A 71,672-nucleotide genomic window follows, 5' to 3' on the forward strand; every position below is an offset into this window, starting at 1 on the left:
GGTCGACGAGATCACGCGCTGCTCCAGAGTGGTACGGTAATCCCGTCCTGACGATCATGTTGTTAGACAACAATGAACCTGCAAATTATGAAGAAGCAATGGTGGGCCCAGATTCCAACAACTGGCTAGAAGCCATGAAATCCGAGATAGGATCCATGTATGAGAACAAAGTATGGACTTTGGAGATACTACCTGAGGGCCGCAAGGCTATTCAGAACAAATGGATTTTTAAAAAGAAGACGGACGCTGACGGTAATGTGACCGTTTATAAAGCTCGACTTGTGGCAAAGGGTTTTTCACAAGTTCCAGGAATTGACTACGATGAGACTTTCTCTCCCGTAGCGATGCTTAAGTCCGTCAGAATCATGTTAGCAATAGCTGCATTTTTCGATTATGAAATTTGGCAGATGGATGTCAAAACGGCGTTCCTTAACGGTTTCCTTAAGGAAGAGTTGTATATGATGCAACCCGAAGGTTTTGTCGATCCTGAAAATGCTGACAAGGTGTGCAAGCTCCAGCGATCCATTTATGGACTGGTGCAAGCATCTCGGAGTTGGAACAAACGCTTTGATGAGGTGATCAAAGCATTTGGGTTTATACAAGTGGTTGGAGAATCTTGTATTTACAAGAAAGTGAGTGGGAGCTCTGTGGCATTTCTAATATTATATGTGGATGACATATTACTGATTGGAAACAACGTAGAGCTTTTGGAGAGCATAAAAGGTTACTTGAATAAAAGTTTCTCTATGAAGGACCTAGGAGAAGCTGCTTACATTCTAGGCATTAAGATCTATAGGGATAGATCAAAACGCCTGATAGGACTTTCACAAAGCACATACCTTGATAAAGTTTTGAAGAGGTTCAAAATGGAACAGTCCAAGAAAGGGTTCTTGCCAGTGTTACAAGGTACGAGATTGAGTAAGACTCAGTGCCCAGCAACTGATGAAGATAGAGAGCATATGCGCTCCGTCCCCTATGCTTCAGCCATATGCTCTATCATGTATGCGATGTTGTGCACTAGACCGGATGTTAGCCTGGCCATAAGTATGGCAGGCAGGTTCCAGAGTAATCCAGGAGTGGATCACTGGACAGCGGTCAAGAATATCCTGAAGTACCTGAAAAGGACTAAGGAGATGTTTCTCGTGTATGGAGGTGACGAAGAGCTCGCCGTAAAAGGTTACGTCGACGCAAGCTTTGACACAGATCTGGACGACTCTAAGTCGCAAACCGGATACGTATTTATTCTTAATGGGGGTGCAGTAAGCTGGTGCAGTTCCAAGCAAAGCGTCGTAGCAGATTCTACATGTGAAGCGGAGTACATGGCTGCCTCGGAGGCGGCTAAGGAGGGTGTCTGGATGAAGCAGTTCATGACGGATCTTGGAGTGGTGCCAAGTGCACTGGATCCAATAACCTTGTTCTGTGACAACACTGGTGCCATTGCCTTAGCAAAGGAACCAAGGTTTCACAAGAAGACCAGACACATCAAACGACGCTTCAACCTCATCCGCGACTACGTCGAGGAGGAGGACGTAAATATATGCAAAGTGCACACGGATCTGAATGTAGCAGACCCGCTGACTAAACCTCTTCCACGGCCAAAACATGATCGACACCAGAACTGTATGGGTGTTAGATTTATTACAATGTAATTCACATGGTGATGTGAGGGCTAGATTATTGACTCTAGTGCAAGTGGGAGACTGTTGGAATTATGCCCTAGAGGCAATAATAAATGTATAGTTATTATTATAATTCCTGTATCAAGATAATAGTTTATTATCCATGCTATAATTGTATTGAATGAAGACTCATTTACATGTGTGGATACATAGACAAAACACCGTCCCTAGCATGCCTCTAGTTGGCTAGCCAGTTGATCAATGATAGTCAGTGTCTTCTGATTATGAACAAGGTGTTGTTGCTTGATAACTGGATCACGTCATTGGGAGAATCACGTGATGGACTAGACCCAAACTAATAGACGTAGCATGTTGATCGTGTCATTTTGTTGCTACTGTTTTCTGCGTGTCAAGTATTTATTCCTATGACCATGAGATCATATAACTCACTGACACCGGAGGAATGCTTTGTGTGTATCAAACGTCGCAACGTAACTGGGTGACTATAAAGATGCTCTACAGGTATCTCCGAAGGTGTTAGTTGAGTTAGTATGGATCAAGACTGGGATTTGTCACTCCGTATGACGGAGAGGTATCTCGGGGCCCACTCGGTAATACAACATCACACACAAGCCTTGCAAGCAATGTAACTTAGTGTAAGTTGCGGGATCTTGTATTACGGAACGAGTAAAGAGACTTGCCGGTAAACGAGATTGAAATAGGTATGCGGATACTGACGATCGAATCTCGGGCAAGTAACATACCGAAGGACAAAGGGAATGACATACGGGATTATACGAATCCTTGGCACTGAGGTTCAAACGATAAAAGATCTTCGTAGAATATGTAGGATCGAATATGGGCATCCAGGTCCCGCTGTTGGATATTGACCGAGGAGTCTCTCGGGTCATGTCTACATAGTTCTCGAACCCGCAGGGTCTGCACACTTAAGGTTCGACGTTGTTTTATGCGTATTTGAGTTATATGGTTGGTTACCGAATGTTGTTCGGAGTCCCGGATGAGATCACGGACGTCACGAGGGTTTCCGGAATGGTCCGGAAACAAAGATTGATATATAGGATGACCTCATTTGATTACCGGAAGGTTTTCGGAGTTACCGGGAATGTACCGGGAATGACGAATGGGTTCCGGGAGTTCACCGGAGGGGGGCAACCCACTCCGGGGAAGCCCATAGGTATTTGGGGGGGTCACACCAGCCCTTAGTGGGCTGGTGGGACAGCCCACCAATCCCCTATGCGCCAAGAAAGAAAATATCAAAGGAAAGAAAAAAAAAAGGGAAAGGTGGGAAGGGGGAAGGACTCCCTCCCACCAAACCAAGTAGGACTCGGTTTGGGGGGGGGGGAGAGTCCTCCCCCCTGGCTCGGCCGACCCCTTGGGGTTCCCTTGGACCCCAAGGCAAGTTCCCCCTCCCTCCTCCTATATATATGGGGCTTTTAGGGCAGATTTGAGACGACTTTCTCACGGCTGCCCGACCACATACCTCCATAGTTTTTCCTCTAGATCGTGTTTCTGCGGAGCTCGGGCGGAGCCCTGCTGAGACAAGATCATCACCAACCTCCGGAGCGCCGTCACGCTGCCGGAGAACTCTTCTACCTCTCCGTCTCTCTTGCTGGATCAAGAAGGCCGAGATCACCGTCGAGCTGTACGTGTGCTGAACGCGGAGGTGCCGTCCGTTCGGTACTAGATCGTGGGACTGATCGCGGGATTGTTCGCGGGGCGGATCGAGGGACGTGAGGACGTTCCACTACATCAACCGCGATCTCTAATCGCTTCTGCTGTACGATCTACAAGGGTACGTAGATCACTCATCCCCTCTCGTAGATGGACATCACCATGATAGGTCTTCGTGCGCGTAGGAAAATTTTTGTTTCCCATGCGACGTTCCCCAACACACCCCTACCTGGCGCGCCAAATGTCAAAATTGGGGCTCCACGAACCCAAGGAAAGGTTCGAATACTTGGGTGCGCTCTCTCTCCAATCCCGTTCAACCTCTCAGCCTCACGACGGTCCTACGTTAGCGAGAACTAGGGGGACGAGCTGGAACACACGATAGTTTACCCAGGTTCGGGCCACCTTGAGGTGTAAAACCCTACTCCTCCTTGTGATGGGATTGTTTGAGGTGAAAGACAGATACAAAGTTGGGTTCTTGCACTAGCTCGGGGGTGAGGTTCCATTCCCTTCTACGGGAGGCCGGGCCTCTCCTATATACGGGTCTTGGTCCTCTTCCCCCGAAATATTGGCGGTAAGGGTTACCACAATAGCCATTTCGAAAGGGGACATTTCCAAAGATGGTCTTCGCCTGCAAAATGTTCTCTTCATGACACACTGGGGGGGGGGGGGGGGGTTCGGGGATGACCTCCATCCTGCGGAGCCTCCGACTTTAGTCTCTTTGCACCAAACGAGAAACCTTTGGGAGTCGCTTCGGGAGCACGTCACCTGGCACAGCTTGTTTATCATGGAAGCGGAAAATCTCCCCGTACGCAATCGCTGGCACCGCTCCTGCGCTGCCTGCACGGCTTGCTTCATCCACGTGAAGGAGACGGCTCGTGGGCCCCGATCAAGTCGCCCTCGGCAAGCCTACTCGAGGGGGGTCTCAAGGGGAAACCTTGCAGCAGACACCCTCCCAAGGCCCTTGGCGATGGTCTCCAAGCACCTGCCTCGCGAGGGTTTTCCTTGCCGGGCTCGCCAATGGGCCGAACCAGGCTCATCCGCGTCACCCCGGGGGTCGCAGGCCGACGGGCAGGGCCGGCCCTGGCATTCCAGAGGCCCTTGTGCGAACTGAGAAAATGGGCCCTTACACTATATAATAGGGAGATTGGCCTTAATACACCACGGTCCAAAGATATATCAGATGATTATAGAATTAGGAGACATGCTCCAACAAACCAGAAGTCATGTCTTAACTCTTAACTATATATACATACCTGTGTATGTACATAATTTCATTAGTAGGTATTCCATACCTATATTAGATAGTTAGAAAACAGAAATAAAATGTAACGTTTCAAAAAATATTAAGTACATATGTTAGTAGGTATAGGTATTATATACGTGTATTAGATATCTAGGAAACAAAAGTACGCGCAATAGATAACCATATCAGATCAAATAAAAATAAGACATTAATATTATTTATTATATGGCAAATCTTGCATGTCTAATAGTTAGGAAACAAAAAAAAAGAATCATAAGTATGGAAAGTCTTGCATGAAGAATAATTAGGAAACTAATCAAATATACCTCGGTTTTCAAAACAATCAAGGTGCCCAGGCACCTAGGTGCCCCAAACATTTTACCTATATATATATATATATATGTGTGTGTGTGTGTGTGTGTGTGTATATATATATGAATATGACATTGTTCTCAATTCCTGATACAATACGAAAGAAGCTACAACTCCATCGTCCATCTCTAGCAGTCCATCCGCAAACGTGCATCAACAAATATCAGGAGCCACCTGAAAAATACACAAAGAAGAAGTGGATGGCATACTCAAGAGAAACGACACCTTCTAGCATTTTTGGATGCAAAATCACTAATAATAGTGTCCAGATCAATGTTATCCAACATATCTTTCTCAATACAGCACATGGTCAAGCCATTCAATCTCTCTTGTGACATGGTTGATCTCAAATAGTTCTTTAGTAATTTCAGTTTTGAAAATCTTCTTTCAGCAGATGTTACAGTAACAGGAACAATTAAGAGGATTCAATAAGCAATGGACACATTTTTATAGCAATTTGTTGCTCTAACAAAATCAAAAATCTCATCCGCTGACATGAATCTATTTGGCAAAGTCATTTGAAGCACTCTTAATTCAGAACAGAAATCATCTAAATTAACATCTGATGAGCTACCATGAGAATATGTATTTGCAAATTTAGTGCAACATTTTCTAAGTTCATTATCATCCAAAGACTTCAATTTTTTTGGAGTTGAATAAGAAACCAAATATACTTTCAAACGACTTCAAATCCTCAAATCTGTTGGTTAGTGAAGCAATCGCTACATCTATCATGACTAGAAAATATTTAACTCTAAACGACTCCTTCTCGGTTGCTTGTTCTTCTGCATTTTTTATCATTTCCTTCATCATTATTGTTTTCATCAAAGTGCCTTTTTCTCGTAACACGACGTTTTGTCAGAAATCTAGGTTCGATACCCATGGCAGTTGCAATAGATTTTGCAATATTCAAACTAGATGTAAAACCATCATTTCTGTACTTCTGAAAAAATGAGATCGCACCTTCGATTTGCTTAAGGGTAATGCCAATGCAAACAAACTTAGACTGCAACTTCTTACTTATAGCGTTTATGGTAAATAAAATGTCATGCCAAATGACCATACCAAGTAAAAACTCAAAACTCTTAAGTGCGGTAACCAAAGAATGTGAATCACTCTTAGTTTTTGGATCATCACTAGAAGTTCTTTCCAATTCCAACAATGCTAACAATATCTGAGGAGCTTGATATCGGATAGCTTGGACACTTTTTATCCGACTCTCCCAGTGAGTATCACACAAAGGTTTCAACGTTAGATCTTTAACTTTATTAACCAATACCTCCCACCTTTTAGTAGAATTAACCCGAAAACAGTGTATAAATTCGTTGCACAACTCCAAAGAAAGTAATAGATTTGCTACATGATTTTTCCATGCCACAAAGTGTAAGATTGAGGCTATGATAGGAACATGGCATGTACAAATGCTCTAGGATTTATTTCAAGCAAACGTGTTTTAACACCTTGATGTTTTCCTTTCATGTTAGAACCATTATCATAACCTTGACCTCTAACATCGTTAACATTCAAATCAAGATATTTAAAGGCACCTACTAACTCATTGAAGAGTCCTAGTCCAGATGTATCATCCACCTTCAAGAATTCCAGAAAATACTCTTCTATTTTTGTAGTGTTACTTGACATGTTTACACACCTCACAATTAGAGTCATTTGTTCTTGATGGCTTACATCAGGGGTACAACCTAGAATTACAGAGAAATATTATTTGGCATCCTTAATTATTCTTATGATAGTGTTTTTAACACCTTGTGCAAGAATATCAATCAGCTCATTTTGAATCTTATGGGCAAGATAGTGATGATGAATTTCACTAGTTTGAATACCCCTAATATGGTCCTGCATTATAGGATCAAATTCTCCCATCATTTCTATTATTCACAAAAATTCGCCATTGTTATCTTGATAAAGTTTCTCATTCGATCTTCGAAAAGCCAAATTATGTTTAGCAGGAAACTTCATAGCAGCAATAATTCTTATTAAAACCTGTCTCCATTGCTCTTTTTCTTTTGCAATTTCTTGCTGCAAATCTTTGTCAACTGTTTGGTTTTTATTTAGTCTCAGCCTTACCTCATTCCAAGTGTTCATGTTAGTGATATGCTCAATACTATTCTCATGAAGTTTAAGCCTCTGGCTAAGATGTTGCCAATCACTTAGACCCTCACATGCTAACAAATTTCTGTTGCCTTCCGATTTGAACAATTTGCAGCAAAAACAATAAACTTTATTCGCATCCTTAGAGTACACCAACCATTTCCTATCACTAACCTCCCCATTACTTAGATTTCTTGAGTAGTACACATTTGAAAAATGCCTGCCATTTTCATCAGGATGATACAAAAGATTTAAATCCCATGTAGGCCCTTTCTATATTAGAACGTCTCTTGATTTATTGTGAAGAATTTCCCAAGTTCTAGGGTCATAAATATGTAAACTAGAAGATTTTTTTCGTCCTCTTTAGGATTTTCAGTATTAGATACATTCTCATGGCTACCCAAACTTGTAGAATCCTCAATGACAGCATTTTCCTCAACTAAGTTTTCATGAGATTGTTGTTCTCCAACACTACCAACAGCTAATACCTGTGGATTCTCGGCAGTGGGTTTTTTTAAAATGAATTTATGAATAGCACCCTTTTAAGTTCCAATGAATTCATCAATAGTTTTCTTTTTTTTCGTTTCGCTCAACCAGATAAATGCTTTTTCTGCAACATGGTTACAGAAAAAGAAGGAGAGAGAACACCTGAATCTGCAATGTTTGCAGGTCCCTGACTGAATGCTTGACTGCTTGTCTTCTTGAATCACGTTCTTTGTCTAGAATAGAAATCCCACGCTGCTGCTCTAGAATGCCTGTCCTAAGGGCCCTAGTCCGTCGCACTCGCTGCCATGGCCCAGGGCCGGCCTTGCCGACGGGCTTGGGTACCCCCTGTCCCAAGGGCCCGACAGTGGAGAGTATCATGCATGTGATACTACCTTCGTAATGCACAATATCATAAACTAGTATTATAATAGATGACCTCATTTATTGACATGCATAACACATAGCAGCATATCATTTAACATGTTACGATATCTACATATGTTACTGTAATCCTCTCTCTCCTCTTTAATTGGACCGCAACAACATGTTTGATAGCCCCAAATACATGATACTGCTGCTACCTAAGAGGGTGCTTGGATACGTTTTAGTCCCATGACTAAAAGTAGTGAGACTAAAACTTGCTAGCCTCACCCATGCTTGGATCCAAGTACTAAAGAGACTAAAATCAAGTTAACGAGTATTTATTATCCTTCAAACCCTCCAATCCAGAACTTGCACGAGGAGTTAAATGAGGAGAGAGAGGACTAATGCACATTTTAGTAGGGGTACCCTTGACTAAAAGATTTTAGCCTCTCTTTAGTCAGGGGTGCTTGGAACTTTAGCCTCTTAAAAAGACTAATTTTAGTCAGACTAGTTTTAGTCTCTTGGATTCAAGCACCCTCTAATTTATCCTTGCTATGGCCAGCAGCCTTAGCGGGTGTATGACACGCAGGCGCCCACCACGTAGCCGTATGCGCATCCCCTTCACCAGGCGGAGGCGGCGGCGGCGGCGGCAGCCCCCGGTTTGGTTTCCTTTTCTCTTTTCTCTTTTCTCCCAAGACAAGACGAGACGAGACGAGAAAGCAGCAAGCAGCCTCCGGTTTCCAAATCCAAATCAAATCGAAAGAAGAAAAATTTAGCAGCCGCTCTTGGCGTCCGTATCCCATATTTAAACCTTCTTTTTGAGGGACGGTGGCCAGCCATTCTCTGCCAGGCGGGCCCCGCAAACACGGCACGGACCCACGCCCACGCCGATTATATTACACGCCCTCCTCCTCCTCCGCTCTTTGTCCGTCTTCCACCACCGATCCGCCATCTCCCTCCACCTGCGGTGCGCCCCCTTCTCCGGCAGCAACCAGCCCGCCGTCGACGTCCTCCAGGGGGTAACCGCCTCGGGGCGATCTCAATCGATTGCTCCGCCCTTCTTATCTCCTTCCTCCCTCCCTCCCTCCCTCCCCAATCCATCCATCCATCCATCCATCCACCTTCTTTATTCCTTTTTGTCGGGGCTGAAATTACCAGCTTATCCTCCGCCTCAACCCCGCCAGGTCCTCTCCTCGCTCCGTCCGCGGCATCGGCCATGGCGTCGCCGGCGCTCATCTCCGACACCGACCAGTGGAAGGCCCTCCAGGTGCGGCTTCCCTCCTCCCGTTCCGCTGCGTGCTTCCAATTGGATTGAATCGAATTGAGTTGAACTCTGTGTTTCCTTACCCGACCGCCCGCAGGCGCACGTCGGCGCCATCCACAAGACGCACCTGCGCGACCTCATGGCCGACGCCGACCGATGCAAGGCAATGACAGCGTAAGCCCCCCCCCCCCCCCCCCGCTTCTCCCCCCAATGCCCCCGCCTGCTCTGCTCTGCTCCCCCGCGTGCCTCTGAGAGGCTGATGGTCGATTCCTTGGATCGGATCGGATTGGATTTGGCAGGGAGTTCGAGGGCGTCTTCCTCGACTACGCGAGGCAGCAGGCCACCACCGAGACCGTCGACAAGCTCTTCAAGCTGGCAGAGGCGAGTCACGCCCGCCCGATTATATCCCCTTTTGCCTCTTGTCCTTGTAATAATAAGCGGGGGAGACTAATTCGGGATCGTCATCGCAGGCCGCAAAGCTCAAGGAGAAGATCGACAAGATGTTTAAAGGCGAAAAGGTCGGTGTCGTCGTCCGCAGCCCTCCTTCAGCTATTCCATCGCGTCACTCACATGTGGCAAGATGTTATCTGCATATATGTCTCGCTGACCACTTCTGTACTTTAAGCTGTACCGTTGGTAACATATGTAATCTGGGACCAAAGGAACACGTGTCTCAGTTGACTCGATTCATTTGCTTGTCAGATCAATAGCACGGAGAACAGATCGGTGCTCCATGTGGCTCTCAGGGCTCCGAGGGACGCCGTCATAAACAGCGACGGTCTGAACGTGGTCCCCGAAGTTTGGGCTGTCAAGGATAAAATCAAGCAGTTTTCAGAGACTTTCAGAAGCGGCTCATGGGTAAAATTTGCGGACAAACCTCTTAATAACTCGTCAGATGTAGCAGAAAACGGTAAGACGTTGATCGCCGCTACTTCTTGGGATGCAGGTTGGGGCGACTGGGAAGCCGTTGACAAATGTCGTCTCGGTTGGGATTGGTGGTAGCTTCCTTGGGCCTCTCTTTGTGCATACTGCTCTCCAGACCGGTAAAGGAACATGTCATCCACTCCTTTTCTAGGTCTTCTAACCTGAGACTGAGATTATTTACTGCCAGATTTTGATCTGATATATGTCGTGGAAATTTTACTATTTTTCAGACCCGGAAGCAGCAGAATGTGCCAAAGGCCGACAACTGAGATTGTAAGTTTCTACTTGGGGAATGTTTCTGTGTTTCTCTCGCTGGGACCTGGCATACCTGTTGTGCTGGCACTTACTATATATGCTCAAAAATTTATATGTGATCAACCAATATTGTGTCTTTTCTGCTTGTGCCTCCTTGAATATTGTGATTGAGTGGCTATATTTTTTGACTTCTCGTACCGTCCAATATGCTCTTCATCTAGTAATCTCTGCTCAATTGTGGTTATGCTGCAGTCTTGCAAACGTTGATCCTGTTGATGTTGCACGGAGCATCAAAGATTTAGATCCTGCAACCACTCTTGGTAATCATCATGTTTCACTAGTATTAACTCTCAGCACAGATGCTCTCTCTGGTTCTACAAATATCGGCGGAAGTTCTGATCGTACTTGTCCAACAAATGTGCAGTTGTGGTTGTCTCAAAGACCTTCACGACAGCTGAAACAATGTTAAATGCTCGAACTATCAAGGAGTGGATTGTCTCTTCTCTTGGGTTAGTCTTTGTAATACCTTAAACATCGTTTGTCGCGCTGTGAACCCTTATTGTTCAGTGATTTATGTGGAATTTGTTGATTCAGACCCGACGCTGTTTCCAAACACATGATTGCTGTCAGTACCAATCTTAAGGTACTTTTCAATCTTTTAGTTTTCTAGCCAATTTTCAGATGATCAGATTCGGTTTTCATACATCTGAAGTTCTGTCAATGCATTTTCCATGTTTAAGTGTAACATGTTTGGCTAAGTTGTTAGAGCATTCCCCATGCCATATTCTTCGTCAAGAACCCTGTTTCTAATGTGGTAATTTATTAACCGTACCTTTTCTGTTGAAAAAGCTTGTCAAGGAGTTCGGAATTGACCCTAACAACGCTTTTGCATTTTGGGACTGGGTTGGCGGCCGCTATAGTGGTGAGAACTGTTCTTTTCAGTAAAGTTACTAATACTATATCTTATGTTCTGCGTCATAATTCTAGTCAAATATTGCAGTTTGCAGTGCTGTCGGTGTTCTGCCCTTATCTCTTCAGTACGGATTTCCAATTGTCCAGAAGTATGTTATCTTAACCTATATTTACACCCTGAAGTTAAATTCATGTTTCGGCAATAGGCAATAGAAGTATAAAGGACACTAGTTGTTTCAATTTTAAATCATCAGTTCAGTTTCATGACTACCAAACGAGTCTGTGCCTTAGTGCTTCCTTAGTTAACTTCATATAGATCAGTAGATGAGGGGTCATGGCGGTAAACAATTCTAAGAAAATTAACCTCAGAGATGCCCATCTCACTTGTCTGGTCAACAAGTGAGTTTCATGACCCATTGTCCTGGTGTCATTGCCAAAATTCTATCAACCCGTTCTCATCTGAGATAAATTCCAAATCTCCAATGCATAATTGTAACACTTCGTCTCATGAGAAAATAAACGCATAATTTACCTTCAGAATTATCTCTGCTTAAATCAGGATGAACTTTTGCTGTTTCAGACTAGAGAAAGTACTTCATATATGCATAATCATTCATGACAGCTGTCACAATATTACGGGTGCTCTACAAAAAGGATACTACGCATCTGTGTTCATCGCCATTGACTAAACCTTGTGGGTATAAAAACGATACAAAGACATCTCTGACGAGAAAAAAAAGAACTGGACCTGATGATACCTTTTCCCAGCAAAATTTGTCGAGACAGCTGCACTATTCTTTCACAGTATTATGGAAATGTGTGTAAGATGTGTAGTGTTCCAGAAGAATTTAACTTATCTTATTTTTCGATTTCTACTTGTGATTAACACAAAAATATCAAGTATCTGCTGCTTGGAGGATCTTGAATAGTTTAGTGCTCAAGCATCCAATGTAAACACATGTTAGATGATTTTAACTCTGGGACAACTTTATCCAGGTAACATAAAGCCATAAACCCCCACTTAAATAGAAAGGTCAAACTTCTGCCCTCGTCCTTTGAAGGTTAGACTTGGTGGGTTTTAGGATACATCAAGCCCCTCGAAGCTCCAAATAGGATTTAAGTAAATAATCTGCGTTTAACTTATTTATAAAATGTCAACGACAATTCCAATGCCAATGCCGAAGTCTGGAAATGTTCGTTCGCATTGTAAACGGAGATGATAATTGATCCTGCCTGGTTTCTTTTATTTCTGAAGATTTTTGGAGGGTGCTTCCAGCATTGACAACCACTTCCACACATCTTCGTTTGAGAAAAATATACCTGTAAGTGAGTTGTTTATGGGGATCAGTGATGTCAACTATTAACCATTCTTGTAACAGGGTCTTTCGTTTCTGTTTAGGTACTCCTTGGTTTGTTGAGCGTATGGAATGTTTCATTTCTCGGATATCCGGCTAGGGTGAGCCACTCAGTCCCATTGTTTTGTTATTTCCTATTACAGTTTATACCTAATTCTCCATCTGAGCACTTCAATTTTCTCTAATTATTGTTTCTAGGCAATATTGCCATACTCTCAAGCACTTGAGAAACTAGCACCACATATTCAGCAGGTACATTACTAGCTTTGCTTTTTAACAGCTGCCATCTTGAAAATTCTCTTTTGTTCATTTTTAATCATAACATATGCATACTTATGTTGTAAAGCTTAGCATGGAGAGTAACGGAAAGGGTGTCTCCATTGATGGTGTTCGACTTCCATATGAGGCTGGTGAAATTGATTTTGGTGAACCTGGAACGAACGGGCAACACAGCTTCTATCAATTAATCCATCAGGTAAATACTAGTTTCACATTCACTAGTAATGTTGCCAAGTGCTGTAGTGGTTTGCGATTTGTAGCAATTGAACTGTATAGTGAGATTTGGACGACACAGTTGGTATTTCTGCGAAGTCTTTTTTTTTTTTTTTGAAACGGAGGCAAAATATTTTCCTCATGATTTCTGCGAAGTCATGACCTTAATGGTCATTGGCCCAACATTTCAACTGTTGAAGTATGCAAAGGCATACAAATTAGGATTTCATAATCTCAATGTTGCTATAGTGATTTGTGTGTTACATCTGTCTTCTTGGGTACTTGATTACTTTATACGTTATAAATTATAACAACCATATGTTTCAATGAATCTGCGCCGTTGTTGATAATAGTTGTACCTCCACTGCCAGGGAAGAGTTATTCCTTGTGATTTTATCGGTGTCATAAAAAGCCAGCAGCCCGTTTACTTGAAAGGTATGACATTGAAAGATCGCTTTTGGAGTTGAAAACATAAGATGCAGCCTGTTAGCCTCATGGTTTTCTCAAATTCCCTTTCAAACATGGTGCATCTTTCTCAGGGGAAACTGTTAGCAATCATGATGAATTGATGTCCAATTTCTTTGCTCAGCCTGATGCACTTGCTTATGGAAAGGTAAATAGCTCAACAGCATTTTGGGCACATGCTTTTCATGAACTGTTTTGGTTTCTTATTAGAGTTGACTACATCTTTTCAGACTCCTGAACAATTACACAGCGAGAAAGTTCCCGAAAATCTTATCCCTCATAAGGTGACGACGATTCACTTATTTCTTATATGTGGACTATGGTTATTTTAATGCATCAAGCTTCTCAGTTCTCACCATAAATGTTACCTTTCTGACTCTTGGCCTCTTGGTGTCTTCAGACTTTCCAGGGCAACCGGCCATCACTGAGTTTCTTGCTGTCTTCGCTATCCGCGTATGAGATTGGACAGGTATACCGATTACATTTTCTATACTCATCTGAAGTTGCAAGTTGTTCAACCCTGAATTCAGTATATATTATTTTCTTTTTCACCAGTAAGATTCTGCATATGTCGTATAAATAATGTGCCATTTAGAAATTATAAGATTCCAGTTTTCTCACAACAGGGTTCTAATCATGTTCATGTTGATTGGTCCCTTCCCCTAGTTAAATATTATTGTACTAGACTCGAGAAAGCAAAGTAGAGATGAGCTGATATCTGTCAGGCACATTTTGCTGCTGGAAGCTGCACATATTTTCCACCACAAACTTTGCACGACCTCCTCATTTTTTCTTGCTTATGATCTTGCTGTGCAAGGTGGTTGAAGTAGCTGTTTTTGTTCCACCTTCACGAAGCCCATATGAAATGCATAATTTACATAAATTATTCTGTAAGACCTCAATCAGCAATCATGTCACTATGCACTCTCTTCTTCTATTTGCCCTTTCCAAGATTGCATGGTGCTTTCAAAATCCTCCTGTTACTGTTTTTGTAAATGTACTAATAATACTGTCTACCTTTCAGCTTTTATCCATCTACGAGCACCGGATCGCAGTTCAGGGTTTCATATGGGGAATCAACTCGTTTGACCAGTGGGGAGTGGAGCTGGGCAAGGTCTGTTCATGATATATTTACTTTCTCCAATATTTCCATTTTTCATTCAAAAGCATATAGTCTTTCTGCTCCATTTGGCCCATCGCTTGACTTCATCTAAACCTGTGATCTACCTATGGAACTTGTTGTTTCAGTCACTGGCTTCTACAGTGAGGAAACAGTTGCATGCATCACGCATGGAAGGAAAGCCCGTCGAGGGTTTCAACCCCAGCAGCGCAAGTTTGCTCACACGGTTTCTTGCGGTATGCCCTTTTGCTTGTTCTGCCATGTTATGTCATCTATTACCTCCGGTCCCAAATTAGTAGTCTTAGATTTGTCAGATACGGGTGTACCTAACACCTAGATACGACAAATCTAAGGCAACTAATTCGGGACGGAGGGAGTATCAAATCAAATATCTCAAATCCCGATAACACTGAAATGCTATTCGATCACTCTGGGAATTGATTAATCTTACACCGGACTTTATCATTTTTGTTTTTCTAGGTTAAACCATCAACCCCATATGACACGACGGTGCTTCCAAAAGTGTAAGCTGAGGTTTAATCTTTAAAAAAGGAAATGTAACCCGAGGTTGAGACCGATAATCGACAAGCTAGGCTTAGCTTGTGGCATAACAAGTTCTCTTCCTTCTTTCTCGCGACTTGTTACAACCAGTCTGGTTGTACTGTAATTTTGAAGTTCCTCTTGCTCCACCTTGGAGAAAGATAAGTAAACTATGACGATAATGAAATAAGTACATGGAGTCGTGACAGCAAAGGTGAAAGCACTGTGGTTATACTTGTTGAGGATTAAGGGTTTTCTTTCCTCAATACTCCCTCCGTCCGGAAATACTTGTCGGAAGAATGGATGTATCTAGATGTATTTTATTTCTAGATACATCCATTATTAAGCACTTTTACTTATCCGAATGTATTTTATTTCTAGATATATCCATTATTATCCACTTTTACTTATTCGGACAGTGGGAGTATATATTTTGAGATTTTTCTTTGCTGTTGGACTGGAAGCGAAATGCTGATATGTGGCATCTGGCTGTGCTGTTGTGCCACTTGCATAACAATGTTGCATATTTTCTCCTTCTTTTTTGCACGGAGTGTAAGCAAACTTTTTAGTTGCGTAAATGCGGATGTTTTTGCATGCTCGACGCCCGTATATAACGGGACTTCCTCCGCAACAAAGATTTGAATCAAGAAATCGGAGATAAGAGGGGCGATGAAGGTTTAGTTTTTGACGAGGTTGGGGTAAGAAAACTCTTAGGAAAAGTATTAAAATCAACTGACTGATTTTTCCTCCATCTTAAGCTACTTCCTCCGTGTGACACGTGCCCCGCCACCACCGCCTCCCCTCCATGCTCGCAGCCTTATCTCTTTCACGACATACACTTTCCTTCACTTGTTCCTTCTTCCTCTATTTTCCCCTTCTCTAAATCTTTTTCTTCATTGTGTTGGGAGAGCAAGAACTCCAACCACCGTGCACCGTTGTTGCGATCCGAAAGGAAGAATGACGGCCACCACTCGCGTCGGTGCTGCAACTCGGCAGCGGGAAGAGGAAGGCCAGAGTTGGGGGCACACCACGCTGGCGTTGCAACGCAACATGGAGGCGCAGTTGCCGGAGGCAGCCACATCACATTGTCTCACGCTACAGCGAAGCTCGCCCCAGGTGCTAGAAGCAGCTCTCGTGCAAGGGAGTCTGGAGGCGGCCACATCACGCCGTCGATGCTACAATGAAGCTCGTTGTCGGTGTTGCAACGCAGCTTGCCGCGCAGCAGCTCGCATGCAAGGGGGTCGGAGGTTGCAATAGAGCTACACCCACGGCCGCAATGGAGCTTCGACGGCGTGTCCGGAGCTGCGATGCAGGAGGTGGTGCTGCAATGGAGCTTCACCGGTGCCTGGAGTTGCGATGCAGCGGGGCGTGCTGCAATGGAGCTTCACCGGCGGCTGCAATGGAGCTTCACCGACGGTTGCAATGGAGCTGCGATGTAGTTGGCGGTGCTGCAGCGGAGAGCACTTGCCGACGATGTCAGGTGCGACAATGCAGCATCGCCATGCGTGCTTGGAGCTTTACTGCGCTGCCAGCGAGGGAGGAGGGGCGCGACTCCTGTTGTGAGCATGCGGCTGCTTCCCCATGGATGACGCGGTTGCGTGGTTGCTCGCATTGACCCATCCATCGGCTATAAGGGGATGGATCCAACGGCAGACGTTTGATCTGTAGCAGCCGCCAAACTCTTATGGTTGAAGGTGGTTAGGGACCCAACCCACTATGATGCTAAGCGACCAATCTCCTTCCGTGGCGTGGCTGAGATGACCTTAATAACGATCCAGTTCTGACAAATGGTGCAACAACTTGATGTAGGTTTTCGATCTATTTGACGAGGTTCGGTAATGTCAACCTGAACAAACTATGATGATGTCAAGGCCATTTGGCACCACTTGGGATCAAAGGAGGCACATTTTATTTTTTTTGAAGGGACAAAGGAGCCACATTTAGTTTTCAACTTTGCGGAATGCTTAGGCGTAGGGGTTGCTAACATATACTTTCTCCGTCCCTAAATATGTCTTTTTAAAGATTGAACTACGGACCGCATACGAAGCAAAATGAGTAAACTTATACTTTAAATTATATCTATATACATTTGTATGTAGTTTGTAGTGAAATCTCTAAAAAGACAAATACTTGGGAACAGAGGGAGTACCACCCATTCACATTCAATTTAGTGTCGGTTCGGCTATAATGATTTGACTTGCTCTTGGGTGCTTTCCTGTTTGATCTTAGCGGGTGATTACTATCTGTTGGTAAGCTCCCCACCCGTGAGAGAAGGCAACTACAAACATACGACCCATGCAACAAAAAACGATGCCATTGCATCATCCGCCTGTTAGGGGCAGCAACAACCCTTCAGACATACGTACGAGACAACGTAATTGACATGGCCAAATGAACGAATTACCCTATGTTACTCTGAACGGGCAACAACGACAACAACTAAGGTTTAGGTACACTGGTTACTGAACCAAGATATGTCATCCTATTCTACAGATATACTCGCATATTATTCCTGAATATGGTGTTTAGAATCCATAAGTAATTCTATTCTATGGATATACTGGCATACACTCTTCCTTCCTCCCAGGTTTCCAAAGGAAAAATATTTGTAATATGGTGTTTAGAAGCCAGGTCTCATGTTTTATTCTATACAAGACATATTTTCTTGGATGATCTTCTCTGCCACAATTGAACACACAAAAGAAACCCTGCAGTTACATGCTACAGTATGATTTAACACACACACTCATTATTAATCTGTTCCAGCAAACAGGTGGAGTTCAGTGCAGGTTGGGCCAAGCTAGAATCTTGATTAGGTGATGACCAATGTTTTAGGATAATAAAAAAAAATCTGCACTACAAATTGTCATAGGTGTCAGGAGAGCCGGAAACCAGCAAGGCAAAAAAACCACAAGCCAATCACCCTATGAAGAGGTTCCTACATTACACTCCCTTCGACCTTATTCAGGAGGAGCAGCATCCCTGATCAACAGCTTGGCCTCATCATCAAACAAAAAGGGAGACTAGTTTCATGGTATGCAGAATATATTATGAGTTCCTTCACGATTGCTGCAGCAAGCGGTAGAGTCCCCACCAGCAGGCCAGTCCCCTAAGTGGCCTTTGCCGCCGCCGCCTCCTCCTCTTTCATCTTCTTATCCCATCTGCGTTTCTGTAGAAACAACAATTCGAGCAAACACAGAAAGAGGATAACCAGTCAGATGTTTCCTTTTAGGGCATGCAAAGTAAAGCACAAAAGTTATGCAACGCTTAAGTAAGAATTCAATTCAACTAGCAGCATAATTTCCAGGGGAAGATATATTTTCCAAATCAAGCCATTATTAATTTATCCATGTTCGATCATAAGATGACCCATGAACATAGCAATTATCCAGGAATTCAATTGCCAGCTCATATGTTTATTTCCAGGTGCTCCATCGCCATCCTAGCAGCCTGATCAAAATAGGTTGTGCCCATCTTACAAGCAAGCTTATTGGCATTTAGAGATTGTTGCACAAATCTAGAGTGCCAACTACGCTGATTTAAATGTATGGCAGCAACTAAAGGCCCAGCAGCATCCTAAGTATCTCATACTGAGATAAGCTGCGTTTGGGAGAAATGGGACTTAAATGTAGATTTTCAAGTAATATCCACGAGCAAGTGCCGATCATAACACTAGTTGGTTTGAAATCCCTTCTAGTTAACTTCTTGTGGCTTATCTAAGCAAGGTCCACTGCAGTGCGCATGACTTCCGTTATGGCTATGGTTACAGCCGATTATGCACTGATATAACTAGGACACTGATCATTTGGTTCGAAACTGCATTACTTCATCCGACCTGGGGGAAATTGCCAAAGCATTTGACAATTGAAACATCGGAATAAAGTACCAGTCCCTCCGTCCCATAATGTAAGACGTTTTTTGACACTAGTGTAGTGTCAAAAGATGACTTACATTATGGGACGGAGGGAGTAGTTAATAAAAAACACAGGCAGAAATTTGGGTCAGCCTCGGAATAAACGAGCTGTTTGTCGTAGATAGAAAAACATTACGCCCATCAGACTTGAATTTAAAGAGAAAAAAAAAGGAAATCTCGAATAGGATTTTTCTTCCCCGAACTAATCCGATCTAAGGTGTCTAATCTGCATATACCCATTCAACCAGCAGAACTGGATTTCCGCAATCCAGACAAATGTTGAGCAATGAACACCGACGATTAAATCATCGAACCCAAGCTACCGATATCGGCTGGGAAACAAACGTTGCATACAATGTCAGCTGGGAAACAAACGTTGCATACAATACAAGGATTGTTGCTCGGCACCAGGAGCATTTACTGTACGTTCGCATCAAGGATTGCCAACGCAGTTGCAGTTTGCTAGCAGGGCAATGGATGCCAGATTGAAAAAAAAAAGAGACGAGGAGTCGAACCTTGTAGTCGAGGAGCATCTGCGGCATCTTCTTCATCAGCTCGACGGTGTTGGCGCGCCTGCAGAGACGAAGAAACCGAATTTATCAGGCATCGATCGATCGCGGCGAGGGGGAGGGAAATGGGGGGCTGCTGCTGCTGCTGCTTACTTCTCGGCGGCGATGCGGTCGACCTTGTGGCCCTTGCGCTTGGTGCGCATCTCGCCGCGGGGCGGGTCGTAGGCCCAGTCCTCGCCGGCGAGGAGCACCTCCTTGCGCAGCCGCGCGCGCTGCCGGCCGCTGATCCCCAGCGGCTTCCACGCCCCCAGCTCCCAGTACCCCCACACCCCCTTGCTCAGCTCCCCCTTGTACTTTGCCAGCTTCTCCTTCCACGGGTACCCCTCCGCCCACCTCGCCGCCGCCGCCGCCGCCGACATCTTCCCCCCTCCCATCCTTCTCGCTCGCTCGCTCGCTCCCTATGCCGCTCCACCTCGCCGGCTTTAGGGTAAGGCAAGATCCTTCCCCCCGTCGGGCCGGGCCGGGCCGGGCCTTGATGGGCCGGACCGCACGTTCGATCAAATGATGTGAGGCCCGTACCAGCCCGGCCCAGTATAAACCCTGCCGTCTCGCCTCGGCCTCTGCCTCGGCCTACTCTTTCTCTGGAGCAAGAACCCTCGCCGCCGCCGACTCCTCCTCCGCTGCCGCAACCATGGTGCTCGCACGCAAGAAGCTGAGGCAGAAGCTCCACGCGCTCCTCCCCGGCGGGGGCGCCGAGGGGGAGGCTGCCGCGGAGGCGAGGAAGATCAAGGTGCGGCTCGTGTCCTCCAAGCGGCCCCGCCCCAAGCGCCCGGGCCCCCGCCGCGCCAAGAACAAGAAGGCGTCCCCGAAGAAACCACCCCCGCCGGAGGTGGGTGCGGAGGACCATGAGGTGGATGCGGAGGGCCTGGAGGAGCCGGCGGTGGTCGTTGCGGCCACGGAGGAGCCGGCCGTGGACGAGGCGGAGGCGGAGCGGCGGAGGAAGGAGAGGAGGAAGGAGGACAAGGAGAAGCGGAAGAAGAAGAAGGAGAAGTTGAGGGCGAGGAAGCTGGCGGAGGCGGAGGCGGCCGCGGGCAAGAAGAAGTCTGACGGAGAGCCGGGGGAGCTGGGCCTGGAAGCGGACGGTGCTGGCGACCTGGAGGAGCCGGCGGTGGTGGACGAGGCGGAATTAGCGCAGAAGGCGGAGGTGGAGCGCCGGAGGGAGGAGAGGAGGAAGGAGAAGAAGGAGAAGAGGAGGGTCAGGAGGCTGACGGAGGCCGAGGCGGCGGCGAACAAGAAGTCCGACGATGAGGCGGAGAAGCAGGACGCGGAAGCGGCCGCCGCCGAACCTGCCGTGGCAGACGACAGGTGAGTTGACGCTCCGAACGGTTGGTGCTTCTGTTCTCGAATGCCTCATTTGTTGTCATGTTCATGCCATGTAACTATGTAAGTAGGAAATGTGTTGAGCTGTTGATGTTAAGATGCCATTGCTGCAAAGAGAAGATCGTCGATAGTTTGCATAACATGTTGGTAGAGCTCATAAAATGTGTTGAGCTCAGAATAGCCGTGCAGTGATTATAGGCGATGGGTCATTGTAAATGCTCTAGTGAGGTCTGGATTGTTTACCTTTATCATTCAGAGGTAGTCATAACATTGTAAATGCTGTAGTATGAAAGCAACTATCTGACCATCTAGTTTGGCTTTGATCTGAGAAAAACACGTTTTGTATGCCTTCCATGGTGGAAGATAACAGTTTAACATTTTGTGAAGTGGCACTTTAGTTGACTTCTAGTGTTGTTTTTGGCATGCTGAATCTCAATGAGGTGTGAGGCGGTGGTGTTTACCTGTTCTGGTCCTTGTATTGACATCGGTTATGTAATGACTTTTGTTCTTGTTTCAGTGAACACAATCTAGACGTCACGAAGGTGGAAGGAGAGGCGGAGAAAATTAAGTCAGAAGAGGTGAAGGAAATTAAGTTAGAAGAGGCTGGCCAGGCAGGTGTATCCGACAATCCAATTGTGCCGCGAGATAGGTGAGTTAAAGCTGTAAAGGATAGATGTTCTGGTTCTTGAGTACCTCCTTTCTCGTTAGATAGATATGAGGACTGAAGATGTCACAGAATAGAGGCATGTAAGACAAGACACTGTTTCTGCAAATAATTAGAGGGATTAAAATAACGCAGCAAGTTAGTGACTTAGAATGGTATAGCGGGATGGGCCTTTTTGCATATTTACGAGTTGCTCGGACTTGGACTGTCTAGCTTTGCTGTTGACTCAAATAGTGCAATAACTTTACAGTATATCAGAAATTGTTTGCTCATCAGACTTTGTTGTGAGCTTTTTTCTTCCACAAAAAAACTGTTTGGTCCGGAAGTTTCTTTGTGAAATGATATTACAAATTTATTGCTTTCTGGTTGTATGTTTATTGAATTGTTAAGGAGTGCGGTAGACAGGCTGGAGATCAGGTTCTTATAGGATGTTGGCAGCTGTTTAATATTTTGCTTCATTGTTTCAGTGAGCAAAGTATGAAGAAGGTGTATGTTGGTGGCATCCCGTACTATTCATCTGAGGATGACATTAGGAGTTTCTTTGAAGGATGCGGAAGTATCACTGCGCTGGACTGCATGACTTTTCCTGACACCGGGAAGTTCAGGGGTATTGCCATTCTCACATTCAAGGTCAGCTTTGCAACACAGTACCCTTTGTTCTAGTCTTGCGTTCCTGTTCATGCTGACATGTTTAATTCACCCCAAGACATCTTCTTAGTGTACTGAATGTTTAAGGTTTGATGGCACTGGCGTTTGGTTGAACTAACTGTGTACGCATGGCAGTCTGACTTTTTCACTGTTCTGGTGTAGAATTTTTTGGTTTTTATTTCCAAAACCTCTAGGGCATTCATCTTTAAGGTCTTTTGGTGGTAAGTGGTGCTGTACCCTTGTGTCTTATGTTACTACAACTTCTGAGCAGAACTCTCGTCGACCATTTAATTTTTTGTAATCCATTGGAGTCGTCTTGATGCCAACATAAGATGCTCTTAATCTGCTTGGTAGCGCACATGATTCATCAGCAGCATGTTTCAGTCATTCTCATTGTTAGGAGAATATGCCTGTAGCTTGAATCTTGTGGTACAACTTTTGAGCAGTGCTGGTACAACCATGAGAAGTAAGATTTTGCACCAATGAACGTCTCCTTCCCATTATCTAAGGCGCCTAAACTTTTGGCACGGAAGTTAGCACAGCCTAGTTGTTGCACCACACGGTTATAGGAGACGTTCAGTTCCCTAACGATATTCTCTAACAGCCATTAGCAGATGCCATTTTGCAGGCAAGCAGATGCCAGTTAGCGACCCCCCTTTTCAGGAAACTACACCATCGGTTTCCAGGGAATGGCCAATTAAAGGGAAAACTGATTTCCTTAGTCCTTGCACACCTTACAAATTGGGAAAAATTAGAAAAGCTTAGGTGCCTTGGATAATGGGAAGGAGGGAGTACAATTTAGTTTCATTTTAGTCCATTGGAGTCAGCTTGTACCACCACAAGATGCTCTTAATCTGTTATCAGGAGTCATGAATAATTCACATGTCTCATCAGCAGCGTGCTTTTAGAGTTGTTTGGAAGTTGGAGCCTGACAGAGTTTTCTTGTGCAGACTGACGCCGCCGCAAAAAGGGCATTGGCTCTTGATGGTGCAGATATGTAAGCACATGTCCTTAATGTTTACCCTTGTTTGTTTCAGTTGTGATTCATAAGTGACAGCATTTTTGTTAAATAATCTCAGGGGAGGGTTCCTTTTGAAAGTCCAGCCTTACAAGGCTAACCGCGAAAAGGTCAAATCCAACCATGAGAAGGAAGATTTTGCACCAAAGATGATAGAGGGATACAATAGGACATATGTTGGAAACCTAGCTTGGGACGTAACAGAGGATGATCTGAGGAAGTTCTTTTCTGATTGCAAGATCTCATCCATCCGTTTTGGAACAGACAAGGAGACAGGTGAATTCAAAGGGTTTGCACATGTTGATTTCTCTGATAGCACATCTCTTGCTATTGCTCTGAAGCTTGACCAGAACGTGATTAAGGGGAGACCAGCCAGAATCAGATGTGCTGTTCCAAAGAAAGAAAACCAGAAACCAGATGACAATGCAACTTCAGATTCATCAAAGAACAGCATCCGTACATGTTATGAATGTGGCACTCCTGGCCATCTCTCTTTTGCTTGCCCTAATAAGAAGGTTTCTGAAGTCATATCTAGTGAAAATAAGGATAATGTCGATTCAGCTGAAGCATTGTCCAAGAAGAGGCGCACTTGTTATGAATGTGGCGTTCCTGGCCATATATCGTCAGCTTGCCCCAACAAAAAGACTTCTGAAGTCATAGCTGATGAATATAAGGCCAATATCGACTCAGCCACAACATCGTCGAAGAAGAGACGGACATGCTATGAATGTGGCGTTCCTGGTCATCTATCATCTGCTTGCCCAAATAAAAGTGCTCCTGAAGTCATAGTTGATGAAAATAAGGCCAATACTGAGTCAGCCACAACAGCATCGAAGAAGAGACGGACATGCTATGAATGTGGCGTTCCTGGCCATCTGTCGTCTGCTTGCCCAAATAAAAGTGCCCCTGAGGTTGTTTCTAACTACACACAGCCTTTTGATGAACCGAAGTATGAACCTTACATGGCTTCTGAGCAGAATAAAATAGACGATGGATCAACTTCAGCACCTTCAAAGCGGAGGAAATGTTATGAATGTGGCATCTCCGGTCATCTCTCATCAGCTTGCCCCAACAAGAAGGCTACTGTGATTAGTCCTGAGGAAGCTAAACCTGTTGGTGGCTCAAGCATGGAACCTTCAGCTGTTTCTGTTGAGAACAAACCTAGTGGCGACACAAGCTCGGCGCCTCCAAAGAAAAAGAAGAGAAGGACGTGCTATGAATGCGGCATAGCTGGTCATCTCTCCTCAGAGTGCCCCAACATGGCCAAATGATCATGGTGGACCAGTTGCTTTTTGGTAGTTAGTGCCCTTCGTTCGGGCGCACGAAGAATTTTCTCCTGTGAAGGAGAGGAAATGGTTCCTCACTAGCATGATCAAGAGACAATTTACTGAGCAATCTTGTATCTTCCATTTACCCTTATCAAATTTTGACTGCGTCGTATATTCTTTATGGGTGGAAAAGTTTGGCTGCGTGATGAAATTTCCAGACTCCAGTATAACCAATCTATGTGCACTGTATTTGCTAGTATTACAGCTTATTAATACCAGGAATAATTCGTAGTATCCGAAATCTTCTGTTCTAACCATTATTTTGGTCCTGTGCGAACTAAACTAACATTTGGTTTCAGAGATATATCTGGAAAAGTTACTGGAGATGGAATTGGTTCGTCGACTCAAATGGAGAACCAAACAAATACTATGCAAGAATCTGAGATCTTAGAAAGCACTAGGATGTCAACATAAATGTGCTTACTACTACTGGATGCTGACTGAATCAATCACTAGTGACCACTTTGCTTTGTGTATGTGTGTGATGACATGTATGTATATGTAGGTGCATTGCACTAACTATGCCTGATACTCCAAGTTGATGCAGTGCCGTCCGCATCACACCGGTGGCGACCTACGTGGAGAGGGCGACAAGAACCCTAGAAAAATCCAGGCAGAAGCAAAGTGCTCTCTCTCTCTCCCTCTCCTAGCCTGGGAGGGAGGTTCGAACTGTGTGAGTTCCAGCCTCGAACGCAGCAACCCGCTGCTGCTCTTTTCTCTGACAGCGACTTAACTCTTTTTCAAAAAGCAAGTTTGGCTCACCCAGTTTGTCACTCATGAGAGCAACAGGTTGTTCATGACAATGATTTGTGTTTGTCAACTTTCAATTGCCTTCTTTATCCATTAGTAGAACAAAGAAACAAAATTCACCTTCGGTTATTTCTTGGGTAGGTGGTTTCTGTTAACATATGAGGCTTTTGGCGCCTCGCAAATACCGCACATAACCCCACTATGTTGCAATTTGGTGAGATGGATCCTAACCCCATCGAAAGAAAAGGAACATAATCCTTTCCCGGAGGGCGTGTTGGGGGTACCGTAAACATAAAAATTGGATCATATTTGGTGCATCCCGACCCTGATTACCCTATTTAGAATTGTTCGGAAATTCTTAAAAATTTGGGGATGTAGAAAAAACATACTTCTACTGTGTTACAAGATTCCAAATCTCAACTCAAAACATAGCTCGAGAAACGAAACAAAAGAGGCAAATGTCATGTAGCTAATCCAAATCGGGCAGTGAATTTGGCATGTTGTCGTTGTTAGCACTGGATTTGTTCCTTTTCCCATGCTTCAAAAATTTGTACTCCCTCTGTAAACGCTCTTATATTTCTCCACGGGGAGTACCATGACAGATATATGTTGTGTGTATATTTAATCTCAGAAGTCCCAAACACTACTTGATAGGGAAACCAAGATCAGATGCACCGGTTGCACCAAACAAACCCCAAAAAAGGTATTTGGAATTTTATTCTGAGCAACACGGCAAAAAAATAATTCCATATTTTGAGTTTAAATTTGATTGCTGAAACTGTCCGGTACGAAAAAAAACCCTAGTTACCGCCTGTATTTAACCGGTATTTTCTTGTATCCGGTTTTGGAATCCTTGCTTACGACTGATTCTACTAAAAAAGTCATGCATCTCTGTTAACCTGTGTGCTGTGCTAATCAGATATTTCTCTTTCAATGGATAAAACAATTGCAGTGATGCTTAGCTGCATCACAGCACTACTAGCTCCAATTATACAACTCACGGCTGCTTTAAAGCTCCACACTTGTTTTTTTAAAAAAAAAATAGTGTTTGGTGCAGATTAGAGGCGCGCCACATAATCGAAGTGGATAGAACGTGGCAAGCGAACTGAATCAACAAGCTAGGCAGTATCTTAGGGTTCTGAAGAGGGCACTACTTTGCCTAGCCTATAGCAGGTCATTGTTTTCTGATTTGCCAGTCCAGTTCAATTTTTTCAAGATTTTGAGAAAATCAATGAGAATTATAGCTGTCTCTGATTCCTCATATCTCAATTCTTGATAAAATTAGGAGGGTGTTGGCTCTTAAGTAGCAAGGGGTTGCTTTAGTGGTGCTAACTCTGCCCCCCTGAGTCATCAAGGAATATGCCGCCCCTTCGAGGCCCCAAACCGCGATCTCAGGCGGTGACGCACGCCTTAATATCATATCATATTGTGTACTGGCTAACCTTTGGAATCAGTCAGCAGTACCTAAAGTAGTGACCCCTTCCCTGGCAGATTCTTGTGCGCGTTCGGTGGTCAGCACACTGCTTACTCGGAAAGTGGATGCAGAAAACTGGAACCGCTCGGTCGATCTTACCGGCCTTTATAGTTTTTTTCCCCTTCAGAAATGATGGTTGACATTGTTTCTCCAATTTATATTCTATTGGTATGTGTTGTGCTCGGCATGTTTTGCGAAGCGAGCATTCTTTTTTTTTACCACGATGGTACCAAACATTTGCTTTGGTTCTGCGGTACCAAGAAATCGGATATATCTACTCAACTAGCATAGCAAGCAAGTCAACACAAGCAATTGTGAGCAATTGGGCACCGAAACCGTGTGCCAGTTTAAACAATCCGCAGAGGTTTGATATGGTGATATAGGGGTTCGGGAATCTCTGATGCAGATGTTGCTGAATCTTGAGGCAAAACAAGAAGCAAACTTCTATTTTTGACCATTTTATGCGGCAAATAGCGGGTTTGTTCTTGTTGTTTATTCTGAGAGGGAAGCAAAGTTGTATCTTTGCTCAATTATGCGGGGAACGGCAGATGCAGCGCAACCTCCAAGCTAGATTCAGACCTGAGATGGACACAGGAAGTAACTTATGTTAACATGTTATGTGCTGTCAGGGTGATGATTATTACTTACTAAACCAATGGGCTCAAGTTGCCGGTACGACTAGAACTCGAACCTCGAAACACCAATCATCGGCAACCTGTAGATAGTAGCAGCTCTACCTATGTAGCAAACCACAAATTGGCCGTTTCTGTTTCTCATGCAAATGTGTGTGTGTGTTCAGCAAGTTATCTGATCTTCCACAGCAACTGGACAGTTGGTGAGCAGAGAATAATTGGCCCTTTTTATAATACTGACGACTTGAGCGTATCGTCGGCACCGAGGGATCATGTTGCTTCAGGGTTCACAAAGGACTACCTTGCCAACCGGCCTTTGCGAATTCTTTTGGGACGCAGCGAACAGATTCGAAAGAAATGTGTGTTGTCACCTTTGTGCTACTAGTAGTGCTACTACTGATCTGAAGAATCTTAAGTAGTAGGAGTAGTACTGAGAAGCAGGCACATGATGGATTTCCCAGAGGCTATTTAATTTAGCCTTAGGTACTAATTACTGTCCGTAGAGGTTTAGACATCACATAACCAAGAGTCTGATGAGATCCATGGCACAGAATCTTCATCATTTAGCTTAGTAATTCCTCCTCTCATCCCTGAAGTGTGAATAGGGGCAAGATTCCATTTGATGCCCATCAAACACCTCCACTGCGTGGAACAAACCGAGACGCCACAAACTCTCGAGTACTGTCTGAAATAGCAACGGATGCCACTATTCAAAACAAGCTGCGAATTAGAAAAGTAGAAAGTGGAGGATTGCGCAGCTCAGCCAGGCTACTTTCTTGCTTACATCAAGCAGCAATTGTTGATCAGTTCAGTCCAATCAAGCCAGTGCGGTGTGGACGCAAGCAACCCCGAGAACCAATCATCGGTGATAACCGCTCATTTTAACATGCGGAGTTGGATTTGTTTAATGCCCAGTCTCGGATGCCACTGCTTGATGGTAGCTTAGCCTGGCTACTTTTGACTGGAAGAGCCATCTGTGACACCATACCGGCGTTGCAAGTAAGTGCGAAAGGCGTTAGATGCCCCTCGCGAAAAGATTAAGGAAACTAATAAGAAGAGATCCAGAGATACTACTGTTTCTTGTGGCATTTGGAGCAGGCATGAGACGTTTGATACATAAAATCATCATTAAGAAGGGCTATCTTCATAGATCATCTGTGTATTTAATTGCAATTCCAGGTTGCCCCACCAATCAGCCTAGCTAGCCATGACCGAAACTGATGCGAGTACTGACACAAGTAAACTCTACAGGATTCAGTGGGCCACAACAATCTATCCCAAGGAAAGAAAATTATGGGATCTTAATCGACACAAAAGTACCGTGTCGTCATAATCTACAAAAAACAAAAAAAAGAAAAGGAAATAGTAAGAAGTTTCGACACGAAGTACCATGCATGTCATATATAATCTCATCTGAGTTCTCAACTGATCCTTTTTTGTTTTGTTTTTTGCTTTCTGATATGAAGTGCACTTGTTGATGTCCTTCCTACCATACATTTCAAAGATTCTGCTCTTGAAACCTTCAGTCTCTCCAAAACAAGACAGGTCTGCAGAAGAGGAAACAGTTGACCTTGAGGACATAAAAATGCCCTCTTGAGTCATGTGCAGAGGTCAAACCTGAACAAGCCCCTCTGGTTGATCTGAGCTCAACTACTGATCCGTGCACAGGTATTTTCGTACGTGCATCATCATGCTACATATTTTTTTTCTTCTGATAATCCAAGGGATGCGTCGAGCTCGCGACGCTCTAGAGCGGCTCGATCTCGAACCGCTTGCATTGCATCTGAGGCGAGCAGCGGCGTCGAGGGGGATACTCGAAGCCGCCGTTGCTTCCCTCTTCGTCTATCTCTAGGGCCAACTTGTGCATTTCTTTAACCGGATAAACATAATACTAGATTAAGTGTCACTACTGGCTAGCTACTACTGGGCGATTTGTTTTATGGTGCAAATGGCCTATAAATACAGCTGCGGCTTGATGCGTTTCTTCTTCATCAGCTGCTTCTTCATCATCATCATCATCATCATCATCATCTTTAGAGTTTGAGGGATCGATCAGTTGGGTTCAGAGCAATGACGAAGCGGTTTGCTTTGGAGCAGAAGGAGATGACACGCATGCTCTTGCTCGTGTCGCGGGAGCAGGCGATGCCCATGCCGATGCCGGTGGCGGCGCGCGGTCACCGCGCCCCGGAGCGGGTGTTCGTGTGCAAGACCTGCGACCGTGTGTTCCCGTCGTTCCAGGCGCTGGGCGGCCACCGGGCCAGCCACAAGAAGCCGCGGCTGGACGACGGCGGCGACCTCAAGCCCAAGCTGCACGGATGCTCCGTCTGCGGGCTGGAGTTCGCCATCGGCCAGGCGCTCGGTGGCCACATGCGGCGCCACCGTGCCATGGCCGCGGGCGGAGGCGGCGGCGTCATGCCCATGACGCCGCCGACAGCAGCAGCGATCAAGGAGCACGGCGAAAGCGGCGACGACGACGCGGTTGTCGGCATGAAGCGCGGGCTGTGGCTCGACCTGAACCATCCACCTTGCGACGAGTACGGCGCCGGCAGCGAGAGCGACGACGAGTGCGGCCACGTCGACGCAGCTGCCGCCGGGTACACGTTCCACCAGTTCATGGATACCGGCACCATGGCGGTGGACTGCGTCTAGCTGCCCCGTCCCCCACTCCGTTGCCGGGTTTTTGCCGGATAGCACAATATTTTCCTGTGTGTACTTTGGCAGTAACTTCTTCTTTTTTTACCCTTTTTCTTTCACCTTTTCATGCATGGATAAATCCATATTTTGTAGCATGCAGTAGATGAGTGCCCAGTGAGAGGCATGCCATGGCAGTACATAAAATCATCTCTTTGAGATGATTAGTTTTGTGCCTAATTTGGTGGCTTTGTAGGCTCACCAGAGCTATTTTCCTCAGGTTTTCCGGTTATTATTTGCCCGGTTATTACTGAAAAAAAACCTTTGGTCAAGTGGCTTAATGTGTAATTATCCAGTTGAAGTAAAGTATATATGGAGGTTGTGATTCATCAGTTGGTGCCCCATGTCATCTTGCCTCTTTTAGTATGTTCTAATATAATGTCCACTTGAAACCAGAAATTGTCATGTGGGATCCAAATTGAACCTTCAACCAAGGAACTTTCTACAGTAAAACCTTGAAAAAACATAACACGGACTCAGACCTGGTTTCTAAGAGTGGCTTGTATTTATGACTTTCTAAAAAACCAGAGAAATATTTCAAATATTTAGGAAACGCCATGACATGGTAATCCACAAATATTCATAAAAGTATAACCATTTATGTCATGTGTAGAAATCAAGAAAAGTTCATTTCTCTCTTGTGTACGTGTTTGCATGGAACACAAATGGATCATGTTAGTTGGTTCATTTTTTTCTTCATGTTTCTATGCCCCACAGTTCTTCGGTTTTCTAGGAAATATTTTTGGTAGATGAAGCCACAGCCTCTAAACCTTAACCCGGTATGTAGGTTTAGAAATTTTCAAAAAGTGAATAAAAACCTTAAAACATGACATTGCTATCAATTCGGAGCCTGCATAAAATCATTAAACGTGTGAAAATATTTCATCTTCCATACGACCTTGTTCCCCGTATAAACATAGTTTTTAGTTTGACTGAATGAGAATCATGCAATAGGCGTCAGTATAGGGATCAGTACGAAAGCTAAGTGATCGGACTAACATAGAGTGCGTTTCTCCCGGGTAAGCTTATGTTCCTGATATCTGATACCTATGTTTGCTCCTTATTTTATTAATAACTGATCCAATTTATATGAAAAATATGTAGGTTGAAGAAGTTATTAAGAAAAATGAGTGGAATCTTTCAATATGCTATTCTTGATACCATGTTTTTTATTCTTGATCCTCGAGCCTATCAAGTATGGATTCTAGGATACATATATCTTGTTGTTCTTGCAGATGACACAGATGCTCATATTTTTGGATAAACTTGTGCAGGATATAATCTCATGGCATTCCTAAAATCTGCTATTTTCTCTTTTTGGACTATCCCCCAGATGCAAAAACCACTATCCAACACAAAGTTAGGTTCAAGTTTATTATTTTTAGAAAGTTTAGTAATATTTATTGTTTCATAGTTAAGGTTGAAGCTGGCCCAAGCACCATGGTTGAGGGTTATGGTAAAATTCTTTAATTACAAAGTACATATTAAAACATATTTTTAGCACAATATCAATTCTAGCTAGCTGGCTGTATTTATTTAGAGAAAAGTGCACATATTAAACTGTTTTCTATTATCAGCATTTTGCATCAATGCTCTCTTCCTTTTAGCAACAAAATATAGTATGTTATGATCGTTGCTAGTAATTCTACACTGAATGCTCATCATGGTAGCAAGGTTATCTCAAATGCATGTTGTAGTTATAAGCCGAATTACCCACACAAATATACAACCAGATATTCCAATAGACAAATTACTTGATTTTCCATTCTATATTTATAAATAGTTCTAAAATAATGCATGGGTTGATGGCTCATCGTCATAGCAAGACCTATGGATTGTTAGATAATTTTGTGAAAGCTTCATGAATCAATTGGCAGTAGTAGTTTTGAATATTAGTATGTTTGTTGTGAGGATATGAATTTGAACATAGGCCTTATCACTACAGGAAAAAAAATTGCGAGATAACTTTGTGACTTCCCATATATTCCTTTTGCGAGATAACTTACAATTTTTCCTCATATATAGGCGTGGACACGTGGTGAGATCTGGACCATACGTTGATTTATTCCTAGAAGTAATATTTTTGACCGACTCCCACAAATAATTGGATACCGGGTGCCCTACAAGTTGAAATACAAAACCAAGTGTAGGAGTTAAGCTACCCTTCTCCTATACTCTAGATAGTTGCATTAGTAGTATGGAAAGCCGGTATTCCCCCTAATTATGCAATGCTTCATGAGGTTATGATGAGCACACAAATGTTGACAAAGCGCAAAGCATCCCTAATTAACATTTCTAACACAGGAATTGATGCCTCTTCCTCTTGGTGATTCCACCATCAAGGAGAAGCGCGTAGAACTGTTAGTACTTAGTATATATACTAAAGCGATCGAATCTTCGGGCCTGAATTTCTCTAGTTTAGTTAGTTTAGCCCATAGTAGTGCTTCTCATATGTGTGCATGCAAAGAAGCATACCTCCTTGCTCATGGTTAAACAAGTGTTTATCAAGAAGCAAATTTGCATTGCAACTCTCCTTGCAGCTTTACACGTATGCTTAATAATAATGGTGTACATACGTACGTATGCAGAAAACTGAAGCTGTTCAAGCATGTTCCAGGTGATTAACAAACTGCCGGCTGCTAACGTCGAAGGCAGCTAGATCAGGCTCAACTCAACAGCAGGTTTGGGTTGGCAGATGGACTTGGTCCAGAGGCTCACATAGTACCAAACCCATGCAAATCTATGCATGCATGGACTGTATAACAGACTAATTGACGTCGATGCCATGCAAAGATGGTGGCTAGTTTATTTTTTCAAAAATAGATTGTGGCTAAAGCCCTACCCCCATCACTTTTCTAAAAAAAACTACCTCTTCATGGCAAATATATATAGCAACTCAAAACTTTCTTGAGAAAATTATCGACATACCGGAGTAATTTCATTGTAGAAAGCCCCGTTTTGACAAAGATACCAGCATCGTTCATGTGAAAACGCACCTGAGCAATCATGTGACCAGATTGTACAAACGGAGCAAGTTTTGCCCTATGATTCCTCATAGACCGGCGTGCTTATGACACGCACTGTAATTTCATATGTTTAACGTGCTGTAATTTCATATGTTTTTTTTTTCACAAGGTTGAGAAGGCATGAATACCGTCTAGAAAACCTTATGAAACGAGAATGGTGCGGATTTCATTCTCTTATGCCCAACCAGAAGTAGGAACCCCCTAGCTTGCCAATTTGAATCGTGAACTTGTGATTGAGTTTTATATTGAGTATTGAGGAGCCTAGAAATCACTCGCAAAGCAGGCTTATATTCTTCATGTAGAGTATCCTCAAGCCAACAAGATATCGGCGCCTACATATACTCCAATGTGTGAGTTTATATACTCTCCTCCACCTTTCAAATTATAAAGTGTATGCATTTCTTTAGAATTCAATTTTTTCTAAGATTGACAAAACGTACGTAATGCATTTTTTCAATACGTACACGTTATATTTAAAGAGAGTGTATTTTTTATGCATGTCATTTTACCAGTAAAACCTGGATGAATAGCAATCAAGCCTTTTATGAACCCCACTTGGCATCTCGAAAAAAGATATATAATGCACAAAACATGGAAATGCTGATGACCATGGGATTCATTAGCACCAAGCGCCTCGAATGGAGAGGTGCTTTTCTTAGGAACTACTTCGATCTAGGCGCTTCTCAATGCGATCCGGTCTCCTTTCTCGTCAGCATTCTCGAGCTTCTGGAAGTGGATGTGAAAACTAAGAAACTTGAAGGGACAAATTCTCTATTTGCTACAAAAGAAAAAAAACATTCATGTGGTACTTATTTTATGGGACACTCTTGTAGAAGTTAATTTTGAGCTCAGACAACCTCTCGAAGGCGCGTAAAATTAGGTTAAGATGTGCTGCTTGGTACGGGCCAGATAATATATATATACCCGGCTTATGTATTACTATATGACTCGTTGGTTGTTTAACACATCAGTTTTAATTAAGGTGGCTTTTCGGCTGGATGAATCCACAAACTTGGAAGAGGCCTTCTCTTGATACCTGCCAGCCAGCCAGCCAGCCAGCATTGTTGGTGACTGAGTGAGTGCACAAGCTACGTATCAGATTCAAGATACTGTTTCATGTGGCTACTTGGGAGGGCCATGAGGCGTTTCATGGATGAGCTCACCATTCATCAAGCATGCATAATTACCTTTCCAGATTGCGATGTTGGTCTAGTCATGATGCATGAGTCACCCACCGCCAACCCCATGCAACTGACACACAGGTCATGTCTGCAGTTAATTAGGTGCTTCGGTGGGTCCATGTTCCAGGAATATTTGGGGATTAATCCTCACTGACACAAGTATGTTATATCATCCCATTTTAGTTTCCAAAAAGTTATTAGTATAGCTCTATATATCCTCAACTTTCATCACTATCTTGTAACCGTAAGTAGTACATTTTCTGCGATGAAAGTTCTATTGCTGTTGTACCGGCCGGGCTTCATTGAATCTTGGCAAGAATCTGCAACTTGCGTGCGTCTATCCAAATTCATATTGGATTTTTTTAGAAAAGGAGGCTGAGCCCCGACCTCTGTATCGAGAGATGCATACGGCCATATATTATAAACCAAAATAAGTCTCCATCGAGTACAATAAGTCTTAAGCAAAGAGAAAATCAACGATACAAGGCATCACTCATGCCCAAGCCGGAGATAGTAGAAAAAAATTCATATTGGATACTGGATCTATTTTCTATTTTTCTCAGTTTATCTGAACAAGACATGTTTCTAGAAGAGGAACAGCTGACCCAGAATCTAATTGGACGCCTGCATCATCATCATGCACGATCTGCTGCTGCTAGGTAGCTGCTGCATGCATATCTATCCATTGGCTAGCCCGCCCAAGCGATCGAGAGAAAAGGAGGGACGCATCATGGTTCTTCCATGGCGCCGCGTTACGTACGTGCAGCTACAGGAAGCGGCAGCTGCTTCTTGGTCGTCTTGTAGGGGTAGCTTGTGCTGTTTTGTTTAATCGGAAACTCATGCAGAGATCATTAGCTAGGGTCACTGCTGTGCTGCCTTGCTACTGGCTGATTACTTTACGCGGCTTAGTTGCTTGTCTATAAATACAGACTCGGTTCGATGCGCTTCTTCTTCATCCATTGCCAATCTCTTCTCAGCTTCTTCTTCTTCTTCTTCTTCTTCTTCTTCTTCTTCTTCTTCCATTTGGCCATCTCAGCTTCTTCTTCAGCGCGCGGTTAGTGAGAAATAATGAATAGATTTGCGTTCGAGGAGAGGGCGCGCGTGCTGCTGCTCGTGTCGCGGGAGCAGGCGATGCCGGTGCCGGTGGCGGTGCGCGGTGACCGCGCCCGGGAGCAGGCGTTCGTGTGCAAGACGTGCCACCGCGTGTTCCCGTCGTTTCAGGCGCTGGGAGGGCACCGTGCCAGCCACAAGAAGCCGCGGCTGGACGGAGACGGCGGCCTCAAGCCCAAGATGCACGGCTGCTCCGTCTGCGGCCTCGAGTTCGCCGTCGGCCAGGCGCTCGGCGGCCACATGAGGCGTCACCGTGCCATGGTTGCGGGAGGCCACGGCGTCACGGCGGCGGCGGCACGGGCGGAAACGATCAACAACCTTGACGACAGTGGCAACGCCGCTGTGGTTGTTGGCAGCGGGGGCGGCATGAAGCGCGGGCTCTGGCTCGACCTGAACCACCCTCCGTGCGACGACGGCGACTGCGGCCATGACGCCGCCGCCGCTGGGTACACCTTCCACCAGTTCTTGGATGCCGGCACCATGCCGGTGGACTGCGTCGGCTACTAGCTCCTCTCCCTCTATCGCCGGGCAGTACAATTAATATCTGTGTGTGTGTACCACTACCTACTACTTTAGGTTCTCTTTTCTCTCTTCTTCTTCTTGGATTGGATGAAGACATCAATCCACATTTTGTAGTAGTAGATGAGTGCCTAATGGAAGGGCATGACGCACATAGTAGATCATGACAGTGTGCTCAATTTGGTGTGGCTTGAGGCCCACCAGAACTAATCACCTTGGGTTTTTTCTGTTATTATTGTTGATGAGAAAACCTTTGGTCAAGTGGCCCAATGTAATTACTTTGTCATTGTATAATATAAATGAAGCTAGCTTGTGGTTGTTTTTTTCCATTTGGTGCAAGTGAGGATGATAAGTTTTTTTTTTTACGTACAAGCCAGGAGCACTCCCGATTTTTTTTTGGAAAAAACATCCACTATATTAATTAATTAAAAAAGGTTGTTACAATCGTTTATTACCAAATTCGCCACGCAGAGCGAAAAAATATTAAGTAGAATGCCATCAGATATACTAATGAAACTGTACTTCACAATTTCGCGAGCCACTCCATTGGCTAGCCGATTAATTTTCTCAATTTTAAAATTCTTGATCAAGCTGGATATACTTAAGGCTTCTCTCTTCACATCGATGAGAGGAGACCTATCAAGCTTCTCATTTACAAGGAAAGAACGGAGAAAAACACAATCAGTCTCTAGAATAATGGATTGGTGAAGAGTAATACCGATATAAAGGGCCGCCACGCATGCACGCAGCTCAGCTTCATTCACGCTGGTACACTAACCAAGAAAGTCCCACGGAGAAATAATAACTTCCCCAGATGAGTTTCTAGCAACCAGGCCCACACTCGCGACATTAATGCTCTCTATATAACTGGCATCGACATTGATCTTGATATAATCATCTCCTGATTACATTAAGATAGAAAAAACAAAACCAGAGTGGCCTAGTTTATGAGAGAAACTAGGACGAAAACCATACACCGCACGATGATTAAGGGACAACCATGTAAAAAAATGACCATGGTGCAAAAAAATTGTGCAAAAAAACCCGACCATGGTGCAAAAAAACGTCCATGATTAAGGGACAACAATTTATTAAGGAGTAATTGTGCAAAAACAACATAACCATGGTGATATCTGCCAGCTCAAACTCCACCACTAACATGACCACAACCTGAAGATGTGTGGGGAAGCTCTTTGAAGACATATTCAAGAAGGATAGGTATACCCAAAGGTGCCATCGCCACTTGCATCGACCCCCGTCGAAGACTAAAGCTTCCGCCTAGAGCCACCCACACTAGGCCCACCAGACCTCGGGAAAAGTTCGGCCACACCAACAATCACCATGACGACTATCGAACCAACAAAGCCACAATCTAGTGAAGAGTAGGAACCCTTCAGCGACAACTCCAAGAGCATCGTCGTCGTCACCCTTCCATCCCCATCGCACCAAGGCTTCCTCCCAGAGCCCTAAGCCCCTCCACGTACCACGAGCCCCGGGGATGGGGTCCAACCACTTCCAGTAGAGAGCAAGCCGAAGCCGAGTTGCACTGGCAGTAACCGACCATGGTCATCGTAATAACACAAGTTGGTGGTTTTATCTTAGTATATTCTTATTCTCTCACAATAATCACTACCGGAATAACACTAAAAGCTGAGTATCCAGTATACACGACTAATTTTAGAGAAAGATCCATTTTAACCCTAAATTATTTATCGGTGAACATAAACATTAAACTTGAGCTCTCTTTACATTAAACACTCGAATTGCCGATAGCAGTTAACATGAACTCAACCCTTCTTTAAAATATCTTTGCATTTGAGGTCTTTGAAATTAGGTGGAAATTTTCATTTATATAGGAAATTCTATGAACTGGTTAATTAAGAAACCAGCAATTTTTTACCATATAATGTTATGAAAATAATGACAAGAAAATTTCATTATCTCTAATACTTTTGCGTGCAACACAAATAATCATACTTTGTTAATTTTCCGCCCTTCGAGTTCAATAGTTGCTGTCGTGGGTATAAGCCTGACAGTAGATGTGTAGGGTACGAAAAGGATGGGCAGAGTCCCAGCTACGGCGAGGTTGTATGAGTTCAGGCCCCTCTACGGTGGAGGTAATAGCCCTACCTCTCAGTGCTCAGGGAGCTTGTTGTCGAGTGGAAATATAGAGTACAATGAGTTGCTAACCCCTCTACCAGCGGGGGAGGGTGGCTTATAAAGAGTGCGCTACCCTTCACAACGGTTCCGGTACAGGGGTGGAGTAGTGGCGATTGAATGCATACGTTACAGGTAACGTACGCCCTAAATGCTAATAAATGCACCTGGAAACGTACGACCGTTTCCCTCTAGGGAGGTTACGATGTACCGAGTAGTAGCCAGTCGGTTAGCTTGATATCCTCCGAATGCTAGTCCCCGACCGGATAACTGAGGACCTGTTACCGACTGGACGATGGGGAGTCCTTAATTCAGTCGGAGCTGACTAAGGGCCTTGTCCTTTGTGAGGGGTAGTCCTTGGGTAGGACCTACAGGGCAGGCCTATGACCCTACCCTAGGACTATAACCCCATCAGTTGCTCAGATTCCCCGCATTCATGAAGATAAGCCATCCATCAAACCATAACCTAGTTATTAAGGGTCGGTTCACACCTTAAATTTTTTGAAAATTGAACTATAAAAATGTGAATACATCATATGCTACAGATTGGGTGCCTGCAAAAACCCATCCATTAATATGACAACTAGTCAGCATAGTAATCCCGTAGCATTTCATACATCTATACCGTGTTCAACTTTTCGAAACAAACCCATGTATTAGTTACTCAATTAGAATTCAGTTTATGTTGAGCTTGTGGTTTTTAACTTGGTGTATGTAATGTTGCATAAATTATTATGTTCTATTCTTCCAAAAATATTAGTTTGAAATAAATATTAAATCTAGCTGGTGCTTTGTTTTTTAAAACAATTTTTTTTTGCTTCAAAGTTGTTTGGGTCTTGTCTAGTCCCATTAGTAAACCGGAGAAATATGCAAAAGCAAATTACATGTTTAGATAATTTTTTACCGTGGACAATCTAAGAAAGATTAGCTTGAAATACATATTAGTTCTAGTTGGTGCTCCGTAGAAAAAAAGCTTAAAAGTTATTTTGTTCTTCCAAAAATGTTAGTTTGAAATACATATTAAATATAGCTGGTGATCCGTTCCCCCCGGCCCCCCAAAAGATTAGTTTTAAATACATATTAAATCTAGCCAGTGCTCCATTTTTCTTCTTCCGAAAATATTAGGTTGAAATACATATTAAATCTAGCCGGTGATCCATTCTTCAAAGAAAAAAGACGTTTCAAAGTTATTCATGTCTTCTTTACTCCGACTACTAAATTGAAGAATGTGCAAAAATATATTGCATCTTTAGAACTATTTTTGACTGTAGACAATCTATGAAATTCACCAGTCTCTAACTGTTTCTAATGATAAATGAATACGCCAATTTCCTTCCTTTAATAATATATTGTTTAATTTGATGTAGTACATAAACATTACCATGAAACCTCAAATGGATTTTAGTATCATGTGAAACCATATGAAAAAAAAGAAGTAAATTAACATCTAAGTACTACATACGCGAACTATGCACCAATAAAACAGAACTAATATTTCTTTATCGTGGGACAGAAAACAAAGAAAAATATTACGATGGGTAATGTATATACCTACCATTTTTTCTATTATAGATCAAACATATGACCTTTTGTCTAACCCAAAAGTTAAGGAATTCTTGAATGGTATTCTATGGAGACGTATACATCTATGCAAATATAATGTTTTTGTTAATTTCTTTCAACTTTTAAATGTGATTTCAAGTTTTTTAATTTTGGAGCTCAATGAGCCAGATCCACCGGATGCTTGCTACTATAGTGACAGAATCTTACTCATTGCTAGTATCACAAGATGAATTCCTCCTGGAATATTCTAAAACTACTTTTCATTCAATACTATAGTGCGTTTTAAGTCATTGTGGCCACCATGTAAAAAATGTACTTAACTCACGTTATGTTTCGACAATTTTGCTTTCGTAAGGAAAAAAAAGCTAACTTGTTGCCTTAATGAGAAGAAAATGATGATCATTAACTCTTTTTTTGAGAAGCCCAAAAGCTACATATTTAACCAAATTCAAACCTTACAAGACACCCTTTATTTTTTTACAAAATCAGTTCATGGAGAATTCACCATCGTCTCCGACTAGCACAAATTGATGGCACATCATGACCCTAGCTTGGTGTGGCACCTACTCTGCATCGCTCGGGCCAATGGGTCATTATAATTAACCGCGATAAGGAGTCACCAGACCTTGATGCCAATGACAACTAACTGACTAACAATAGAATTACAAGAGCTGTAAAATCATGTATTCCTCAGTTTTTATTTACTTCGCATATTAGCTTTGACTGAAGTCAAACTTTATAAAACTTTGAGCAAGTATATACAATAAATTATTAACATCCAAAATATGAAATCAATACCATTGGAATTGGCATGAAATATATTTTCATACCATATATACTTTTTATTTTGAAAGTTTTGTTTGTTTTTGATAAACTTGGTAAAACTTTATAAAATTTGACTTAGGTCAAAGGTAATATGCAGAGTAAATATAATCGGAGGGAGTATTAATATACATTTTTGCTCAGATTCATAGTTTCTATGAAAATCCTAAAATGCCTTCTATATATATCGAAATAGATAGACCATGCGACTAGAAATTCAAAAATGCTGTTAAAATTAAGGATCATTACAATAACAAAAATCTTGTGTAGTGTATTGATAATTGAGATAAAAACGGAGACACTATCCTACTAGGAAAATAAATTAAGTTAGAATATTGGTTTAATTTTATCAAAGTTTTGGTGGTTCTATTAAACTGTTAAACCGGAAAAAATACTGGTTGACGATAGAATTACAAGAGCTACAAAATCACATATCTATAAGACAAACAAAATAATTTCCACACGGAGACCCACAACAAACATGCAAAAACACAAAACTAAGTTCAGTGAAACTAGTTGAAATCTTAATTATGAACATAACAAACCTTCTTTAATTCATACTGTAGCCGGAATAGGGCAAAATGTCCGTTGAACTCCACCGCGAGAAGAGTCGGCCCACAACAAGAATAATCAGGTTAAACCAGAAAATAATCTACGCAGATGTTCGATGGCATCCCTATGAGCTTGTCCCCGCTCCCGGAAACTGGGATCCACGCCATAGATCACCAACTCTAAAGAAGTTGAAGAAAAGTACTGCCATGGTTTACCAGAACACACGACCTAGAACCTCAAATTGATATGACATAAATTTCACATCTCAATCGGCGCCTAGAAGGAAGGTCACCATATCTAAGGAAAAGTCTGTTAGAGCCGAGACAACCAACAAAAACACACCTAAAAGAATAACCAAAAATAGTTACCCTCCCCAACCTCAGGACGCCATGCATAGAGCCCGCCAAATGGTGAGTGGGTTGGGGAGTGTTGTTTCACCGTTGTAAAGTGATGGGCTGAATCTTGAAAGGTGGTGTAGGGTTTTCACAAATTAGTCTGCCTAGTTTTGAAATATCGATGTGTGGCGACGATGTATCTGACGGTGTAGTACTGTTTCAAATGGCCAACTTGGCAACTTGTAAGCCTTGAGGTGCGTTGAGATTCAGGAATCAACTGTTGCTGGCCAATGGTATCTAGCATTATGACCTAGTAAATCATAAGGAACAATACTGCTTCCCTTGACATGACAAATATGTTTTAATGTTTTGTAAGATTGGGTATATATGAAATGAAAACTCAGTAGAAACTTGGTAATAGACAAAAAATGACATTTTCCACATGATTATAATAACCTTGATGACTATAACATGAGCTCATCGATGTATTCACAAATGCAAACTAGCACCCCTAGTTTTCCTCATAACAGGAATATATTGCTCGACGATTGATTATGTATAGCTATACCACTACTCTCCTGCGTCATCCTGTGTGTCACCTTCAACAAGGAGCAGTTCTACTGGCTGTTGCTTCTAAAGTGATCGGATCTTTAAATTAAACAAGTGTTGATCGTCGAGAAGCAAAATTCCAATGCAACTCTTCTTGCTTATAATTAATACTCCCTTTACTGTTCACAATTATAAGGTGTTTTGGATATTTTAATATAGGCTATCTATGTACTGAAATGAGTGAACATTCACACTGAAATGCGTTTGTACATATCTGAATCAGAAAAAATTAAAACTTATTATAACGGTGAACGGGGGGAGTAGTATATATACATAGCAAACTGCAGCTGCTCAGCAGAGGCAGACACAAAAATATCCTAATATGTTGGAAAGAAAGAAAAAGCCGCATGGATATCTCAAATCAAAACTTGTGAGCTATTGCAGCAGGTGAAAATTAAATAACTGGGGACGCAACATACGCATATGCGAGAAGTAGAGAGCATTATGCTCTTATCAGTTATAATTATCCTTTGAAGGATAGCTGATTGAGAAGCATCTTGCTATTATCAATTTGTCACCGACGTCAGCATGGTATCAATCATTTGCGCAAAACAGGAAAGAGCAGGTACCAATGATTTGCGCAGAATTATTGATTGATAAGGAAAGTAAGTATTCAAACTAGGGCATACAAGAAGTCAATATGGAAATATCAGACACATGTACTCTCCTTCCGTTCCTAAATATAAGTATTTATAGATATTTCATTACGGACTACCTATGAAGCAAAATAAGTGAATCTACATTCTAAAATATGTCTATATACATCTATATATAGTTTATATTAAAATCTTTAAAAACTTATATTTAGAAACAAAGAAAGTACGATGCATTCATGCATGCACGGACGTAGAAGGACATACAAGAAAGGAAGTTACGCATAACCTTGGGCATGCCATAAGTTTTGAGTGTTCTAGCCCACTCGACCAAATCCGTGGGCTAATTTACATGTTCCAGCTCGAGAGGGCACGTCCTGAACCCATGGACATATAAACCCATTTTTCAAAAAATGCATTTTAAACACGTTTTGAAGTGTCAAAAATTCAAATAAAAAGTTCACATATATATATTCGTAAATTTTGTGAAAAAAATGTCTTTTTGTTTTGTATCCGCAAAAAAGACAAATTTCAGTTCTTCTAAATAACGTTGCACAAACACTATTTTTTTGACTTTTTTGTACAGGCCAAAAAATAAGTTATTTTTTCGTGAAACTTTATGCACACAAATAGAACATGGAGATGTATCCGTGCAACTTTTCTTCAGACTTTAAAGCATTTGAAATGGGTTTTCCGTAATGGGTTCATATGTATCCGGGTTCATCCATGCACTTTCAGGTCCAGCTCAAGTAAACCCCCTGGTATTCTTTAGTTCTGTATATCTTTCCATTTTTACACAACATACTCAATCTAATCATTTGAAGATTTTTTTAAAGAAACACAGTACAAACAATCGCGCGCGCGCACACACACACACACACTCCCTATCAATACACACACACACACCCTATCAAAACACACACACAACACACACGCGCGCGCACGTTCCCACGCCCACGTCATGCCCACGCATATGCACACACTACCTATATGAGCACCTTCGGGAGACGGATAACTTGAAATAAATTCAGGAAGTATGCGATCACATGTGCCAAGTCTAGGACTTGAACCTGATTGGTCTGTTTTCACTACAAGTAATCTAACCATCTAAGCTATACCTACTTCACAATTCAAGAATTCATATTGAGACTTTGTTTTTCACATGACCCACCATGCTATGTTGCCTCTTTTAGTATGTGTTTATTCTTTAAAATATATTTTAATTTCAATATTTATCAAATCTAGCTGGTATCCTATTTTTAGCAGAACTAGGTATGTACTCGTGTGTCGCAAATATCTAAATACTTTTTAACACAATAATATGACAACATGGGTCAAATCTTGATGTAAACCAGATAGAAAAAAATAAGATTATGTTTTGGTTATAAAAGCATAGATTCTCCGCAATTGCTTAAAGTGATAAAATAGGTACTGCCTATGATTGATCGGCTATTTATTTGTTTATGGATTGTGAATTTATTGTTATTTATCAGCTACAAAGATGTCTGACTGGTATAAAATTTCACCATAAGAAATAATTTCATGAATTTATTGCTAGACCATAGGTTGATTTAATATTGGGTTACCGAAGATTGGTTTGATGAAAACCAGGGTACCCATTACCCGCATACTCGACGGGTAAAAACCCTATTAGGGCAAGGGTATGGGTCAAAAAATACCCATTGGTACATAAATGAGAAAATTTTGAAATCCATCGGGTATAGTGGGTACATGTATGGTTTAGTATAACTCATACCCGTGTACCCGTTTACCCGCCTATAATCCTGAAAATAGGCCTTAAGTATTATTTGTCCACACATTAGATGCCTATAATCCTGAAAATAGGCCTTAAGTATTATTTGTCCACACATTAGATGTATTATAAGTACATAATTCTTGCAACTCGCGAATGCCCAGAATGTGCTGATGTTTATGAGTATGTGTTTTCTGTCATGAAGTGTTGTTGTTTATAAATTATTATTACAAGTTGTTGTTTATGACTATGTATTACTTAAATTGACGTGTTTCAAATCTGGGTAATTGTACCCGCGGGTACCCATTTACCCTGACGAATGACGGGTATGGGAAAAAAATTGTACCCGTCGATGCGTATGGGTATGGGTGATGGGTAAGATTTAAGGCGACGGATAAGGATACGGGGTTGCTCCACCCGTACCCAAAACCGGTGGTTGCCATCCCTAACAAGAAGAGGATGGAAAACCGAAAAAAATCAGTGGTGGATGGGTGGACAAACGAAGTGGTGGTGGGGAGAAACATTGACGTAAGATGGAACTGTACGTTCTTTTAAGTAAAGTAGATCCAGTTCTTCCTCCCTTCGTGGGATTGGTCTTGTACCTTGATATATGTATTTACGTTTGAAACATGGCCATAAAAATGCTCTAAAATTAAGAACGGAATGACCTATGAAAAAACTAGCAAGCGTAGAAACATGATGTTTGACGGCTGAGTTCAACCAAATACCACATCTCTAGTAGTCTTTAGCTGAGATGCTTCGGCTGGCCATAGTGGTAGTAACTTAAGTAGTATCATGTACTTGAGACTAACAAACATGCTGCTGTGGCAGACAATTAAAGAAAAGAGAGAGTGTGTTATAGTAACATACTCCCTCCTTTCCGGTTTATAGGGCTCATCTCAAAATTTTTAGATTTTCATTATATTAGGCTCATTTTGAGTCTAAGTGAGTTAAAGTGCTTTGAGTCTCACGCCATATTTAATTCATGGAGTTTAGAGAAAGGAGATGAGTGGCTATGCATGCATCGTTTTCTACATCCACCATGCAAGTCCAATGAAAGAAAGGATGCCACATTTATTGCCTTGGAAATTGCATTTGTGAGAAATATTTCATTGGCTAGTTTAAACTAGTGTCATCCACTCACAATTCACCTTGATAGATGAGATTTCAGATTTGAGCCCTATAAACCGGAAAGGAGGGAGTAGGTAGATACCGTATCATGTTAAATGATATGCTATTATGTGTCATGCATATCAATAAATGAGGTCATTTATGATACTAGTTTATGATACTATGCATTATGAAGGTAGTATCATACAATAGTATCATATGCATGATACTATTATATGATACACCCCACTATGAATAGCCTTCTTCATGTGACATATGCCCAAATTTGCATATGCTTGCCCATGTACAGCTCCTTCCGACATGCATATTGAACACCCGACAATACATATTGTGCTTAACATGGTGTAGTAAAAAATGGTTTGTGGTGTCCCACCTATTCTTTGGTGTTGCTCACTAAGGCTACAATAGGAATTTTCTTATACATACTTTTTAAAGTATCTACCCCTTATATACTCCCTCCATTCCTTTATATAAGGTGTGTTTGTTTTTTGATAAAATTCCGTAAGGTAATGTGCATTTCTTGTAAATCCTTGTAATTCCCTTATTATCTCTCCAACAAAAGGAAAGTATCTCTCATGATTGTCTGTATCTCTCATTCTATAAAAAAAAACTATCTCCCTCTCGATTGTGTGTATCTCTAACTTTCCTAGACTCATTGATTTACATGTCACTAACCAATAAATTTGTCAAGGGTAATTTTGTCCTAACACCTCTATAATTATGTGTTTTGATCACCGTGCTGAAAATTATACACCTTACATAAAGGAATGGAGGGAGTAATTAAGATTTTCTAGCCTTGTAGACTAGTTTTCAACCATATTCCAGATCAAACTACACAACCACGATATAATTCATATGTTTAAATGATTGCAATTATGTGCTCCATGGGACACACACCTATGAGCAATACATCATAATCATGTCTAAACTCTACTAATCACACATTACATTATTAGAGCTGTAACTTCATCTATGACCTAATTCCTTTCAATTATGAACGTATCCGAGTAGTCTTTTTAATATTCACGCAAAGTATATTGCATTCCATTGATATTCGACTAGCTTCCTTAAGCATATACTCCCTTCGTTCCTTTATATAAGTTGTATTTGTTTTTTGATAAAATTTTACAATGTAAGGTGCATTTCTTCTAATTCTTCGTAATTCCATCGCCAACCCTTCAAAAAAAGTATCTATCCGCTGATTGCATGCATCTCTTTTTGTACAGAGAAAAAAAGAAAATTATCTCTCTCCCTCTCTCTTGATAGCATGTATCTCTTGCTTGCCTAGCCTAAATGATTTAGTTGCCACTCATAATGATCTAGCCAAGGTTAATTTCGTTCTAACATGCGCATAATTATGTCTTGGTCACCGTGACGAAAATAATACAGCTTACATCAAGGAATGGATGGAATAATACTTAATTACACTCCTGGAAGTAATAATTACATGGTAAACAAGTACAGAAATTCCATGCATACATTAGTAGATGTATAATTTCATAATTCAATGAACCGTGTATCAATAATTCCAACCCATTTGGATATATAACTCTCTCTCTCTCTCTCTCCCTCTCTCCCTCTCTCCCTCCCTTATAATGCGTTTACGGTTCCAGAAAAACACGTTTTGCGGCTGGCGCAGGCTGCGGCCGAACAGACTCGCTATGAATTTTTTGTTTTACAGTTCTGCGATGCGGGGTCTGTTTGGCCGCAGCTCGTGTCAACCCGCAAACCAAAAAAAATCAAATTTGAAAATTTAACCTCAATTGTGACCATTGGCTGCAAATTTAAACAATTAAACATAGTTTCTGCATAAATTAACCATAGTTTGAAACCATGACGTAAAAGAACCTCATGCAAAATCAACCGCCACCTTCACCACCATCTTCATCATTGTAATCTCTCTTCACCACCGCAATGGCGAATAGTGAAGAAAATAAAGAAATCGAAGTATCATACCTTGCACCCATTTTGTCGAACACGTTGGCTGCGCCGGCAGCATAGTCGTCGACCAACATCCTTAGGGTAGCTCTTGCCGGTGCAGTTGGGAAGCTGTATGTGGGGTAGCTCTTGCGATCGCCTTCTTGTGTTTCAAACCCGCCGCCTTTCCTTTCAGGGTCGTCGCCGGACGTACCGGATTTGCAGCGGTGCGGCGGCGGGCCCGCGTGCCATTCCGGTGGGGGCTGCAACAGCGCCACCCTAGACGATGATGTTGACATGCTGCTTGCGGGGTTGCGCGATGGAGCCTTGAACAACGATGAGCGCGAAATGGACGACGACGAGATCTGGCAGACGACTTGCCGCATGGATGACTTCAACGGTGACGGACGACGACTCGGAGGCTTCCATGGCGGCAATGGGTGACCGGCGATAGTGGTCCGGAGCGGGCGGAGGTGGATCAATGATGGCGAAGATACGACCGTTCGAAAATGTCACTCCGGCCAAAAATCGTTGCCGTTTGGGGATCAATTCTGGGTCGGGCTCCTAGCCCGTGAATCTAAAGGTTGAGGACGAATATTTACCATGGCCCGCAATATTGTTTTACAGACCGAGACCCGATACGGATCTGTCCGGGTTACTTTTTCTGTGCAAAACCCTTAACTGGCGGTTATTTTGCAGGTTGTTGGGGTGATATAGGGGTCTGCTAGAGTTTCTCTAACTCCACTATCCACTATCAGGCAATGATGGCATTGTGAGATAGAATACATATGCATATTCTTCAAGTATGCATAAAGTTTCATCTACTAATTTTATTATTTGCATGCTGCACAAAAAAGACAAATATTAGTACCCCCAATAAAGGCCTATTTTAATCCATGTATTTGTCTTTTTTGTGTGTACATCACATATTAACATATATCTTTATGAAATTTTATACATGTATACTAATGTCTATGTATGTTTTTTTCAGATTTTTTTATATGTAAAAGAAGTATTTTCATTGAAAGATAAATAAAGAGCTATATGGAGCTCGGTTGCTGCTTGCACTTTTCAGCAGTTCTACCGTTACTAACTTGAACTTCTAAACTTCCCTAGAAAAAGAAATTGAGCCTCTAAAGCGACCGAATCTTTAAACTAAACAAGTGTGCATGATCAAGAAGAAAAATCTGAACGCAACTCTTCTTGCTTGCAGTTGCATGTATAAAATTAGTATATAATATACATATACAGCTCATACGTAGCAAACTGCAGCTGCTCAAGCAGAGAGCGACACAAAATATATTCTAATGCGTGGGAAAGAGATCATGAAAGCAATTGAAACGGTTTAATCCATTGAGCGTGTGACGTCTTAAGTTTTGGCTGTTGCAGCTAGTAATTAATTCTTAGGGAGAAGTAAGGGAGATCAGCAAGTTCCATTATGCTGCCGTCCAAAGGAAAAGTTTCATTTTGCTCTTATCATCATCCTTTGAAAGCTGATCGGGAGAAACTTTGCTCGTATCCAATATGATACGCATGGAATTATTGATCCAGGAAATTAACTTAACTTCGCCATTGACCCGGCAATTGCATGCATAGTAAAAGACAGATACACAACACGTGACTTCCACTGTCATAAAATTTCAAGTCCAAATTCAATATATATATACAGGGTCGCGCTATTCGTCACCCTGGGTGAGGAATATTTATTGTTCACCCCCACTATTTTCACATTAATACACCGTAATTTTACGTTTCTTAAATTTTAATCTTATCTCATACGTAAAAATAGACCGTAAAAAAATACATAGTCACCGCAAAAAATATTTTATGTCACGTAAAATTAGAAACATAAAAACATAGTGTAAATTATACATAAAATGCGATTTTTCTGGTCTTATGATCTATATACTCCCTCCGTCCCAAAATAACTGTCTCAAGCTTAATGCAATTTTATACTAGAGCTAGTACAAAGTTGAGACACTTATTTTGGGACAGAGGGAGTATTTGTTTTCTTATGGCAAATTTTCCGTAGTTAATCAATATAAATGTATCTATTTGCATTTCAAATTTAATTTATTTATGAAATGGTCGTAAAATTACCTCGAGTGAGGAATAATTTATTCTGCACCCTGGATGATGAATAGAGTTTCTATATACATATATACATATATGTATGTATGTATGTATGTATATATCTATATATATATATCTATATATATATACACACACATGTAACCATTAGCAGTTATTTTTCAGTTTTGGTTACGCATATTGTGAATTTTATTTTTTCACAACTTTGAGAGGCATTTCAATCGAGCTTAATTAAGAGTACAAGCAGGGGCGATGGGGGAGGGAGCACACCTGATACATTCCCACCCTAGCTCCAGCAATAAGAATGTCATATCAATTATATATATTAGAAGTACTTGATGGCCTCTCCGGAAAAAAGAGAAGTAGACCAGAAAATTCCACAAAAAATTGAAACATTGAACCGTTTATTGAATAGACTAAAAAAATCTATAGCAATTAGATAATTTTCAAAGTACAAAAATTACCCGCAATTGCCATTAAAACAAAAACATGTTTCAGCACTTCCTTATAATAATAACATGAAACTACGTCCAAAAAATGCTATGTTACAGTAAAAGTGAAGAGCTACTTAGGATTACCTAAAAAGAAAAATGATCCATCTCACGCGTACGTATGGATGCACTACATAGAACAACAGCCTTGCTATATTCATGCACTAAGTTTCAAAAAGAAAAAAACTAAGCTTGACATGGGTTGATGTTTTGCTATATAAACGCATGCATTTTTTCCAATATACATGGACACATGAAAAAAGACTTGTATGCACATCGCCTCCAATGGGTTCTCTGGTCCTAAGAGCGCATAAAAAAAAGTCCCCCGCAAATAAAAAGAGCGCATAAAAAACGTATATGCATTGCCTCGAATGATTTCTCTTGTCCTGTTCAATTGTTTGATGCTTCCTTCGTTTCAAAATAAGTAACTTAACATTAATACAACTTTTATATTAAAGTTAATATAAAATTAAGGCACTTATTTCAAAATGGAAGAAGTATGATTTCTTAATAGCCCCAACGTTCTTCCACGAGTATGGAGTGGAACAACCAGACAACTGAAGGCAGCACCGATGGTCGCGACATGTCCAAAAATATACTGGTTGAGGGGTATTCTTCCGTTTTCCGGCTACCTCCTCTCATCTCGGTTCCCACAATTCCTTTTAGCGGCCCATTGTTTCCAGCTGGACCCTAGGAGTTTTGTGACGGCCATGTTCAAGCCGTTCATGCTAGCGGCCCAGTGCTTCGGCCCCAACGTAGCTTTTTACTTGAAATCACTAATTAGCGAATACACCTTTCAATGATTATTCTCACCTTCACAGATTGTGACAGGTGACGCACTGCATGCGTGTCATTTGTCGCAACCTGGGAGTATTTTTTTTTCGTAGATCCGTATTTTCAAAATGTTTTTTTTCCTAAACCGTACATCCAAATCTCGAACCATTTTCATCGTTGACTTTCTCGCGTCGAGATCTTCAAAACTAGATCCCATGTTGATAGATTTTTGACGAACATTTTTTCACGAAAAAACCAGAAGAAAAAAACCGGGACGAAAAACCGTGCCTCACGAGATAGAAAAAAACAGAAAACGCGTTTTTTCCTTTTCGAGAGGCATGGGTCATGCCTCTCGCGAAGGCAAAATTGTGCCTCTCGCGAAAGCAAAACCGTGCCTCCCGCGGAAAAAAAGAGAGCAGAAAACGCGATTTTCCCTTTTCGGGAGAGGCACGGGCGTGTCTCTCGCTTAGGCAAAACCGTGCCTCTCACAAAAAAAAAACAGAAAACACGTTTTTTCCCCTTTCAGGAGAGGCACGGGCGTGCCTCGCGAAGGCAAAACCATGCCTTTCGCGGAAGCAAAACCGTGCCTCTCGCAAAAAAGAGAGCCGCGAGCGTGCCTCTCGCGAAGGCAAAACCATGCCTTTCGCGGAAGCAAAACCGTGCCCCTCGAAAAAAACAAAAAACACGTTTTTTTTCTTTTCAAGAGGCACGGCCGTGCCTCTCGTGAAGGCAAAACAATGCCTCTCGCGAAAGCAAAACCGTGCCTCCCGGAAAAAAAAAGAAAACGTGTTTTTTTCCGAAAAAATTGATTTTTTTTCGTCCAAAAGTTATGAAAGACCGGTGAAAAACTGTAACACCAAAAAAACAGAAAAACCCACTAAAAAAGGCGAAAACGCATGCGAAAAAATAAAAAAAGAAAATCCGAAGGAAACGCTCAAAACGCGACACATGACGGCTGCTGAAAACGCGTCAAGTGACGACGTGCGGGAGCAATCGCTGGAAGGCTTCCGAGGAAGCACTTTCTAACTAGTTGCTCTCCTTTTTACCAGTGTCGTTTGCTTCTATGTCCAGGGTCACACGTGTCTAATACCGAGACCCAGACAAAAAACATGGATACGTGATATGTAGGGTAATACAACGGAAAAAAAATTGACCTACGCACTAGCTCACGACCACTATGAAGATGCATACAAGATCTGATCTGATCATTACTACCTCGTAACCCAGTGAAAGAAGAGTTGGTGAAGATCATCGGTGCAGATTCCTGCATCTAGGATTTTATAGCCTCCCAACCACGAGGATGTACTCCCTCAGATAGTCCTTCAGGAGGCTCTCAGATTAATCCTCGGACAGAACCTCAGGGTGTTTCTTGAATTAAGATCAAAACTACGACCCCTCTACCGGGTTGCACCCTCCGGTGTCAACTATCCAGCAAAGCTTCGTCGTCCAGAGTTAGGCCCTACCGAAGACTAGACATCCTTTCACCGTATGAAACTATTTTGCGGAGATAGAAATGGAAAGCAAGATCATTGCATGGTACATATTGAGAGAGGACTTGGGATGAAATGGAGAGCTCTTTCCACCTCTATCTATGGTGGGAGCAAGGGGTAGAGGCTATGTGAAGAAATACCAAAATGCCTCAAATATTTTTCACCAAAAGCAACAAAAGGGGGGAAAATGGAGCTCCATGGAGGAGCTCGACCTCCAACCGTCCATGCATGTGTGGGGCCCAGACACACCTCCCCATGTCACCCTCCATTGACTTTAGTGAAAATCCCCAAAAGATGGCTTTTCAAAAAGCTACAAAAAATGGGTGTACTCCCTCCGTTTCTTTTTACTCTGCATATAAGGTTTGGTCAAAGTCAAGCTTTGTAAAGTTTGACTAACTTTATATTAAAAAATATCAACATTCACAACATGAAATCAATATTATCAGATGCATCACGAGATGTATTTTCCTACTATATAATTTTACTATAGTAGATATTCATATTTTTTATATAAATTTGATCAAACTTTATGTTGTTTGACTTTGACCAAATCTTATACGCGAGTAAAAAGAAATGGAGGGAGTACCATAATAGTTTTGCCATTATTCATGAGTATTTTTATGAAATAATTTTCCGTGACCATTCAATCTGACAATATTTTGAAAGGTCCAGAACAGTTTCGGCAAACCCTTAAAATATTTTTGGACGTGTTTCGAAACATTTCCTGTATGATGTTTTTATATCTGAAACATTTCCAGTTTTCTCTCCGAAACCTCTCCTCGTCTCCGAAACTTTTTCGATGACTTTCTATGAGACTCTATGTCTATTACTTAGCAGATAGATGACTCTTAAATGTGTGACCCTGTAAGCTCGGTGAAATATAGACATATGACCGGAACTCTTTCCAATCAATGATCAATAGTGGAACCGTGAAGATAGGCTTGATCATAATATATACTTTGGAGAAAGAGCAAATGCTAAGCAATGAAACGACCAGTTCATCTTTCAGAGAGAGAGTAGAAATGCGATTAAATGGAAATTTATTGGAAAAATTTGTGAATGGTCACACGACAATTTGTTATAAATGTTTAACTTATCACAAGGGTGAACAAAATTCTAATCATCATATTTGAAAACAAATTCTACTATTTGCCGTGGGACATTCCAAAACATTCCTACAAAATGCCATAAGAATAATTATTTATAGTTTACCATGAAAATATTTTCGAAATCATTTCCATTTGTAAACATAAAAAATCTAAAAAGTTACCTGCTACGGCAACAAAAGACCTTCCCCGGCTATGGCACCAGGAATCCTTCTCCTGGTAGCTACGCCTACACGGACTTCCTTGCCAAATATGCAAAGAATCCCCCGTGGCCTTGGAGCCTTGCGTTGGTGTTCCCTTGAAGAGGAAAGGGTGATGTAGCACTGCAGCAGTAAGTATTTCCCTCAATTTGAGAACCAAGGTATCGATCGAGTAGGAGGATCGCATCAAGTCACTAGTACCTGCACAAACACAAAGAGCTTGCACCCAACGCTATGAAGGGGTTGTCAATCCCTTATAGATTGTTTGTAAAGTGAGAACTGAAAGCAAAAAGGAAACAAAGCAAAGTAAAAGTAAAAGTGGAGACGATAGTTGTGAATAGACCCGGGGGCCGTAGTGTTCACTAGTGGCTTCTCTCATGAAAGCAAGTAGACGGTGGGTGAACGAATTACTGTCGAGCAATTGATAGAACCGCGCAAAGTCATGACGTTATCTATGGCAATGATCACATCTATAGGCATCACGTCCAAAACAAGTAGACCGATACTTTGTGCATCTACTACTATTACTCCACACGTCGACCGCTATCCAGCATGCATCTCGTGTATTGAGTTCAAAAGAACAGAGTAACGCCTTAAGCAAGATGACATGATGTAGATGGACAATTTCAAATCTATGATGAAAGCCCATCTTGTTACCCTTGATGGAAACAACACGATGCGTGCCTTGCTGCCCCTTCTGGGAAAGGTCACCGCACGGTATGAACCCAAAACCAAGCACTTCTCCCATTGCAAGAATCATAGATCTAGTTGGCCAAACAAAACCCAAGACTCGGAGAGACTTACAAGGATATCAAATCATGCATATAAGAAATCAGCAAAGACTCAAATATAATTCATAGGTAATCTGATCACAAATCCACAATTCATCGGATCTCGACAAACACACCGCCAAAGAGGATTACATCGGATAGATCTCCATGAAGATCATGGAGAACTTTGTATTGAAAATCCAAGAGAGAGAAGAAGCCATATAGCTACTAACTACGGACCCGTAGGTGTGAAGTAGACTACTCACGAGTCATTGGAGAGGCGATGATGTTGATGTAGAAGCCCTCCAACTCCAAAGTCCCCTCCGGTAGGGCACCGGGAAGGGTCTCCAGATGAGATCTCACGGAAACGGAAGCCTGCATCGGCGGAAAAGTGTTTTCATGGATGCCCTGATTTTTTCTGGGATTTTAGGAATTTATAGGCCAAAGAGCTAGGGCAGGGGAGCGTCAGGGAGGCCACAAGCCTGGTCGCCGCGGGCCCCCCTGGCCGCGGCGTCAGGGCTTGTGGGCTCCCTGTGGGCCCCCTGCCTTGGCCCTCAAGTCCCCCGATCTTCTTCTGTTCTGGAAAAATTTATTTTGGCGATTTTATTCCGTTTGGACTCTGTTCGAAAATCAGATCTGAAAAGAGTCAAAAAACAGGAATTGGCACTTGGCACTGAATTAATAAGTTAGTCCCAAAAAAGATATAAAAGGTATATAAAACATCCAAAGTTGACAAGATAACAGCATGAAACCATCAAAAATTATAGATACGTTTGAGACGTATCAAGCATCCCCAAGCTTAACTCCTGCTCGTCCTCGAGTAGGGAAGTGATAAAGAATGAATTTTTGATGCTTTCATGCTACCTAGCATAGATGTCCTTTGTAACTCCTCTTATGTGACGTGAATGTTCAGATCCATTAGATTCAAAACAATAGTTTGCTATTGACATGGAGACAATAATACTTCAAGCAAACTAGCAAGGTAATCATGAACTTTCAAAATAACAAAGCCAAAAGAAAGTTATCCCTACAAAATCATATAGTCTGGCTATGCTCTATCATCCTTGCACAACGAATTTAAATCATGCACAACCTCGGTATTGGCCAAGTAATTGTTTTCACATCTTTACTTTTTCAAACTTTTTCAACTCTCACACAATACATGAGCGTGAGCCATGGTTTTAGCACTATAAGTGGAGTGGAGTGTGGTGGAGGTTGCAAGACAAACAAGGAGAATATGGTCACATTGACTAGGCATATCAATGAGCTATGGAGATGTTCATCAATAGATATCAACGTGAATGAGTAGGGATTGACATACAATTGATGCACTAGAGCTAAGAGTATGTGAAAGCTCTTAAAGAAAACTAGTGGGTGTGCATCCAACTTGCTTGCTCACGAAGACCTAAGGCAATTTTGAGGAAGCCTATTATTGGAATATACAAGCCAACTTATATAATGAAAATTTCCCACTAGCTATATGGTGGTGACAAAACGAGAGACTCTCAATCATGAAGATCATGGTGCTTAATATGAAGCACAAGTGTGGAAAGGAGATACTAGCATTTTCCCTTCTCTCTTTTTCTCTCATTTTTTTGTGGGCTCTTTGGCCTCTTTTTTTATATATTTTTTATTTTGGTGGGCATCTTTGGCCTCTTTTTGTAAATGGGCTTCGCTGGCCTCTTTTATTTCCTCACATGGGACAATGCTCCATCAATGATGATCATCACACTTACAACTCAAAACTTAGAGCAATGATGACTCTATATGAAATGCCTTCGGTAGTGTACCGTGACAATGATCTAGCATGGCATAAACATCAATGGAAACATCATGCTAGCTATCTTATGATCATGCAATGGCAATGTAGAAGTGGTGGCACATGTCATGGTGGTAGTTGCATGGCAATATATCTCGGAATGGCTTTGAAAAAACCATAATAGGTAGGTATGGTGGCTGTTTTGAGGGAGGCTATATGGTGGGTTTTGTGCATCGGCGAAAGTTGTACGGCACTAAAGAAGATAGTGATGGTGGAAGGTGAAAGTGCATCTAAACCATGGACTCAACATTAGTCATGAAGAACTCATATACTTGTTGCAAAAGTTTTAGTAGTAATCGAAACAAAGCATTCAACGCATACTCCTAGGGGAAGGGTTGGTAGGTATAAACCATCGCGCGATCCCGACCGCCACACAAAGGATGACAATCAATAGACTAATCATGCCCAGACTTCATCACATAGCGGTTCACCATACGTGCATGCTACGGGAATCACTAACTTCAACACAAGTATTTCTAGATCCACAACACCTTACTAGTATAACTTCAATATTACCACAACCATAACTCAAAACTAATTGAGATGAATCAAACTTCTCTAACTGTTCAATGCACATGAAGGTGGAAGTTTTCATATCCCTTTGGATAAATTCCCCTTTTGAGACTACTTTCATAGCATAAGCCAACTACCAAGACACGCGCTTCCGTGCTCTAAAAGATATAAGTGAAGCACAGAAAGCAAAATCAACTAGCTCAAAAGATATAAGTGAAACACATGTGAGCTGAATTGTCTAACCAAAGGATATAAGTGAAGCTCGACAAAATCACGGTGAGTGCATGTCTCTCTCTCTAGGCGTGCAACAAGGAAGATTGTGACACAACAAAAATAAAAGACTCCTACGATACAAGACACTCCAAGCAAAACACATAACATGTGGTGAATAAAAATATAGCCCCAAGTAACGTTACCGATGGATTGAAGACGAAAGAGGGGATGCCTTCCCGGGGCATCCCCAAGCTTAGGCTTTTACGGTATCCTAGAATCAGCTTGGGGTGCCTTGGGAATCCCCAAGCTTGAGCTCTTGCCACTCTTTATCTCTTTGTCCATAAGAAATTCACCCAAAACTTGAAAACTTCACAACACGAAACTTAAACAGAAACTCGTGATAACATTAGTATAAGAAAGCAAACCACCACTTCCTTAGATACTGTAGCAAACTTAAATTCTACTTATGTTGATGTTGGGTTACTGTATTTTCAATCTTCCATGGCTAATACCCCCCGATACTATCCATAGTTTCATCAAAATAAGCAACCAACTCAACAAAAACATAATCTCTTAACAGCAGACCAGTCTGTAGTAATCTGTATACTTCGTTTACTTCTGTTACTTCAAACATTCTGAAAAATTACGACAGCCTGAAGAATTTGAATAGCAATCAGAAGCAAAAAGAATCAACTCAAAATCTCTTACAGAAAAAAAATGAAAATTCTTTTCGTGAGGAGAAAGTTTCTGTCTTTTCCAACACGATCAAACGATCATCCCCAAGACTAATCATAACGGTTTTACTTGGCACAAACGCAAAAGAAACACAAAAAACACAATCATAACAGAATTATGAAAGTGTGGAAAACACAAAACATAAAGAAAAAGGATAGATTCGTTGGGTTGCCTCCCAACAAGCGCTATTGTTTAACGCCCTTAGCTAGGCATAAGGTGATGGAATCACGTATAGTCATCTTTGGTGCTCAAACCATAAGTAGCCCTCATCATAGATTCATAAGGCAATCTTATTTTCTTTCTAGGAAAATGCTCCATGCCCTTCTTTAGAGAAAATTGAAATCTAATATTCCCTTCCTTCATATCGATGATAGCACCAATAGTCCTTAGGAAAGGTCTACCAAGAATAATGGGACATGAAGGATTACAATCTATGTCAAGTACAATGAAATCCACGGGTACATAGTTCTTATTTGCAACAATAAGAACATCATCGATCCTTCCCATGGGTTTCTTGACAGTAGAATCCGCAAGATGCAAATTAAGAGAACACTCTTCAATCTCATGAAACCAAGAATATCACATAAAGACTTTGGAATCGCGGAAACACTAGCACCCAAATCACACAAAGCATTGCATTCATAGTTTTTGATCTTGATTTTGATAGTAGGTTCCCACTCATCATGAAGTTTTCTAGGTATAGAGACTTCTCATTCGAGTTTCTCTTCAAGAGATTTCATCATAGCATCTACGATATGTGCGGTAAAGGCTTTGCTTTGGCTATAAGCATGTGGAGTGTTTGCAATGGATTGCATCAAGGAAATGCATTCAAACAAGGAGCAACTATCATAATTGAATTCCTTGAAATCCAAAGCGGGAGTTTCATTACTACCCAATATTTTGATTTCTTCTACTCCACTCTCGACACCTTTATCATCAAGATAGGTGGACTCCGAATCATTGGGGCGTTTTTCAACCAAAGTGGATTCATATCCAGCCCCTTCATCAATAGGTTTGACATGCGAAAACAAAGATTCAAGAGGGGTCACACCAAGCACTTTAAGATCTTCGTGATTTGCATCACTAGAACGCACCCTTTTAAACCATTCATGCCTAGCGCGAATTTGGGCGGTTCTTTCTTTGCTCTCATTCATGGAGACACGCATAGCTTTTAAAGTTTCATCCAAGTTGACCTTGGGAGGAGCACATCTAACTTTCAAAGCATCAATATCACAAGACATCCTATCAACGCTCTTAGCCAAATCGTCTATTTTGAGTAGTTTTTCCTCTATGGACGCATTGAAAATCTTTTGAGAGTTGATGAACTCTTTGATATTACTCTCTAAATCAGAGGGTAATTTGTTATGATTTCCATAAGTGTTGTTGTAGGAATTGCCATAGTTGTTAGAGGAGTTACTAGGAAAAGGCCTAGGAACATAGTTTCCTCTAAAAGCATTGTTGTTGCCAAAATTGTTCCTACCAACAAAATTAACGTCCAAACTAGCGTTTCTACTCTCAATCAAGGAAGATAGTGGCATGCCATTAGGATCTAAAGGAGCATTTCTACTAGCAACCAAATTCATCAACTCATCCATCTTAGCACTAAGCGAGTTAATTTCTTCTATAGCGTGTACCTTTTTGCTAGCAAGTGACCTTTCAGTGTGCCACTGAGAGTAGTTGGTCATGATATTGTCTAGGAGTTTTGTAGCTTCTCCTAACGTGATTTCCATGAACGTTCCACCTGAGGCGGAGTCCAAGATATTGCGAGAAGCAAAATTCAAACCAGCGTAAAAGATTTGTATAATCATCCACAAACTCAAGCCATGAGCGGAACAATTTCTAATCATTAACTTCATCCTCTCCCAAGATTGTGCAACGTGTTCATGATCAAGTTGCTTGAAATTCATGATATCGTTACGGAGAGAGATAATCTTAGCCGCCGGAAAATACTTGGATATGTAAGCATCTTTGCACTTATCCCAATAATCGATACTATTTTTGGGCAAAGAAGAAAACCAAGTTTTTGCGCGATCTCACAATGAGAAAGGAAAATCTTCAACTTAACAACATCATTATCCACATCTCTTTTCTTTTGCATATCGCAAAGCTCAATGAAGGTATTGAGATGGGATGCGCCATCTTCACTAGGAAGGCCAGAAAATTGCTCTTTCATAACAAGATTCAGCAAGGCAGCGTTGATTTCATATAATTCCGTACTAGTGGCGGGAGCAATCGGAGTACTAATAAAATCATTATTATTAGTATTCGAGAAGTCGCAAAGTTTGGTGTTGTCAGCCATGATGACTTCAACAAACAAACAAGAACACAAGCAAGCAAGAAAACTGGCAAAAGAAAACGACAAAGGAGAAAGGCAAATGAAAACGGCAAAGGAGAAAGGCAAATGAAAACGGCAAATGTGAAGTGGGGGAGAGGAAAACGAGAGGCAACTGGCAAAAAAGGTAAATGCAAGAGATGAGTTTGTGACACCTACTTGGATAGATTTTGACTTGATCTCTCCTCCCCGGCAATGGCGCCAGAAATAGGCGTGTTGACGGGAAAGTATTCTTGTCTTGATACTCCTCGGCAGACGATCCTCCACGGCAACGGCGCCAGAAATCCTTCTACTACGGCAACAAAAGACCTTCCTCGGCTACGACGCCAGGAATCCTACTGCTGCTGGCTACGCCTACAAGGACTTCCTTGGCAAATATGCAAAGGATTCCCCCGTGGTCTTGGAGCCTTGCGTTGGTGTTCCCTTGAAGAGGAAAGGGTGATGTAGCACTGCGGCATTAAGTATTTCCCTCAGTTTGAGAACCAAGGTATCGATCCAGTAGGAGGATCGCGTCAAGTCACTAGTACCTGCACAAACACAAAGAGCTTGCACCCAACGCTATGAAGGGGTTGTCAATCCCTTATAGATTGTTTGTAAAGTGAGAACTGAAAGCAAAAAGGAAACAAAGCAAAGTAAAAGTAAAAGTGGAGACGATAGTTGTGAATAGACCCGGGGGCCGTAGTGTTCACTAGTGGCTTCTCTCATGAAAGCAAGTAGACGGTGGGTGAACGAATTACTGTCGAGCAATTGATAGAACCGCGCAAAGTCATGACGTTATCTATGGCAATGATCACATCTATAGGCATCACGTCCAAAACAAGTAGACCGATACTTTGTGCATCTACTACTATTACTCCACACGTCGACCGCTATCCAGCATGCATCTCGTGTATTGAGTTCAAAAGAACAGAGTAACGCCTTAAGCAAGATGACATGATGTAGATGGACAATCTCAAATCTATGTTGAAAGCCCATCTTGTTACCCTTGATGGAAACAACACGATGCGTGCCTTGCTGCCCCTTCTGTCACTGGGAAAGGTCACCGCACGGTATGAACCCAAAACCAAGCACTTCTCCCATTGCAAGAATCATAGATCTAGTTGGTCAAACAAAACCCAAGACTCGGAGAGACTTACAAGGATATCAAATCATGCATATAAGAAATCAGCAAAGACTCAAATATAATTCATAGATAATCTGATCACAAATCCATAATTCATCGGATCTCGACAAACACACCGCCAAAGAGGATTACATCGGATAGATCTCCATGAAGATCATGGAGAACTTTGTATTGAAGATCCAAGAGAGAGAAGAAGCCATCTAGCTACTAACTACGGACCCGTAGGTCTGAAGTAGACTACTCACGAGTCATTGGAGAGGCGATGATGTTGATGTAGAAGCCCTCCAACTCCAAAGTCCCCTCCGGCAGGGCACCGCGAAGGGTCTCCAGATGAGATCTCGCGGAAACGGAAGCTTGCGGCGGCGGAAAAGTGTTTTCGTGGATGCCCTGAATTTTTCTGGGATTTTAGGGAATTTATAGGCCATAGAGCTAGGGCAGGGGAGCGCCAGGGAGGCCACAAGCCTGGTCGCCGCGGGCCCCCCTGGCCGCGGCGTCAGAGCTTGTGGGCTCCCTGTGGGGCCCCTGCCTTGGCCCTCAAGTCCCCCGATCTTTTTCTGTTCTGGAAAAATTTATTTCGGGGATTTTATTCCATTTGGACTCCGTTTCAAAATCAGATATGAAAAGAGTCAAAAACACAGAAAAAACAGAAACTGACACTTGGCACTGAATTAATAAGTTAGTCCCAAAAAAAAGATATAAAAGGTATATAAAACATCTAAAGTTGACAAGATAAAAGCGTGAAACCATCAAAAATTATAGATACATCTGAGACGTATCATTGCCATGAACCATATGCAACATTTGCCATGTACACTATTTCTTTATTTTTGCCATGAACCAATACAAAATGCCATGTGACGGTACCAAAATAATAAAAGTGTGACAGTTAGCCTTATGAATAGAAAATGCCATGGTCTGTCTTAAAAGTTGCATGGTGCTATGTGACAGTGCTCTAGAAAATGCCAAGCTGCATTAAACAAATTCCATGTAATTAAAATAAATAAAATTCAGGGATATTAATCGATTTTATGCCCTTAGTTGGGTGACACACTTGGTTGGTTTACCCTTAATTTCTAAAAACACGTGTTCCTGCCCAAACTACTTTGCCCCTCATATGCTTTTTCCCTTGAGTGTTTGAACGTTACTTTAAAATTTTCATAAAAAATCATAATAAATAAGAAAAATGCAAATAAATTATAAAAATATTCAGAAAACATCACTTATATGTGCATGTCATTTGCATTCATGAGAAAATTGTTTGAAATTCCCTATCTCAGTTTTAGCTCATATGATCTTAGCATGAACAACATAATCTGAAAAAATTGAAAACAAATTCTAAATATTATATAAAAAATTGGTGGGAAACATTGAACAATGTTTTGAGTGGTGCCAAGTTTCATTAGGGAATGATAGTCCTGGAAGTTGTGGCAAACACAATAAAATCAATTCTCCAAAACAAAAGCACTTTGGAGTGCTAATTTTTTTCCACGACTTTCACGAATGTCATTCCCTTATGAAACTTGGCAAGCAGTCAAAACATTGGTCAATCTTTGTAACCAAATGTTTTTAGAAATTTTATAATTTGTTTTCAATTATTTTAGATTATACTTTTCATACTAAGATCATATGAGATAAAACATACATATGGACTTTCCAACACTTATGTAAAGAATGCAAATGACATGCACATATAGATGATGTTTTCCAAACATTTTGATATCCTTTTTGAATTTTTCTGAGTTAGTATGTTTTTTTATGAAGTTTCCAAAGTGATTGTCAAACGATCAAAGGCAGAAGCATAAGACGAACAAAGTGGTTTGGGTAGGAACACATGTTTTTGGAAACTAGGGCTTAACCAGCCGAGTGTGACCCAACTAGGGGCATAAAACCAGCTATACCTAAAATTTAACATGCTCTATGGTGATACGTTTATAGAAAAAGCTTAATTATAGAAAAATACATCTATACAAAAGGTAAAGTAACACATGTACATAATCACCATATATATCAAAATGAAAAATTATTTATATGAAAAAGAAAATTTGCCATGATTGAATTAATAAAATGGCCATGCTACAATCCAAGTCAGGGATGTTTATATTCCAAGTCAGGGATGATCCACCAATCACTGGATAAAATATCTCAAATCTCTTCTGTTTTACTACAATCCAAATTCCCATCCACTGGTCCCTTACAACCACAACCAAGTAATAACCACAACCAAGGAATGATGAAGACCAATTATATAAAAGAAAAAGGCAAAAACTGCCTAGATTTAGCTAAAACAATGGCATTTGCCTAAAAACTGCCCAGATTTAGCTAAAATAATGGCAAAAACTTCACAATTTTCAGATTCCATCGGGTCGCCTCATTTCAGGCGAGAATTAGGCCGTTTGTCCGGTTTGGGGTCAGTTCTCAGGCCGGTTGTTACGCTATGCAATTATGTAGGCCAGTTTTTGGATGTTTGACTGGTTTGCCTTCTTGGGACTCTGGAGACCACCAGCTTTGGGCTTTTTCTTTCCTCCACCCTCAAAAAGAGGTACTCACGTGTCCTCTTTGATTTTTCGTTATTTATTTTCTTGTTTTCTCATGGTGCAAAACTCATTGCTTGGCTGTGCGTATATACACCAATTGCATGTTTGAATATGAACATGGTCGAACATTCTTGATATAAAAGGGCACCCCGTTTATATTCAAACATGCAATTGGACACGTGATATAACCTGAATCATCCACTCAACTACTCATCATCTAAGACGAGGAAGAATCTACTACTAACCACATATAGGATGGTCAAGAAACTGTTGTTCATGGCCGTCCTTCTCATCGCTTCCCGTAAGTGTTCAATAAGAGCTAACTGATAAGTATCATTTTTTACATATGTTTAGTGGGGGTGGCAACAACGGCGGTGCGGGGCGAGCAGGTGTGCGACGTGCTAAGGGGGGAGTGCATGATCAAGTGCTGGCACGGGACCAGCAAGTGTATGTGTTGCTTCCAGGCCCTAGCTAGGCTACGTACTGCTGCAATGACGACGGCGCACCTCCCTCCCCGCCATCCATCACAAGAGCGGCACGGCCGGCTGCCATAGATAGTGCCATATTTTAAGTTCATGAAAATTTTAACTTTTTTTGGATATTGTTTTCAAGTTTTTGAATATTTCTAAAATTTATGCACATTTTCATATAGTTAGTGTAATAAACATAGTTTGAAAACATATATATACTCCCTCCGATGCAAAATAATTGTTGTCTTTTTAGTTCAAATTTTAACTAAATAAATAATTGAGTACTTTCTCATAAGTTTAAGAAATATAAATACAAACTCGAAGGCAGAAAGGAAAAAAAAAACCCAAGCAAACTCGTATGTACGTACATGATAGTGAGCGTCTCTTACTTGCGCGCTGGCCTAGCCTATTTATTCTCTATTCTTGCTACAAAAAGACGAAGCACGCCGTATACTGCCGAGGTCCCTCTTGCCGACCTCAAATCGCCAATCTTCAAGCATGCATGGTTGGTTCAATGCCAATCGTATGGCTACCTATCCTTTTTGTCAATCTCTCGAAAAAGTTGTCAACTTTTGATTTTCTCAAATGCTTGCATCAAACAAATTGTGCTCTGTTTATTTCAACTCCCTCTATCTTACATGTCACGAAAATGAATGTACCTGGAACTAATAGTATGTCTAAATACATTTTTATGACAAGTAATTTCAAAAAAAAGATGTAGCAAATAAAAAAAAACGTCATTTTAAACACGAGGACGCCTCGGCCAGGTTTTTGCCGAGCTTCAGGTTCAGACGTTCAACGGAACGTACCAGACGTGCACATGCATCTTTACCTACTAATAAAGCATCTATTGCTTCTATGGTACGTCATTAAATTTGCCCTTAAAGTTCGTCAAAATTACCCACCAATGCCACCCGTAAGTGACAAAAACGATTCCTTTTTTGGACTTCGATTCGGCTTTTCCTTTCCGATTCTAAAGTCTGCGGTTCCGTATTTTATCACAAGAACAGGCTAGCCCAACCGATTGGGTGCGCCCCGTCCCACCCAGAAGACCCAGGTTTGATCCTCATCGTGGACTATAACTCTTTTTGTTCTTCTTTTTCTATTTTTTTGTCTCTTTTGCCTTTATTTCGAAAAACTTTACGCACATGTTAATCATGGATTAAAGAAATGTCAAATTTGTAGACAAATAAGTTCTCATATATACAAAAAAATGTACAGTCCGTATGGACAATAAATAATATATTTTTCTTTTATTTCGAAAAATATTGATCGTGTATTTAAAAAACTTTAAATGTGTATAGGAAAATGTTTCCGGTGTATCAGAAAACATATACAAAAATATATAATGTGTATGGAACAAAGTAGACATAAAAATAGAACTTTTCAAAAATGTTAATCGTGTATTTGAATAATGTAAAACATGTATATAAAAAATATTCATGATGCATACATAATATGTAAAATGCGTATTAAAGAAATTAGACATCAAAACTCAATAATGTTTGTGATGTCACACGCAAAAAAAGTTTCTAATGTATAAAAAATATACAATGTTGTTTATACAAGCTTTACGTAAACAAATGGCTGAGCTTTGATTTTTCATATATATAAACTGTTTTGCTAATTATTTTTTTAAGAATATCGATATTGATATACAACCTAGAACATTTGGTATGCATGTACTTACAAATTGATTGTTTTCGATGAAGCTGTCTAATATGTTTGCAACCAAATTAAGACTTCACTTAGATTAGAAATGCAAACACATATATCAGCAAGATAAAAATAATGTTCTTATGCATATGCTATCATTAATTAACAAAACATACTTTGCCATTTGCGAGTTTCTAATGTATAAAAAATATACAATGTTTCAAGAAATGTTCTAAAATTTTAAGAACATAACATTATTGGAAAACAGTTATTTGCCATATGCTGCTTCTTTGCCGTGTGCTGGCTGATGGCAAAGACCCTCTTTGCCATCAGCTACCAGAAACCAGACGGCAAAGAGCAGGCTGATGCCAAAGGTACTATTTGCCACCAGCCAACTCTTTGTCGTCTGCCAGCTCACGACAAAGAGCATGCAGGCAGACGGCAAAGAGGGTGGGCGGCCCACCCCGTAGCCCCTCTCTCCCCCCTAACGGCCTCTTTCTTTGTCGTCCGCTTTTCTCCTCTGTGCCGTCGGGAGGCGGACGGGAAAGAGGGTGCCCCCCTAACGGCCGTTAGCCCCACCCCCACGCGCCTCTCTCTCCCCCTAACGGCCACCCCGACACCCCTCTCTCTCACCCCCGACACCACCACCGCCGCCGCGCCCTCTTCCGGCCTCCCTGTGCCGCCCTACGCCCTCCTTCTCCCTAGCCGCCCTGCGCCCTCCTCCTCCCCGGCCGCCCTGCACCCTCCTCCATCGCCACCCTGCGCCCCCTCCTCCACCCCGGCCGCCCTGCACCCTCCTCCACCGCCGCCCTACGCCCCCTCCTCCTCCCCGGCCGCCCTGCACCCTCCTCCACCGCCGCCCTGCGCCCCCTCCTCCACCCCGACACCCCTCTCTCACCCCCGACACCACCACCGCCGCCGCGCCCTCCTCCGGCCTCCCTGCCCCACCGCCGCCGCCGGTGACGCCACCCCCACACCAGCGCCCCACCCCACCGCCGCCGCCCTCCTCGCGCCCCTCACCGTGCCCCTCCTCCCCCTATTGCCCTCCTCCCCCTGTGGCCCTCCTCCCCCTGGGGGCCCCTGCGGCATTCAGTTAGTTTTTTCCTTCTTTTTTGAATAGTTTTTGTTTAATTAGTTATATGTTTTAGTGAGGTTTTGGCTTAGTTTTAGTTTAGTTTAGGTTCAGTTTTAGTTTAGGTTTAGTTAGGTTAGTTTCCTATTTAGTAAAGGAGAAAAGTAGAAGAAGAAGAAGGAGAAAGGAGAAGAAGAAGGAGGAGAAAGGAGAAGAAGAAGGAGAAAGGAGAAGAAGAAGAAGGAGAAAGGAGAAGAAAAAAATAAGAAGAAGAAGGAAAAGAAGAAGAAGGAAAAGGAAGGGAAGGAGAAGAAAGAAGAAGAAGAAGAAGAAGAAAAATAGGAGAGGAAGAGAAGAATAAGAGGAAAAAATAAAATAAGAAGAAGAAGAAGAAGAGAAGAAGAAAACAAGAAGAAGGAGAAGAAGAATAAGAGGAAAAAAGAAAAAAGAAAATAATAATAATAAGAAGAAGAAGAATAAGAATAAGAATAAGAAGAAGAAGAAGAAGAAGAAGAAGAAGAAGAAGAAGAAGAAGAAGAAGAGAAGAAGAAAAGAAGAAGGAGAAGAAGAATAAGAGGAAAAAAGAAAAAAGAAAATAAGAATAAGAAGAAGAAGAAGAAGAAGAAGAAGAAGAAGAAGAGAAGAAAAGAAGAAGAAGGAGAAGAAGAATAAGAGGAAAAAGAAAAAAGAAAATAATAATAATAATAAGAAGAAGAAGAATAAGAGGAAAAAGGAAAAAAGAAAATAAGAGTTAGGTCACATATTTTTTGATTATCTTATAAAAACATCATATTTGTGTTGATCGGGTGAATTTCAATGTGCAGTTGTTCGACGACCTCCACGTGCGTTGGACGAGCTCCGCCCCTACGTTTGTTGGTGAGCACAAATGACTTCTCCTCCTACCCCCTTAATTTGCTCTGTCCCGGTCTTCGTGCCGATGAAACTTGCTAGCCATATATAGGTTTCTTCAATCATGAGTATGCGTGACCAGTATACGTCTCTCGTTCGAAAGGGCGACATCTATAAATATGCATGTCTTTGCATATTTATAACCGCCATCCTTTCGAATTGTCCAACATTATCCATGGACAGCCCGAGTATGTGTAGATTGGGTTCGTTTTCCCGTATGCTATGCTCTGGATCCGATGCGGAATTTCGTCAGTGCCTCCCTGTTGTTCTCCGGATGCACATCCTCTTTGTTTATTGTGGAGACGTGTATCAGGAGAACAACGGGGAGGTGCTGCCGAAATTTTGCGTTGGATCCGGAGCATAGCATGGGAAAACGAACCCAATCTACACATACTCAGGTGGGATTAGGACCTATCTTTACCTATTAGCGTGTAGGTTGCCTGGACGTAATAAAAATGGCGAACCTGATTAACCGATGAATATAAATGCTAAATTATATATAAATATATTTCTTCTGTCTTTAGTAGCTACGCAAGATGAGTGATCGTGCGTGGATGTATACCGGTCACCCTAGTCAGAAAGAGATGACGAAAGAATGGTTTGTAAAAACAAAGGAATTTGTGAAAGCCGCATTCGCAAATGGCCAGGAAAGAAACTATTGCCCCTGTCCTGGATGCGACAACTATAAGAAGACGACAGAGGCTGTAATGATTAAACACCTGCAGAGGAGGGGTTTTAAGCCTAATTATACGGTGTGGATATTTCTTGGTGAGTCTATACAACGCACAAGAGCTGAGGTGGTCCGTCGTCGCACGGACGAGCATGGTACCGGGATCGAAGACATGGTGCAAGACTTTGATGATGCTCGGGATTCGGAAGATGAGATGGAGGAATCTGCAAAGGCCTTTTATGAAATGTTGGAGTCTTCAAAACGTCCTCTCCATGAGCACACTGAGCTCTGTCAGCTGGATGCAATTGCACAAGTAATGGCTCTGAAGGCTCAGTTCAACTTGGGAAGAGAATGCTACGACGCGATGATGACACTATTTGGACGCTTCCTACCAAAGGCCATGTCATGCCTGCAAACCTGTACCAGTCGGACAAAATACTTCGTGTACTTAAGATGCCCTATGAGAAGATAGATGCATGTGAGAAAGGATGTGTCTTATTTAGGAAGGAGTATGCACACTTGGACTATTGTCCCAATTGCGAGTCTTGCGGGTATCTTGTGGTAGACAACGGTATGGGTGAGAAGAGGCAGACCAAAATCGCAGTTAGTGTTCTTCGGTATATGCCAATCGTACCAAGACTTCAATGTCTTTTCATGGTCGAAGAGACAGCCGGACAGATGACATGGCACAAATTGGGCAAAAGAACCGAACTAGATGCGGATGGGAATAAGATGATGGTACACACATCGGATGGGGAAGCGTGGAAACATTTCGATGGATTGCATCAGGATAAAGCGGCAGATCCAAGGAATCCTCGAGTCTGCGCCGCCACGGATGGTTTTAATCCCTTCGGCATGACGACAACCCAATACAGTTGTTGGCCTGTATTTTTCATTCCACTCAATCTCCCCCCCGGGCATATTATGCAAAGAAAGAACATATTTCTGACGTTGATAATTCCAGGGCCCAATTATCCCGGGAAGAATATGAATGTGTACCTACAACCGCTTAAGGATGAATTGGAAGAAGCTTGGGATAATGGGGTGAAGACATACGATGCCGCTAGAAAAGAAAACTTCAAAATGCATGTGTGGTACATGTACTCTATGCATGACTTGCCAGCGTATGCGCTATTCTCTGGATGGTGTGTGCATGGAAGGTTCCCGTGCCCCCAATGCAAGGCAGCTCTTCGGTTTCATTGGTTGCAGGAGGGTCGGAAGTATTCTTGCTTTGACTTGCATAGACAGTTCCTGGATCCTGACCATCAGTTCAGAAAAGACAAGAAGAACTTTACCAAAGGTAAAGTTGTCAAAAAATTGGCACCACCTGCGTTCACAGACCAACAGATCCTGGATCAGCTAAACGCCCTCGAGCCTGATCCAGAGCGTCCAGGGTATTTCAAGGGGTATAATTCAAAAAACGCCTCGACTCACAAGCCATGCTTCTGGGATCAGCCTTACTTCAAAGACCTCCTTCTTCCACACAATATCGACATGATGCACACTGAAAAGAATATCGGAGAGGCTATTTTTGGTACATTGTTCGACATAGATGGGAAGACAAAGGATAATATTAAGACTAGAGTCTATCAAGAGACACTATGTCATAGACCGTTACAAAACATGCGAGAAGGCAAAGGAAAGCAGAAGTGGTCGAAGCCAAAGGCTTGGTTCAATCTTGGAAGGCCAGCTATGAGGGAAATTATCTTGTGGGTCAAAATGCACTTGATGTTCCCTGATGGGTATGCAGCGAATCTAAAGAGGGGAGCGAGTCTTGAAAAATTAAAAATCTTTGGTCTCAAGAGTCATGATTGGCACATATGGCTAGAGCGGGTAATGCCGGTGATGTTACATGGCTTTATTCCTGAGGATGAATGGCTAGTACTGGCGGAGCTGAGCTATTTCTTCCGTGTTCTTTGTGCGAAAGAATTGTCGCCTGGCATGGTAGAAGACATGGAGGAGTTTGCACCGGAGTTGTTGTGCAAGTTAGAGAAGATCTTTCCACCGGGCTTCTTTAATCCAATGCAGCATTTGATTTACATCTACCGACCGAGGCAAGATTGGGTGGGCCCGTGCAAGATCGTTGGTGCTATGCAACTGAGAGGATGCAGAAGACCCTTCGAGCTAAATGTAAAAATAAGCGTAGAATTGAAGCATCGATGGCTGAGGCATTCATTACTGAGGAGGTGGCAAACTTTGTGACAGCACACTACGAAGCCAAAAATCATCATTTGCATAATCCGAAGCCTCGGCACAATGATGCAGACCCTAAAAAAGGTGGGTCCAACCTCAGCCTATTCAAAGGGAAGCTCGCACCAGCCGGTGCTTCTAAACCAATAACGTAGGATGTCGAAGAATGGCAGAACATTTCGTTGTATATCTTCAACAACCTAACAGAAGTGCGGCCATACATCGAGTGAGTTCTCGGCACATTTTCCCGTAACTTCTAATTCATTTGAACTTCTTTTATTCCCGGATATTTCAAACAGCCGTTACGTCGCGAAATTCTTGGATGGAGCGGTGATCGAAAATGATTCCGTCGAAGAGTATGAGCTTCTGTCGAAGACAGGAGGCGGCTATCCCGGTTTCATCTCTTGGTTCAAACAAACGGTAATTATTAATAATGGATCATTTCATTCTTGGTCTAACTTGCGGCTAATGCAACAATCGTTTCGTATTAAACTTGTAGGCTAATTCAGAGTCTATGGACGCCGAATTGAGACAAGTCGCTAATGGTTTTGACTATTAGGTCCGTTCATTTGAGAAATACAACATCAACGGGTATCTCTTTCGTACCTTTGGCAAAGAGCTATCTATGCTCGACCGGAAATCTACAAATTATGGTGTCTTTGCTATCGGCAAAGGTGTTATCGAGTATTATGGAAGAGTTGAAGCAATTTATGAACTTCAATTCTATGGTGAAAACCCACCGAACGTCGTAGTCTTCAAATGTTATTGGTTCCAGCCGAAGAAGACTAGAAGGACTCATGAACATATAGGACTAGCCGAAATCAATCCAAACACCCATTTAGATGTTCCCGATGTCTATATTACGGCTCAACAGGCGACCCAAGTTTTCTATCTACCGTGGGCATGCCAAACGGATAAGAATCTGGAAGGTTGGTATGTTGTTTATGAAGTGCCGCCACATGTCAGACCACCTCTCCCAAATGAACATGATTATGAACCTCACATTAACCCAGACACATATGATTGAG

General features: G+C 42.1%; 5 protein-coding genes across 5 annotated transcripts; 4 read left to right on the plus strand and 1 right to left on the minus strand.

Moving 5' to 3' along the window:
• The first annotated feature begins 8,793 nt into the window (after positions 1–8,793).
• On the plus strand, positions 8,794–15,477 carry LOC123448641 (glucose-6-phosphate isomerase, cytosolic). Its single transcript, XM_045125633.1, has 24 exons — positions 8,794–8,903; positions 9,069–9,151; positions 9,246–9,322; positions 9,448–9,529; positions 9,619–9,666; positions 9,851–10,006; positions 10,095–10,191; positions 10,303–10,345; positions 10,580–10,647; positions 10,752–10,836; positions 10,922–10,970; positions 11,177–11,249; positions 11,328–11,388; positions 12,495–12,561; positions 12,639–12,695; positions 12,793–12,846; positions 12,941–13,069; positions 13,458–13,521; positions 13,626–13,699; positions 13,782–13,835; positions 13,952–14,020; positions 14,576–14,665; positions 14,800–14,907; positions 15,152–15,477. The coding sequence occupies exons 2-24, from the start codon at positions 9,101–9,103 to the stop codon at positions 15,197–15,199; spliced, it is 1,704 nt and encodes a 567-aa protein (XP_044981568.1). The 5' UTR covers positions 8,794–8,903; positions 9,069–9,100; the 3' UTR covers positions 15,200–15,477.
• Positions 15,478–17,940: 2,463 nt separating this feature from the next.
• LOC123448805 lies at positions 17,941–20,101 on the minus strand. The gene is made up of 3 exons (XM_045125859.1): positions 19,787–20,101; positions 19,640–19,697; positions 17,941–18,380 (listed from the first exon to the last, which is right to left on the minus strand). The coding sequence occupies exons 1-3, from the start codon at positions 20,065–20,067 to the stop codon at positions 18,321–18,323; spliced, it is 399 nt and encodes a 132-aa protein (XP_044981794.1). The 5' UTR covers positions 20,068–20,101; the 3' UTR covers positions 17,941–18,320.
• A 127-nt stretch (positions 20,102–20,228) lies between these two features.
• Positions 20,229–24,822, plus strand: LOC123448724 (phragmoplastin interacting protein 1-like). Its single transcript, XM_045125744.1, has 5 exons — positions 20,229–20,998; positions 21,531–21,662; positions 22,145–22,307; positions 23,276–23,322; positions 23,405–24,822. The coding sequence occupies exons 1-5, from the start codon at positions 20,325–20,327 to the stop codon at positions 24,612–24,614; spliced, it is 2,226 nt and encodes a 741-aa protein (XP_044981679.1). The 5' UTR covers positions 20,229–20,324; the 3' UTR covers positions 24,615–24,822.
• A 4,656-nt stretch (positions 24,823–29,478) lies between these two features.
• LOC123404839 (zinc finger protein ZAT12-like) lies at positions 29,479–30,550 on the plus strand. Its single transcript, XM_045098789.1, has one exon. It carries the CDS (start codon positions 29,598–29,600, stop codon positions 30,174–30,176), a length of 579 nt encoding a protein of 192 aa, XP_044954724.1. The 5' UTR covers positions 29,479–29,597; the 3' UTR covers positions 30,177–30,550.
• Positions 30,551–35,145: 4,595 nt separating this feature from the next.
• On the plus strand, positions 35,146–36,379 carry LOC123404850 (zinc finger protein ZAT12-like). Its single transcript, XM_045098797.1, has one exon. It carries the CDS (start codon positions 35,494–35,496, stop codon positions 36,040–36,042), a length of 549 nt encoding a protein of 182 aa, XP_044954732.1. The 5' UTR covers positions 35,146–35,493; the 3' UTR covers positions 36,043–36,379.
• Positions 36,380–71,672: the final 35,293 nt, after the last annotated feature.

Source organism: Hordeum vulgare, chromosome 1H, assembly GCF_904849725.1.
Source record: "Hordeum vulgare subsp. vulgare chromosome 1H, MorexV3_pseudomolecules_assembly, whole genome shotgun sequence".
Taxonomy (NCBI): domain Eukaryota; kingdom Viridiplantae; phylum Streptophyta; class Magnoliopsida; order Poales; family Poaceae; genus Hordeum; species Hordeum vulgare.

Excerpts from the sequence above, each read along its gene's own strand:
- LOC123448641 (XM_045125633.1), top strand. The coding sequence starts at position 9,101 with ATGGCGTCGCCGGCGCTCATCTCCGACACCGACCAGTGGAAGGCCCTC. Across the intron at positions 10,007-10,094 it reads CTTTCAGAAGCGGCTCATGG|GTTGGGGCGACTGGGAAGCC; the intron begins GTAAAATTTGCG and ends CTTGGGATGCAG. Across the intron at positions 10,837-10,921 it reads TGGATTGTCTCTTCTCTTGG|ACCCGACGCTGTTTCCAAAC; the intron begins GTTAGTCTTTGT and ends TTGTTGATTCAG.
- LOC123448805 (XM_045125859.1), bottom strand. The coding sequence starts at position 20,067 with ATGGGAGGGGGGAAGATGTCGGCGGCGGCGGCGGCGGCGAGGTGGGCG. Across the intron at positions 19,698-19,786 it reads GACCGCATCGCCGCCGAGAA|GCGCGCCAACACCGTCGAGC; the intron begins GTAAGCAGCAGC and ends TCGTCTCTGCAG. Across the intron at positions 18,381-19,639 it reads AGATGCTCCTCGACTACAAG|AAACGCAGATGGGATAAGAA; the intron begins GTTCGACTCCTC and ends TTGTTTCTACAG.
- LOC123404839 (XM_045098789.1), top strand. The coding sequence starts at position 29,598 with ATGACGAAGCGGTTTGCTTTGGAGCAGAAGGAGATGACACGCATGCTC.
- LOC123448724 (XM_045125744.1), top strand. The coding sequence starts at position 20,325 with ATGGTGCTCGCACGCAAGAAGCTGAGGCAGAAGCTCCACGCGCTCCTC. Across the intron at positions 22,308-23,275 it reads TTGCCATTCTCACATTCAAG|ACTGACGCCGCCGCAAAAAG; the intron begins GTCAGCTTTGCA and ends TTTCTTGTGCAG. Across the intron at positions 23,323-23,404 it reads GCTCTTGATGGTGCAGATAT|GGGAGGGTTCCTTTTGAAAG; the intron begins GTAAGCACATGT and ends AAATAATCTCAG.
- LOC123404850 (XM_045098797.1), top strand. The coding sequence starts at position 35,494 with ATGAATAGATTTGCGTTCGAGGAGAGGGCGCGCGTGCTGCTGCTCGTG.